The sequence below is a fragment of the Chenopodium album genome, chromosome 8, assembly GCF_948465745.1.
Source record: "Chenopodium album chromosome 8, dcCheAlbu1.1, whole genome shotgun sequence".
NCBI classification, from domain to species: Eukaryota; Viridiplantae; Streptophyta; class Magnoliopsida; order Caryophyllales; family Amaranthaceae; genus Chenopodium; species Chenopodium album.
The window spans coordinates 1,636,990-1,703,747 of record NC_137841.1 but is presented as its reverse complement, the minus strand read 5'-3'; the positions used below and the strand labels follow the sequence as shown (position 1 = coordinate 1,703,747).

The window sequence follows — 66,758 nt, the reverse complement described above, 5'->3', positions numbered from 1 at the left end:
TTTTGAACTCAATATTAATTTCAATTATGAGATAAAAGGGCCTATTTTTGGGGCTTGGATTTGGTTGCCTCGCTCCTGACTAAGGAGTGTCTTAAATAGTGGTTCTTAATCTCCCCCTTATGGCACCCTTTATACTTGTATAACCAAAGAAATGCATTAGCTCTTACAGTCTTACTAAAAGTTACTTTAGCAGGTTTTGTATAGATTTTCAATATTTAAATATATACATCACTTGCAAAATGCAGCAATAGTAATATTAGTTTATGTCGGTTTTTATACAGTCACCATAACCCTTATTTACAAGAGTTGTATCTTATTTCGGAAACACAATTGCAAATTCCAAACTAAAAACTCTCATTTCTTACCTTTTTAAGTTTGCTATCTCTTTAAGAACTACCTAAGAAACCCCCATTATTGATGCTCTAAGGATTCAAGCCATATTAGCCTGAGAAATCCTAAAAAAATTATGAGGAAAGTAGATAATAATGTTAGTATAAAGTGACCTCGGAGTAAAAAGAAGATAGGGTGGAGGCACTGAGGCAGGAGGGAAATAAAGATAAAATTTGGTCAAACATAACATATACTCCCTCTGTCTCTAATTATTTCAGTTTATTAAGTTTTGATTCATTGAAATTGATGAGAGAGAAAAGTAGTGGGACCTAAAACAATTTTGTGCAAATAAAGTAGTGGTCCATATATGCATTAATTGTATGAAGCAATTTTTAAGTAATGACATAAAAAAAAATTAGGACAAACAAAAAGGAACAGAGGGAGTATCATTACCCATAAAATTATTTTCTTTTCATTCTATCTCAAGTATAAAAAATCTACAATCAAAAGACCAACCTAAATGGAAAATGAAAATCTCCTTGCCACAAATTTAAAACAAAACCTTGGCTCAAAAAATAACCCTAGTTTTTCAAAAATGTTATCCCTAAAACAATCTTGCAGTAGAATTTATTAAGAACAACCCCTTATTTATATACCCCAGTACCCCACTGTTGTTGCATCTCAAACACTTCCCCCTCAAAATCTCACACTAATTTCATTTGGGCGGGAGAAGAAAAAAACTCTTTCATCTTCCTCTTCCAAATTCCGCCATCTTTCTCTCTCTTCAACCTTCACTTTCTCTCTCCTACAACAATGGCGGACAACAACAACAACAACAACCATGGAGGTAACCCGGAGTCGGGGGAATCTGAAGAAGATTCTTCATCACCGCTAAGTAAGCTTCGTCGTCGTTGGGAGCTCGCGTCTGTCCTTAATTTTTTCAGCGTAAGATCTCGCTTTCTTTGCGTTTTTAGTTTTGATTGTTTTTTTGTTTTTTGATTTTGATTCTTTTTTGGAATGGAAGGTTTTTGAGCCGTTGATTGGTAAGGAATCGAAAATGTCAGCGGAAGAGATTGAAGATGCTTTGATTAATCCGAATTCTTCACTTACTAAGCTTCATATCGCGCTTCTTAAGGTATAAATTTTGTTTCTGCTTCTTAAATCTCTTACATTTAGCTGAAAATTTAAGCAATTTCTGAAAGTATTTTGTCTGATTTTTTGGGGTTATTTTAGGGTCTACTTGGGTAGTTTATGTTTGCTGCGTGTACGTTTGTGTGTGTGTGAGTGCCGGCGGGCGGGTGTGCCGCGTTGATTTTACTTGGAGTAATTGTTATATGAACGTCTGTTTGTTGAAATTTAATGGTAGATTCTGAATGTCTTGGAAAGAATTTTTAGATAAGAATGATCAGAATGTATGCCAGTGCTTTAATCAATGTCATTCTGTCCTGTTCTTGGTCTGTGAATCTTCGATTTCGCATTTCTTTGTAAAATTGTTATATTTGTTTTGTCTTTGATGGAAGTTAAAATATGAATATAGATGTTTGAAAAATTACATTGTTTTCTTTGTATAACTGTTATATTTGTTTTGTCTTTGATGGAAGTTAAAATATGAATATAGATGTTTGAAAAATTACATTATTACTTGGCAGATGATCAAGTGAAGGGTTTTTTAGTAGTTGTAATTACTTGTATATGCTTATTTAGACATTGATGATGCACCTTTTGCGCAGCTTTGTATGTGACATGTACTATTGTGATAGCAAATACAGTTTAATTATTCTAGATGTCCTTTCTTAGGGCCCTTTATGAATAAGGTTCCCGGTAAGAGAAAGAAAAAGGGAATATGCAGTATATGTTACTCTATGTGAAGTAGAGTTTGTGTAATATTCCAAAGTTAAACAGCAGCTAAAGCTCAGAACTTCCGCGACAGTTATGTGTTTTGTAGAGTTAAATAACATAGCTTATGGTTATTGCATGTGAAAATAAAACTGTTTTTGTCCAAATGGTTTTGAAATGTAATATCTGATCCGAATTTGTAACGCACTTTCAGTTTTATTGAAAGGAATGTGGCTGCTTATCATCCCCCACTCTGTACATTTGGGTTGATCAACTAGAATTATTTTGTAGCTAAAGTTTAATGTTTAATGTAGAATATATTGCTCATTTGTAGCTAAAGTGATTTTGTTAATTTAGTATATATATAAGGTTCAATACTTTGATTAACTATGTAGGATACCAAGCAACTGTATAACTGATCAAGAACTTTGCTTTTTGTAATTTGATAAGACTGGCTGTGATCTTGAAGTGTCATGTACAGTACCATATTAAAAATATTGTTGTGCAACTGATTCTCCAAACAATTGTCATGATTTTTGTTCATAACATTTCTGTAATATTTTACAGGGGATACGACCTGTTAACAAAAAGTTGTCTGAACCTGATTACTGGGTGAAAAGTCTTTGTTTAAAGCTAGCTGAATGGTGGCCCTGGGTAGGTTTTCATAAGCCTGCACAGCTTTACTTTTGTTTTGACGTGGTTGATGAACTTAATTAAATCTTCTTTGTCTTTCTGGTTCCCTTGGGTAGGTTGCTGAAGGCAAAGTTCCTCTGGTTCCAGCAAAAGGGTATCATTGTTTGTTTCTTCACTTTGACTCTTTCATTGATCAATTTGTTTTGAGAAAGTTTGGCTGCTAAGGTGCTAGATTTTATTGCGCAGAGAAGAAGTATCCAGATACAAGGAGCTTGATCCAACTATACGGTTGCTGATGTTAAAGGCATTGTGTGAAATCCGAGCATTGGTAATTGTTTTTACCTTCCGATTTATTTGAAATTTTTATTGTGTGTGATATTCCATGATTAAAACATAGTTGCTCAATTAATTATTGCAGTGCTAGTTGATCTCCATTTTTCTTTCTGTGTTTTTTCGGTATCAATGAGTCTGTCTTTTAACTTAAATTTTGTTCAGAGTAATGAATGAATTTTGTTGCTTGTTGAATATGTCTCAGAGTCTCAGACTAAGACTTTTTTTATGTATTGAAGCCACTAAATTTTGGTGTTTACTTTCCTTATAGCAAGATGATCTGGTTTCTTATATCAATGATGCACTCAAGGAAGGGGCTCAAATATCTCAATTTCGTAAAGATAAGATTGGTCAAGATAGAAATGGGGTTTCTTACTGGTAATTAATTTTCTGTCTGTTAACAGTAAAGCAATTCTAAGCAGTATGTTGGGTTTGATAATTCTATTTTTGTTTTTCTTTGCTCATAGGTATGATGGGGATCCAGTTATTGGTCATAGACTGTACATGGAAATAGACAATGGCATGTTGAAGCAGAAGCATAGGGGCAAAAACTGTCTAGATCTGAAAGAAACCAACTCAGAGTGGGAGATTCTTGCTACCAATCTTGATGAATTTCGTAAAGTCTCTGTGCGTATGATTGGAAGCTAATGATTGTGCTTGTCTTTACAATAAGTCATGCCAGCTGCACTCTGAACGATAATGGACTTTTATCTTCCTAATTTTGCAGGAGAGATTTTCTTCTTGCCAAGTTGGAGTTGAGGCAGCAGTGCATGAGACTATTGAAACAGAAGTTATTCCTGTACTTGAAAAATTGCAGAAGGTAAGGAAGTTGCTTTCGCATTCCATATCTTTTTTATTCAACTAGTGATCAGAACTTTTTCTTAGTTTGCAGATGTTAACATATTTATTGTTTCATTTGTAGAAAAAAGAGAGGGATTTGAAGCGACGTCAGAGAGAGGAAGCTTATATGAGTGGTTGTCACTCCTATGCTGCTGGAGTTACCCGTTCTTGTCGCTCACGCAGACCTGTGAAGTATACATTTGGTATGCTGTGAAAACTCCTCTGCTGGAACTGTCATTAAGATGTGAATGTTATGCTGACAACTGGCATTAAAGTTGGTTACTAACACTGATATAATGTCATGGTTAATGTAATAGATCTTGCCATTCCGTCATCATTATAGGTCTGAGTATGGAAATCAATAAATTTCCTTTCTGTCAATCTCTCTCTTCATATTTGCCCTTTGTTTGGTTAATGGAAGTTGGCAAAGTAGTAAAGTACTATTACAGTCAAGACATTCTCTCATTGCTGTCATTATTCTCATCTCTGCTTCCTATTCATTGTCTTAAAGTGTTAGGTTTCACTGCTTAGAAATTTGGGATGGTGCTTAAGAAGTTATGCTACGTCATTCAATCTTAAGCAAATACATGTATTTTGTAATTGACCAAACAGCTCCTCCACTTCTTTTACTTTCCTTTAATCAAATGTTTAATGTCCATTTCAATATTTTCTCTGATTTACATTAAGGTCAATAATTTATGAAGAGAAAGCTAAAGCTGCATGTCCTGAGAGATTGTAACCTTAAAATAGTGTCCAGTTCATAGCATCATTTTTTCAGGGTATTTTCTAGTGTTGTGATGAGTAGTCTTTTACGTAAATTAGCAAAGTCTAACCTGTAGACTGCTCTCTCTCTCTCCCTTTTTTTTATAAAGATTATATGTAATAGATGTATTAGGTGAATGTAATTTTGTTTGTCTACTTGAAGATTGCCATTTCAAAAGTGCTAGGTTTCTTACTGATTGTCTTTATAATTGTGAGTACTTCCTTTGTTACTGCTGGTGCTCTGTTCCTGCTAGTCTGACTCCATATGTGTGTTTGTTAACTCACCTTTGTCTTGTGGCTGGTTTTTTTTTTTTTTTTTTTTTTTTTTTTTTTTTTTTTTTTTTTTTTTTGTGTGTGTGTGTGTCAAATCAAGATGTATTAATATGTTTCTTGTGTTGATTTGTATGTAGATGATTTCGACCGGACAATTGAAGAGGCTATAAAAGAGACAAGGTAGGCTTTTTTGTTTGTTTGTTTGTTATTTTGATCAACAAAAATTAAAAATATCAGGTGGATGCTTGGTAAGTTATTCTGGTTGTCCTTTGGTATGCTGAGGACTCTCTTGATGTGGGCAATTGAGCATTACGATAATTCCTTTAGCATCAGTATGTAATTCTGATCTCGTCTTAAATAGAGGAAAAGAAAAATTGCATAGACAAAAGGATGTATATGCACCTGAGCTGTGCTACATTCCTTTGCATGCATGTTTGGGTTTGTCTATTTCATTTGCATTTTCAATTAATTTTTGATGCTTTACAATTTGTTTATTGATTAGTGCTACATTTCTTTATATCTTTTGTTTAAATGTTATTTTTTGATAATAATGAATGAGCGAAACACATCTCTTTAAATTGATTCATCTAATAATGAGAAGGGTAGTGGTGGCTACTAGTATATGTACTGGTGCTGCCTCTTTTGGCTATTGCTTTTTCTTTGTAATCATTATCTTTGTGTAAAAACTACTGATTTTCAACTGTATTATTACTAGTATTAATTAATAATTATAATTGACATTTGCATGGCTATGTTTTGAGTATTAATGAACATTATAACATACAAGTGTTAGGCAATCCTGTCACTTATCACCTGGGGTCTTGGGTATTATTTTTGTCCTACTTAATCTTTCCCCATGAAGTTTTTGTATATGAATACATGTTAGTATGTAATGATTTTCCTTTGGTGATTTGGTCTTTTAATTAATGTGATCAGCTGGCTGCACTCTCTGCCTAGTGCTTATTCTCTATATTTTCTGTTTAGGAAAGGGAAAGTTAGAAAGGTGGAAAGGAATGACACCAAGCATCCCAAACATGGGAAAAGTGGTGATGATTCTGGTGGAGATTTGCAGAATAATGCTCATGATGGATCTCCAGCTTCCACTTCCAAGGACAAGCAAATCGACCAACAGGATGATGGGGATTCCAATGGTGAGGAAATTGACCAATTGAGTAAAGGTAGTGACATTGATGAGGAAGATGACCAACAGGGTGAAGGCAGTGAAAATGACGAGGACTATAACGAACAGGGTGAAGGCAGTGAAAATGATGATGAGGATAACCAACAGGGTGAAGGCAGTGAAAATGACGAGGAGGATAACCAACAGGGTGAAGGCAGTGAAAATGACGAGGAGGATGACCTTCAGAGTGAAGGCAGTGACAAGGGCAAGGATATAAATTGTACTGACATTGCTGGCAAAAGTGATAATGAGGTAGTTAATGATAGTGAAAGTGATTCAAGTGATTTTGAGCATGAAAATGTCAAGCAGGATGGAGCAAAGCATGATAAAGTTCTTTCGCAAGGACATAAAGACAATGTTGCTACTGGCTTGAAGATGAAAAAGAATTCAGATCGTACTTCTCGTCAGAATCTTCATGAAGGCAGGAATCCAGAAGCCAAGAATCGATATAGGCAGAGGCCTACACTAAACAGTGCCTTAAATTCTTTTGTTGTCCCTGATTCAGAAGATGAAAGCTCTCCTGAGAATTCGAGTGGAGATGCATCAAGTGAGGAAGATCCATCTGAGGTTGCTGATTCTGAGGATGAAATTAGCAGCTGAAAACTATGCTGATACACAGAAATAGCTCATTTCTCTGGGTTTTGTATTGAAGAGAAATGTAGATTAAATATGCTTGTAGAGTTGGCATAGGTAAGTTTTTGGCCTTTTGTTAATATATCTAATCTCTAGAAACTGTCTGTATCCACCAGTGTGGCCTCTGACTGGCGCGACCATAAGTGGATTCTGGAGCATGTTCGGCTACTCTAAAATGCTACTGGCTTAAGTAACGTGCTAAGTCGATACATGGCTTCATTTTGGTACTCATGGTGGTGTGTATATATCAAGTACATGTATTCATATTGAACTTTTGAGAAGTACACTTTTGATGTAACTGCAGAAAAGCAACTGGTTAGGAATCTTATATAAGAAGTTCATTATCCTTCTGAATTGCAAGTATTTAATCTACTCCAATAATGGAATATGTTTCAATTATCAATAGTCAAGTCATATCACGAAAATATGATCACATTTTCCTTCAATTGGACAGCTTAGACCTTGTTTAGTTCACCTTATTTTTACTTATTTCAGAAAAAATAAGTTCAGCTTTGAAAAAATAAATTAGATCAGATCATCATTTTATGTGTAGTTTTTTTATTGCTTAATATCTTTAATTTCGTAATGAAATTTTTTTTTTGAAAATCACATATTAATAAAATGCATATTATTACGAATCTAACAAGACCTCACTTGATATATTTTTTCGGTATAGATTACTGTATATTTAAGGTCAAAGTTTAGTCAGATTAGACAAGATCAAGTCAGATCAGATACGTTCAGATAAGCAAATATAAGGCGAACTGAACAGGGCCTTATTATAGACTGAATCATTCAAGTTTAGATAGTTATCTTTAAATTGCATCGTAGGGTATGAATTCTTTCTAAGGTGTGTAAAGAGATAAGAGATCGGATTCATGTGTCGAGGAGAGCTATTATGAAAATTATTGGTAAAATAAGGTTATGTTGCAATAATTTTGTTACTTCCTACAAAGGAATGCTTATGCAATTAAAGAACGTAGAAAGAAATAATTTTGTTTAAAATAGAATTGACCACGATAAAATTTATGTAAAAATGAGCTACTTTAATTTACCAAGTCTTATGAACAAAGTCAGGATTTATCTTACCATACTCTGTAATAAATTGATGAATTTATTTTCTTTGTGCATTTGGTGAAATAAAAGATTTTACTTGATCGTAGAGTGGTAAATCCATGGTTCACTAGTGTTCAATAGTTCTTTAGTTTTTGATAGTTGACATTAAGGCAATACTAGATTTATTATGCATGCTTTACTTGAAAGTGTAACATAATTTATTTTAAGCAAAACAGGTGCAAAATAAGTCAATAAGAGCACTAGCATTCAAGCGGATATCTATCCTTTTAGCTCTCCTTTTATGTACTTTTTAGCTTCCTCTTGAATGCTAGATTTGCTAAAATGATCATCTCTTGATTAGGAAACTAACATTTACTTTCTATGGAAAGGAAACAATGCCTCGACCCACGTGCCAAAGCAAACAAAAGAGAAAGAATAAAAAAGGAAAAGTAACCGTTGGGAGCAAAATGCCAAACCAACGTCAAAGAAGAACGGTCATATGCATGTCATATTTGAATTTGATGATTAAATTGTGTTAGGTATTGCGAAAATTGACGTATACAAGTATGAAGATATATAATCTAAAATCATTTACTAGCTTTACCGAATCAAATTTTTGTACTAGCATAAACACAAGAACAAAGATTAGCATGTAAACTATCAACACAATTTAGGCACATAGCAGTTGGATAGGAGACTAAGCTCGAAGGCTCACCTCTATTTCACTTGCTTGAGAACCTCTATATATATATCCAAGCCCTTACACATTACAAAGGCACGCAAATCTTTAGCACAATCCATGCATTTCCGTATTCACTAGAGGTGGTTATTGGGTAGGGTAACCCAATGATAATAGGGCCAGAGCTAAGCTTAAAGGGCTTTTAATGGACAGGACCCTTATTGGACATGGTCAATATAGGGCCAAAATATTTTTCCAATTTAATTGATATAAAAAATAGATAATGTAAAAATAATTACATAGATAAATTTATATTCATATATACTTAATAATGGCTTTGTCCAATATTTTTTTTAATTGATATTTTGTAGGCTCGCCCATTATCGACTCGCTATAAACCCGCAACCCGCATTGGCCCGACCCAATATCGACCCTATAAAATATGACCCTCTTTGACCCGACCCGCCCAATAACCAGGTCTAGTATTCACTAATCTTATCTTATCATAAGTTTATAACCGACTTTATCATTGGAGCGAGTTTACTAGAACCTCCTCGAGGGCAGTTGACATCTTTGATTGTGTATGCTTCATTCTGACACTAGTCGACTGATATTGGCCCTAAACATGTCCTGTAATCCCATACCGAAACATTATTACACTATTTCACTTTGCTAGTCTAAGGGCCTGTTCTGATTAACTAAACTGAATATTTTATGAGAGAAGGAAATTAAGAATTGAACTGAACTTATTGAAGCTGAGCTGAACTGAACTGAAAATAAGCTAAAGAGAACAAGCCCTAAGCCTAATTGAAAGATTTATATTATGATGATAATATGTAGATAAAAACCTTTTCTATTATTATTATTATTATTATTATTATTATTATTATTATTATTATTATTATTATTATTATTATTATTATTATTATTAATTTTAATTTTTATAAAGCTCAATAATTTTCAATACTTCGGGTCTATTCAATTCAGTTCAGCTCCAATCAGTTCAATTCCTAATTTCCTTCTCTCATAAACAGTTTTTTTCAGTTCAACTCCAATCAGTTCAGTTTAGTTCACTTCAATTTCAATTGTTTTCAGTAAATCGGAACAGACCCTTCGTATATCATTTCAAAAGATATTACTCCCCTCTTCTCACATTATAGTTCTAGTTATACTATTTTGGAGACCTAAAATATATTTAATGTTTCTGTAGTTGGATAATTTGTAAGTTGTAAATACCATTATACTTTCAAATTTTTTTAACTTACTGAACTTTCTAAATCACCCTTGAATTTTCCATTTATCTTGTACCCTTTTCCATGGTCTCTTTTTAACTTTTGTTTATTATTGTACTTTTTACTTTTTTTTTTTTAATTTACTTCGTCCATTTTTTTTTTCAATTAATTAAATATCACGAAAAAACACAAATAGAAAATACGGAGTATAAATTAGGACGGTGGAAGTATTTGCTCACCTTTTTGACCCAATTAATCATTCAATAAAGTTTATACTCGTAATACATTAGTACCTTCTTTAAAGTTATGAAGATATAAGTATATCTGGAATATTCTTACAACAAAGTCAGGATGGCCGAGTGGTCTAAGGCGCCAGACTCAAGTTCTGGTCTTCGAAAGAGGGCGTGGGTTCAAATCCCACTTCTGACATTTTGTGTATTTTTCTGTCCTTCCTTCATTTTTTAGGGAATCTAAACAACAGCAAATTATTTATTTTCTTGCTTCATTTTTTTGGGGAGTTAATGTGCTTGTGCACAACAACTTCTATTTATTTACTCCGCATTATGCAATTACAGTATTTTCAAAGCTTACAAATTACACAATTATTCAATTACTATACAAATTAGTTTTCACTTCGTATGATACTTGTATTACAGATTACTTGATATTAGGGGTGTTCGCGGTGCGGTTTGGATCATAAACCGCACCAAACCGCACTTTTAAAAAACCGCACCAAACCGAACTGCAAGATGCAGTTTGGTGCGGTGCGGTTTAACCGAATTTTATTAAAATTTCAATTATTCTTTTTAAAACAAAACTTTTATTTTATATTATAATTATTAGTTGATAATTTAAATATTAAACTCTTTTTATTAACCTTTAATTAACTAATAGTAAAAAAATTAGCTCATATATTTTAGTTCTTTAATATCATTTTAATGAAAATATAGTATAAAAATTGCAAACCGCATTAAAGTGCGGTTTGGTCTCAATTATTTTGGAAACCAAACCAAACCGCAAACCGCGGTTGATCATTTTAAAAAATCGCACCGCAATTTTCAAACCGCAAACCGCAAAATTGCGGTTTGGTGCGGTCTAAACCGCACTCTGTACAACCCTACTTGATATCCTGTAACTGATCAAATCTTTACAATAGAACATACTCCGTAGTAAACAAAAGTGTATAACTTCTTAACCCAATCCAAATAATAGCTTTTAGGTCTATCTCTTGTTTAGTTGTCTCTCAACCATTACTATGAAGGCATAAAGCGCATAAGGGTAAATTAAAAGCGTGACTAATTAATGTTATATAGAGTCTTCAATTTGTGAGTTTTAGAGTGGAAATATTCTCCCACATGGAAAGATTATGATTTGTTGGATGTCTTTATTAACTTGAGTGTGCTATGTATAATTGATTAGGGCCTATTTGTTTGGGCTTTGGTTATGGCTTTATAAGTTGATGATTAGTAGTGTTTTTATCAAAATATTATATTAATCATAGACTAGCACTTAGGCGCCTTCTGAATTAAGCATTGACAATGCTATTATTTTATTATTATTATTTTTTTTAAGATTTCTTTTTACAAAATTTTCGTATTTTTATTAACAATTAGGGCATAATCTTGAGTAGTATCTAACTCAATTCAAATGATAACTATTGGGTCTACCTTTTGGTTATTCGTCTTCCTACCACCACTATATTCATAAAAGCGCATTAGAGAGAAATAAAGTGGGTGTGAGATTGTGAGACAAGCCAAAACTTTGAGTTTTCCTCATCTTCACACCTCAATCTATCTCTAGTCTAGATCGTGTTGTATTATTATAACCTCCAAACAAGTCAAATTATTTCTTCTTCTTTGTTTCATCCAATGCATAGTCCACGTTTTGTTGCAACTATAGGAGGAGTAATCTTCTCAAGAGCCATGCCGTGGTGTCTAAATGGACATTGCATTGAAATAAAAAAAAATTTATATCGGGCCTAATTTTGTATGTACAATCTTGTTTCTAGAAGTGGTACTCACTAGTACATTGTGATGCATTATTTTATTTGATCTTGTTATTTTTTTCTTGTAAAAGTTTTGTGTAGAACGGACTCACGTGAGTCCGGTCATACAAACAAGAAAAAAAAAAATTGAAGAATAAAAATCTTAATGCTCAGAAATTAGATAATAATAGTCAGATAATTAATTATAATGGTCAGAAATTATATTGTAATGGTCATAAATTAGATAATAATGGTTAGATATTAAATATAGGTTGTCAAAAAAAAAAAATAATGAAAATTATAATGGTCAGAAATTAGATAATAATAGTCCGACATTACATTACAATGGTCAGAAATTAGATTATAATGGTCAGAAATTAGATTATAAAAATCAGATTTTAGATAATATTGATAGGTATTAGATAATATTGGTCAAGTATTAAATTATATTGGTCAGGTAAAAAAAAAAAACCAAACACCCATCCTATCAACTCCTCCCATGTAGTACCGTCCACCACTCACTGAAGAAATCAAAGAAGAAGGAACTGGCACTGTTAGATTAGGTACTGAAATTGCTTGGAGTAAGATAAAAGTATTACCAGGAAAAGAAGAGTCTTGGAAAATCTTGAGGAATTATGTGTAGAAGCTAGACTATTGAAGTCGTTAGACCATGAAAACATTACGAAGGCTTCCATTATTGGATTGACGATGACCAGAAAGTCGTCAACATGATTATTGAGTATTGTTCTTCCGTAAATCTGACAGACTACAGCAGAAATAATCTTGTAAGAAATACAACGATCAAAAATTGGTGTAGACAGATTTTAAGCGCGTTACATTATTTTCATAGTCATAAACCAGACTCACGTGAGTCCGTTCTACACAAAACCTTCTATTTTTTCTTCGTTGTATCATCCAACATGTATTCAAAGTCATGTAGCTATTATGGGTGGAGCGATATCCTCATGAGTCATGGCTTAATGACAGCAATAGCATAAAAAGCGGTCTCTTTGATTATTTTTTTTAAAAAAAACTTTTTTTTTTGCTGGTGAGTCACGTGACTCACCATGCACATGAATAGATCCGCCCCTGTGTTTAAGTGGACATTGCCAGATCAATATACGTTAGATATATGAATATATCGAGTCTAAGTGTATGTATAATCATGCTTTATGAAAGTGGTACTCATGAACTCACGAGTCATAAGCTAGTGTTTTATGAACTATTGTTTTCGTAATCGTACCTTGAGATTAAATCCCTACTACACGCTGTGTAAAATGTGAAATACCTTTGCCCGTCCTATTGAATTTACAAGGGGCAAATTAGGAACGAAAAAAAAAAAACAAAAAAGGAAAAAACAAAAGGAAATTCATTTCGCAACTATTTTCGAAGCTACGAAAATCAACTCGAAAGTGAGAAACATTCACCATCATCTTCTTCTTCAAGTGAAATCCCAGAAATCTTCTGCAACAATCAATTTCATCCGCCATTGAAGAGAGAGAAACAAAGCTCTAAGCTAAGAGAGAAAGTGTGATGGCAAGTACTGGAAGAGAAGCAAGACGACGTCGTATTTTACAAGGAGGACAAGATCGTCTAGCTCTTATCACAGGTCGTAAACCTAGTCTTTCATCTGATGCCAACGATTCCGATTCATCCCAACTGTATGTTCCTCAACAACAGTATCATCAAGATCTCAAATCAGTTCTTCCTTCTGATCAACCTTCAGGTAGTTTCGTCTTAATTTACTGAGATTTTTTTATTCGTCTTATATTCGATTATTGTCGGAAATCCAATTGATTATGTTATCCAATTTTGATTTGCTAAGATGATTTAGGGTTTTGAATATTGTATTTATTTGCAATTGAAATGTAGCATTGATGAACTTGTTGGATATTTTACGCGTGAATGAGAAATTGAACTAGACTTGGAATTTTTCTAGTTGTTTTTAGGGTTTCGAAGTTTTAATTTTTAAATTGACGGTCGGATTTGCATGATGGGGAATAAATAGGGAGTTTTTATTGGGATTTTATTAGATTATTAGAATTTTTACAGTTCAAATTTGAGCTAGTAGGGAAATGTTCATAAAGAATTGGTCTAATTATGGATTTTGAAGCAAGGAGAAACAGAAGAAAAAGTCGTAAAAAGTCAATTAAAGATGAGAGTTTTGTGGATTGTGATTTTAAGCTAGTGGGCACTGGGCACCTTTAGAAGAAGAATAGGGATAGTGGTTTGGGAACTGTTGTACGGCTTTGGAGAATAAAAAGATGAAGACATGGATCTTTTATTGGTATTGTCTCTTGAACATCATTGGACGAAGGGTAATCTATTTGGATTGGATGAAAGATGATTTCTTCCATTTCTGTTATTTTGTGGACCAAAAAATATAGAGGGTATTCATAGTATTTTCTAGCAAATGGTAAGGTTTTGGAAAGGGTGATAGATTTACATGAGACTATGAGAGTATGTGTTTCAGGGTTTATGACATTAGTCCAAGGTGGGGACTGGGGACGTAAGGATGAAATCGTTATTTTTTTTAAAGATTGTTACCAGATCATTGAGTGCACATAAGAGGCCAGTGGCTAAAAAATGTAATGTGGTGTTGAAGTGTTGCTAATGTATTGTTTGAGTTCATTTAGGTGGCTCTTTTGTTGTGATTAGTCTTCATAAGAGGCAGGAAAAATAATACTGCATATAGTTTTGTTAGTGGATGAGATTTGTGGATTTGGGGAACTATATGTTTTAATCTCAAATGCTTGAATTTAGATGTAATTTGAATGATTGTATGATTTTGAAATGCAAAAGTTGAGCTCATTTACTAGGAATTCAGATCCTATTTGGCAATTTGTGGGTAGTGGCTAGCTGGTAGTTCATTCCATTAGCTGTTAGTTGATGGATTGAGATGTACTCTGAATGGATGTATGGGTTTGAAATGCAAAAATTGAGCTCAAATTAGTTGGCCCTATTTACTTTGGGAATTTGGATCCTCTTTGGCAATTTGTAGGTAGTGGCTAGCTGATAGTTCATTTCATTAGCTTTCAGTTAATTCCTTTAGCCAATTTGATGAGCTGATTTGTTTGTATAAAGATGTTTGGTGAATGTGAATTGATAGCATATATTATGTAGCTGTTATAGCTGCTTGAGTGTATAATCTGAGATGTAAAAACATTGACATGATTTATTGTTCATTGTTCTTCAGTCAATAAGTTTTGACAAAGTTAGCTGTACTTTTGATTTTAATAATTTACAGCCCCCTTAATATAATCTTCTTGTGTTAAAAAAGAAAAGAAGGATGTCCTGCAATTAGCTAAACTACCAAATGATAGTATTAGTGGACTGACATTTTACCGCAATCCTGAAAACTTTGGCTGACCCGTCTTTATCAAAATAGGGCCTATATATTTCAGATCTTAAGGGTTCTTTTTCTTTGTTGTTTTTGCACATGTAATTGGATTATGCCGACATCTTCATTAGCATGTTGTTGATGCACACAGCTGCATGGATCAGTACCATGATTGCAGAGTTTATTGGCTGTTCTCCCTTTACACATGTGTTATTACTTCACTAGTTCATCACTCAGGCACTCACCGACTTTTCTTGATTAGATTTAGTTCGGGGGTATGTGTGTAGCCTCCTCTTATAAGGCTAAGTTCTTTATGTATCATGTGTGATAACTTCTCACTACTCAGGCACTCACTGACTTTTGCCTGTCTGTATCAACAATGCAAAGAACCATTACTAAGTATGAAGCAGGAGGCATTTTTGATGTGGTAAACCGAGACAGATGAGAAAGCTGTACATAGATGCTTATTGTATTTTCAGGCTTGATGTTTGAACTAACACTAGTAATAGAATCTATTAAGCAAATCTTTTAGTTTTAGCAAAAAATTTGATAATGCATTATATGGCGAGCAATGATTGAAAAAATGAAATTGGTAAGAAATCCGGGTCCGTAGAGTCGAAGGGTTGTATGCTCTTGAGTTTTATGCTTGCATTTGCACCCTACTTGACTCATGGACTGCTAAATGGAGATCGCTTGTGTCAAACCAATAAATCCTAATCAACTCAAATCGGAATATTTTGAAATGTTAAGAAGAAATCTTTTTTGTTTTTTTTTTTTAAAAAAAAAAATGTTTTATCATTCACGAAGATATAAAAAATAAGAATCTCTTTTGTAATTCCTCCATACCCTATTACAATAGGAAACCAACCTAGAGTCAGTTACATGATTGTCACCCAAAAGTTCTTTCAATTATTAATGATTATTATTATTATTAAAAATTTGTGTTACCAAAACATGTTTTGAGTATAGTATTAGTGATGTATTTTAGAAGTGTTAATATCTCAAACTTGTTATATACTTATAAAGAATTAAAGATATACTACCTCCGTTTCTTTTTAGTAGACACATATTCTTTTTTAGGAAGTTTTTTTTAGTTGACAGGTTTCCTTTTGGGGTAAACTTTTACCTTGCATTTACAAGCTATCCCACTTGCTTTTTCATTCTCTCCCTCTCTCTCCTCTCCTTAATATATGTGCCTAAATCAAACGCGTCAACTAAATAGAAACGGAGGAAGTATACAGTAGTTTTTTGATAGTTTGACCTGGAAAGTCAGATTAAAAATCAGATTGGACTGTTATTGTATAATGGATGGACTAATTGGTAAGATTGGTGAGTGGATGACAGGCTTGCAGATGGGTGGGGACAGAACAGGCTAAAAACAACACTCTTTAGGGTTAATCTTAGTCGGTATTTGTTCAGGATAGTGGTTGCAAAGTTGGCTGCCAAGTAACCAGGTCATTTTGATGCTGATATTTGTCAAGAAAACAGCAGCATTTGTGGTTGTTGCTGAATGTTACTAAAGTGGTATGAAATGGTTAGCTACTTGCTGTCACTGTGGTGTGGGCCATTGGGATATGGTAATTCTCTCTCTTTCTGGGTGTGATGGGGTGTGTGGACTTTTATAGTTTCATTTGAAAATGAATCCCTAGCCAATGACAAGCTTATCTTTAATGATCCTTTGGGGTTCAATTTCTTTGGAATGCAGCACACTTTTTTGTTGTCTCTAATTATTGATTTGAGTGGAATGACTATTGAGCTCTGAAAGGAACCTACCTTTAGATTGATGCTTTTCTGGAAAAGGAAAAATACTTCTCCAATAATTTCTCTGACCTCTCTCGAATATGGGATCAAAGGGTGTAAGTGCGTGGTTGAATGTTTGCAAAAAGAAGTGGACCTTATATTTGCAATGATGTCTATGGGAAAGAAGTTAAGATTATTCTCTTGTGGAGGTCGAATTTGAGCTGATCAACCTTCTTGATTTATTTTAAGCCACCATAAAAGGCAATTGTATGTCTATAAGTTTGCAAGATTCAAGGGGTGTAACGCGTAAGCTGATTGTTTCCGTGTCGCTTATCTTGAATCTTTAACAGTGGTCTGTGTGTGTTTATAGTACCATTGTATTTACAATGGGAGAAGCAAGAGTTCTGTCTCAACCCCACAGCTCCTTATGAGTTATGACAACTGTAGATGTTTGCTGTTTTGATTGTTGTTTGGCCTTTTCAATTTTGTTGTGTTGGTGACCTTTATAGTGTATGTTTGACTTGTTGAAGAAGTAGGATCAGAAGAAGGCCAAATCTAATCATGTTACTGTATCCATTTAGAGCAATATGAAGGCTTGTGAAAACATTAGTGCACAGCTGCACATATTATTCATTTAATATTCTGGTTTAGGTTGAATATAGTGTGATACTGTGACATATATTTAAAATGGAACTGAGAAAGCATAATGATGTCTGTGGCGTGTGGTGCCTAGTAACTTTCAAAGTCCTTGTGTTGCCAATATTAGTATCAAGTAGTCCTATGACTAGCATTGCTTGATAAGTAAAAACTAATTGACTTTGTGGTTACTGTTTTTGGTGCTCCTTCTATTCACTGAAGCTTCTATGATGTTGAATGTTCCAAGGTTCTCTTAATGTTAGATAATTTGTCTGCTTTGAGCATTTGGTTATTATGTTGTTCTTTATGGATTAAAGTTCTCATTAACGGGTTGCTCATTGATTGGTTTTGCAGTCTCTCGAACTGAGGAAGACAAACCCTCATGCTTTATGCATGATCAATCTTCAAACATCAATCAGGATGATGCATTAGGTGGTCGAAGCAAAGAAGAACCCTTGTTAAGAAAATCTGAGCCAGTAACTGAACCCCTAAGAGCAACCGCATCAGAAGATAGCAGCAAAAGAGAAGCTTCTTCCGGAGTTCAGAAATTTATTGATGCAGCACTAGGGGTCGCCCAACAGATCCCCATTAGTAATGTAACATCACAGCAAGTAAGTGCGGCTGTAGCAGAGACTGAGCATGATAGATTGTTGTGTTCTCTAACAATAGCAATCTTAGTTGTCCTGTCATCCGCTGGATTTCCAATAGTGGGCAGCAAGGTATTTAGGGGTATCTTGTTATTTCGACCACTCTTTCTCGTTTTGATAACCAATATAACACTTATCGTCCGGAGACTACTACCTGATAATCGGAAGAATGTGTTACGAGGTGATAAAGATAGAACATCACTTTTAGGTGATGGGTATGCTTGGGCTGAAGATGCTGGGAGGGCGTTAGAGCTGGGATTGACGCTAAAGAACCTCTCGGGTTCACTATTCATGGATTGCAGTGTATATGCTACGATTGTTGTATTTGGCCTTTCTCTGTTTGGCTGAAAGCCACATCTCTAGTTTTTCTAGGCTAAAAAATTTCTCCAACTGTAACGTACTCAACTTTAGTCATGTTATGCAATTTTCTACTTTAGTAACTTTCGTTGCAAATTTCATGTATGCGCTATAGTTTCTTGCAGCTTTAGATTAAAGTTTTGCAACTGAGAGTTGTACACAGCATCTCATCGGCTGAAAAACCACATCTTTAGGTTTTGTAGGAATTTTTTTAATTTTTTTTTGTCTATTGTAATAATTATTATATCATAATGTTAAATTGTTCCTCATTATCTCAAGAGCCCGGCTAATTGTCTAACAGACTAACAGTAAATGGTTAGGTAACTAACATGGTTGCAGTGTCAATTGCATGTGCCCTTAATCATAGTCCATGTTCTTGTCTCTTTTAGTCACCTTACTAGCAATGATCTTACACAATCGTTACGAGTAGTACCTTGTTTCGGTGTATTTTAAATTTGACAAGAGCTGTGAATTGAATGTGCCTGTGTATTACCTAAGAATCATCAGTCCTTGTGGTACTATATAGTATTTTGATTCATAGTAACTGCATGAAGATCAATTAAAAGATCCCAAAAATCTGAGTCACATGCCCAAATCACTCAACCCTAGCAAGTGGTTACAAATTCTGTTGAGCAAATATTGTAGTGGGGTTTCCATGAATGAATCAGTCAACCCCTTCAGTTACAGGGTTTTTATCCTCTACACACTAATTACTCAACTTACAAACTTGATCAACCACTCGTAACCACACGATCGAGCTCGCTCTCGATCAAACCTCTACAATGTTGACAGGTAATGGACTCTAAAACAGATATGGTATGGATGCAGCACAGCAGAACAGCACCAACTTACCCCAGAAAGAAAATAAAAAAAAAAAAAAAAAATAACTGAATGAACAATTCTGTGGGGCGGCTTTCAATCAAATAGTTAGTAAAGGTACTTGGGATAGTACCCTTTTGAAGAAGTAATAGTATCCACTCCTATTTTGGTAAATTCTTTCAATCTTCCTCTTGTCCTATAAATATAGGGTACCCTCTCTTTCAAGGGCTACGCAATTCCATCTTTCCATCTCTCTTCTCTCACAATTTCACATTTCTTTTTTGAACTTTTTTTTTTTTTTTTTTTTTTTTTTTGACATCCCCCTCTCTAAGTAATTATATAATAAAATAATCGGTTGATAAATAAAAGCACCTTGTAGTGTACAGTCGTAGTCGTACTCGTAAATTAATGGTAATTAATTAAGCACATATATATGATGGATTGTAGGGTAAGAAGGGGGTAAAAGAGTGGGAGCAAATTAAAAAGTGGTGGGGGAAGTTGTTGACAGAAGATAGAGAGCACAGAGGATGAAGTGCATTGGATATTTGGATTTGGGGTACTACTTAAAGCTTAGCTTGCTATCATTATTATTATTACTGCTATTGCACTTCACTTTCCTTCGTGCTCTCTGTGCTTCTGTCATCATCAGTTCCTGCCTCTCTTCTAGCTTTCTCTCTCTTCCCTCTAAATTGCTCTTTGTTTCCTACTATTACTATTAAATTTTATCATTTTTGTTAATGTGATGATGATATTCTTATAGGCTTGTTCGTTATCAATCCTTTCGAGTTATTGATTAGAAACCAGTTATTAATATAGAAACAAGCTAACGATTTTTTGTTGTCGGTTTTCAAAATAAAATACGATTAGTGTTGCATAACTGTTTTACATATGATATGACTATGTATGAGTTTGAATTTACCTCACTTTTATGACCTTAACTAAACGGCTTAATATGCTCTATGTCGTTGCTTCTTTTAACAAGAGTTGTTCAAAATAAGATTGAGCTTTACTCCGTATTATCTCTGCTTCTTACTGACTTACTTGTACACCATCTTTTTAAAGAAAGCTTTAGATTAGCAGCTATAGCGCGTCTAGTTGGAGGTAAGACGACATTTGAAACCTCTATGAACAAAGGTAAGATTCATAGTTCAATTCAACTGGTTTTGTCGTCCTTGATCATTAAATGTTGCAATGCTGCTGCATAATTACATTTTTGTTGCTCATACTAACATGCATATATGATAGGCCATTCGCCATTGTGCTCTCTTTTGTTCTTGCTTATGATACCAAATTTCTCAATCTAATACATTTTGAAATGTATATAGAGTACTACTGCCTACAGTGCCTAAGGCCAAGGTACGTTATCATTGGTTATTAATACTACCTCCGTTAATTTTTAGTTGCAACTTTGGGGGTATTATTTGTGAGATATAAAATATTCCAAAGTTGTAACTAAAGTTAACGGAGGTAGTATATGAAAATGTCCTAGTTTCTTTATTTTTTTCCTGGTATATATGACCTAAATGTCACTACTTGAGCATTTTACTGAATATTTTTTTTATTTTTTCTGTGAGTAGTTCCTTATCAGAAGCAGAAATCTTGTCCCAGCCAGGAGATCATGCTTGTGCACTTGTTAGGGTAGCTACTAGCGAGCAGATGATAGGCGATGGCGCATGGCGGATTACCAAGGCGACAATAGCTGTTTCATAAAGATTACATTATTTACATTCATGTACGCGTTTTGAGCTGAGATTACATTATACCAGCAAGCAAGCTATAATTTCAATGGTGTTTAAATGTTTCTGGGAGTTAAATAAAGATGCTAATAAGCATTTTATTGGTTAATGAAAATGATAATTACATGAGGAGTGTATGAAAAACAAATAATTAAAAAAATAAGAAAAAGTTGTTTATTTATTTACAAAATTGCAATGTAATAAACAATTTTTGTGTATCTCAGAGATTAACTTGTATTTATCCGATTTAATCAAATTATTGTAATAATGAGAACATGCTCCACAATGTCCTTCTCTAATAGTTGCAAATTAAAGCTATGTGGTAGTTGATATAACGTTTAAGATTGAAAAGGAGGAAGAAAAACCAACTTTTTGAGTATTTGGTAATTGATAACTACTGTGCTGTGTGTGTAATGCTATTTTGACAATAACAAAAATAGTTTGCTTTACACTAGAGGAAGTGGTACAAAGTTGTTCTATTTTTGGGTAAAGTCATACTTCAGATTGGTGTGTTTTTTTAGAGTATGGTATGGACTGCTACTGCTAGTGACAGCTTTGGCGGACTTGATATGCAAAAATGATCCCACGCCCATCTACATAGAATTGTTCATACTAGACAACTGACAATCATCGTTTGCAGATGGGAAGCAAAGCTCTTCCTCATCAAGGGGATGCATCAACAAAATCGTCTACACTTAAAATGCACTTGTAAAAAAATAATGTAATTCAGCTGACATATCTAATCTGTCGGATATATAGAATTATAGATGCATAAAAAATTATACAAGGAGTATATGTTCAGGCATTGGCCTCAAATTATGGAACACAATACGTACTGTGTTAAGGAAACCAAACTACTGATGAATTATGTAATGTAATTGATTAATAATGAAAAATCACAGAACATTATTCCAATTGGTTCACAGATAACTATAATTTATTACTAAAATTAGCAAATGACTATAAATTACAGATTTCTCTAGCTGCATCATCTGCTTTCAGTCTGCAATAGCAGTACAAAGTATTCAGTAACTTTGAATCAGAGAGGCAGAGACCTTAAAAATGATCTACCTTAGCTTGTCCTCACAATCTTGAACTCTCATTTGTTTTCTCTTCTTGGTCCCGGAACATTTATGTATTTCTTGCTTGCAGGCATAGTAGTGACCCAACATGTTGCGACATCTCATGCTTCTTAACAAATCCTATATCAGATAAAAAACTCGTTTATTAGCTTAGGTTTTTCTAACTGCTGCCAAAATAAAGATGCATCAGTGAAAATTTACACAGAGAGGGTTTAGCAGTGAAGGGATTTACACACAAACTGTGATGTAATTTCCCTCTGCATCTGATGTTGAAGTTATTTTTCGTAAGCACGCATAATTCAACAGATTCAAAAGTAATAGCTAACCTTGATATAGCTTAAAAACTGATGATGCTGATTGCCAGGGTCGCCCTGAGACAGAGGGAGGATCAGAAACAAAAGTTTCATAGCCAATTTAATTTTAGAATGATGACTGAAATAAAAAGCAATTTACAAGGGAGATACTTTACCAGTTTAGGCAATTCACCCTAGAATAACATTAGAGATGTGTTGAATAATCTTCACCATCAGGTTGTTGACATCTTTTCTCCAGGTTTATACATTCCTTAATCTGGAGTCGTTTTTTCGACTTGAGTTCAGAAAAATAGCTTGGAACTTGTTTCAACCTCGGACAATATTGGATCTCCACATGCTCTAAAGCAGAGAGGCCAGATAGTGATTCAGGGAGATCCAACAGATTAGGCAAATATCTGATGACAAGATGACGGAGCAAGATGAGATGTCCAATAGACTCTGGTAGAACTCTGACATTATAAAGCCAACTGAGAGAGAGTTCCTCAAGTGTTGTGAGGCAGTCTAAGCCCCTTGGCAAGGGTTCTGATACTGACATGTCTGACAATTTCAAAGAGCAGAGATTCTGAAGTACCGGAACTACTGCTGAAGCTGATGGTGATGATACCGTTGCTGATGCTTGGACACCGAGAAAATGTTGCAGGAGATCCCTGTGGCAGTTACTTGCCTCCAGTGAATGAAGAGCTGGCATATCAGGCATTGATATCAGCTGTGGGCAACCGCTTAGCCTGAGATCATCAAGGCGAGGGAGATTTTTTTGTTCTTGTTCGTAATCAGCATTGTGCTCTTCAACTCTTGACCATCCTTTTAGGCGTGGCAAATTAACCAAACTCAGATGCTCTAAGGATGGGAAGTATGGTGTTTCAGATGAAACCATACTATTATCATCACAATTCTCTATCCACTCCAAGGCAATAAGCCCCCAAAGCTCAAGAGACTTAAGACAGCCAATCTTACTGATGGATGGCAGATATTTGAATCGACTGCAGTCAGCTATATGTATGGAAACAAGGTAACTAAGCATAGAAGAAAATTGATCAATTGACCATTTTGGAAACCTCTCCCCCTTCCAGTTCTGAACTGTTAGGATTTTGAGAGTTGAAGGCAGCTGCAGTAGTTCTGACTCCATATCATCTTCTTTTTTGTATTTCTCTGCTGCTGCTGGTTCAGCGTTTGAAAACAACCATTCTAACGAGAGCTCATAAAGCTTCTTGTCCTTTAAAAATGTTGTGTTCTCTTGTAATACATGCTCCTCTCTACCTTTCTGATAGCGAATCCTTAGCTTCCCGGCAAGATGAGTAAAGCAGGCCAGTGTATCTAACCCATTATTATTTCCTACGATGAAGACATCTAAGGTTTGTAGTCCTGTTAATTCCCCAAAGCTTGGCGGAAGATCTATCAATCTATCACCAATATATAAGTGCTTCAAATGGCTCAACTTATTAAAACCTACTGGTAGCTCTCGAACCCTTGAGTATCGAAGGTCCAAAATTTGCAACAGCTTGAGGTTTGTGATACACACAGGAAGAGATTCAGAAGAGACACCAAGTCTGAGGTATCTCAAGTGTGTTAATCCTGCTATGAAATCCATAAGAGGTCTACAATCTACTATGGCAAAATCCAAAGCTTGCAAGCGTCTGTTCCATTTCAAGATTTGTTCCATCTTTTTATTGAGCGAATGAGGCATAATCTTAAACTTTGTAGAGAGCAATAGGAAAGACTTAAAATTTTTATCAAGGCGAAATATGTCAGACGGAATGCATTCTGAGTCAACAATACAGCTCACATGTTCCGATTCTTTAGGAACCTCTTCTTCATCAGGACTTACTGTCATAAGGCATGTATTTCGCGAGGAACATTTTGCCACCAGACGCACTAAAGCATGGACCTTGTAGGACACTATGACACCACTTTTATCTCTTGTGCAACATGTAAATAAATTTTCGTTGCCAAGGAGCATCTCAAACGTTTCTTTGAAAGACTCTGGTAAGCTTTGTTGAACATCCAAAAACTGGTAGTATTCTACCTTGTTGAATTCATAATCAACAGGAAATAACGAAAAGAAATTCAAATAATGATGGCCTTGTTGTAATAGATCATAAATTTGTATAATATGTTTTGCAGGATTTTTTATGTTGAGCACAAATTCATTGAAGTAGTTCCATTTAGTAGGATATTGAAAAGAAAAAAATGAAGCTACAATTCTTATGGCACGGGGATTATTACACTTGTTTATAGTTTCGTAACCAATGTTGGTCAGAGGGGAATTTAAGCTCAATTTTAGCGACCCTCTGAATGCTATCATGCTCCTAAAGAAAGCTAGATAGTCCTCCTGCTTGAGTGGTCTCAATGGAAAGGGCGCACCTTTAGCTACTGGGAGCTGGAGCAGGACATGAGGTTCTAGAGACGCGGAGCTGGTAGTGAATATTATTTTAGTTCCAGGCTTACACTTAGCAAAAGCAGACAACAAGGGCTCTAACAAACCAAACCATTTCTCACAATTTTCATTTGGAAATTCTTCTAATACAACCAAGTAATTCTTCTCAAAATCAACATGTTTTACGGTTCTAATAATGTTCTCCCAATTGATCCAAACTCTATCGTTGAAACTCTTTCTGACTCTGTGGTGGTGGAAAAGAAGGTACGCCAAAGAGGTTTTGCCAGAGCAAGGAGTCCAACAATAGAAAAAATTGACACAGGGGAATTCGAGTCTTCCAACAACAACCTAGCAATCTCCTCTACCCCCTTTGGTCTCAATATCATCTCTCTATCATATCGGGGGTTAGATTCTAATTTCATCATTGGAAGTAAAATCAAAGGTATGTCTTGGAGAAGATCCATAGCCCAAGTTCTTGAGGGAGTTACAGAAGTACTTCCTATATTACAAGAAATAAAATAAAGCACACATTATACATCAATGTGTATAAACTTATGAAAAGAAAATAGCATGCATGAAAACATAATTAAATTATATGAGTAATAAGCAATTGTAATAGAACTTTTCTTAAAAAAAAAAAAAAAAAAAAAAGTTAACCAAAATCATAATGTGCATCTTACTTTTTTTTTTTTTGAGGAAATGTGCATCTTACTTGGTTGTGTACTCCACCCACACCTAACTAATTGATGACACGGTCAAATTTGACACAAATGCCAATTTATTATTGTGATCTTAGATATACGAGTATATGATTAACTACTACTCCCTCCGTTTTTAAATACTTGTTTCACTTTTTATTTTCGGCCGTTTTTTAAATACTTGCTCCATTTCCTTTTATGAAAAACTTTTACTATATTTGATTCATTTCTTACACCTAGTGGACCCAACATAATACTCTATCTTCTCCAATTCTTTCACTACTTTTGCTTTTTATAATTTTTTATTCTCCAAACTACCCCACTACCTTCATATTTTATAACTTTATTCAATTTCTCCTAAAACTTCGCGTATGGAAAAATGGGGCAAGTATTTAAAAACGGAGGGAGTATTAATAAAAAAATTAAAAAAGTTGGTACTCCATATAATGAAACTTTTTATTAATAGGAAATATCTACATAACAATATATTTCATATAAAATTTATTTTTAATACGTAACTAAAGAACAATAATCAAAATTAGTATATAAATAGCGAAAAAAGAGTTAAATGTGACAATTATTTGAGAACTGATGGAGACATGGAGTATAATTTAACCATTATATTAAGATAAACTAATTCATGGAAAAGAAAATAGAAACAGAGATTTGGGATCAGCGTACCTTTACATGTGATGAAAAGTTCTTCCGCTCGTTCCAATTTAAGTTTCACCTCCGTAGGGATGGGTCGAACATTATTATAAAATGTGTTTTTTTGCGTCCAAGTCTGAATCAGACTCGTTATAGTACGTATAATCTTATCAAACTCGTCAACCTCTATTTCCAAAACTCTACCTAGTTCACCAAATGCAACTTTCACATTGCTAGTAGACATCTTCTATAACAATCTTAATTTTGTAATTGATGCAATTGCGATTAATTAATCATACAGGAAAGAGAGAGGGAGTGTGTGAGAAATGAACAGTCCTAGCAATCTTATAAGCATAATTTTATCAAGCTCATTGGATACCCTCATAGTCCGGATCTACAAATTTAAGTCAACCCCGTACCTTTCACACTCATTGCTGTCTTTTCCTTAATAATATACGAGTATAATATAACCCCTTCATCTTGTCACAAATACAGTACGGAGTATAAAATATACTGCGTATAACACCTTCACAACTAAATCCTTGAGCATCTACTCTAATTTGGTTTAGTTGTAGAGGTCCACAAGAAAAGCCCAATCCTTATAAACACAATATAAAGGAATTCCACTAGACTAAGGGTCTGTTCTCATTAACTGAACTCAGCTGAACTAAACTGAACTGAACTGAATTAAGCTGAGCTGAGCTGAACTGAACTGAATATTTTATAAGAGAAGGAAATTAGGAGCTGAACTGAACTGAACTGAGCTGAGCTGAGTTGAACTGAGCTGAATTTCAACGTAAGAGAACAGGCCTTGAGTGGGATTAGTGACATCAAGTCTTCAGTCTTATTAATCATGTCAAGAACCCGTTGTAGCTCCAAAAAACAGGGAAATAATACGGATTAGAAATTAAGTGGTTCCATTTTCTTTTAGAAAGTTTAAACAAGAAAGTTTAGATTACAATTACAAAATGTTTTGACATCATTGAATTCCAAGCATTATGTGAAATTAATTCAAACAAAGTATTAGTGTCATTTGTGAATACCCAAACCCCAATTTCTTAAAACGTGCAACAAGTTCACTATTATTCACTAACAGAGGATAGATTAAAAAATAGGATGATGGCATAAGTAACCTTTAGGGCTATGTATAAACATTAAATATATTTCCTAAAATGGAATTAAGTTGGAAATTCATGACAAAGTCACGCATAGATCGGTGTAATTAATGTTAATTTATCTTCAATATTTCCTAATTTAGCTTCTTATACATAGTATTTGTGGCTATGTTCATAATTTTCCTAAATGGATACATGAAACAAGTATAACAAAACCTTATAGGATGAATATTTCTTTTTCCTAGATATAAATCACAAAAGGAAGGAAATTTTGTTAATTACTACCTCAAAAACAGAAGCTTTGTAAATTACTACCCCTAAAAGAAAAAGTTGTTAATTACTACCCTAAAACTGATTAATTTAAGTGATTGCTACCTTTTTCCCTAATCAGCCCCTAATTAAGTGATTTAAGCTCTTAATGACATCATTATCTAGCAAAATTGTAATTAGTTGTTTTTAAGCCATGATTAATTAAATACACCCTAACACCACCTCTAAACCACCACTGCACCACCTCCGGCGGCCCCCTTACCCCAACCCATCATCTCCGGCAGCCCCCTTGCCCCCATTATCCCCTTGCCGGCGAGCTGATGAGAAGCCTACCCCCGCCCTGGCATCCACATTGCACCACCTCTAAACCACCAACCACCCCTCCCGCCCTCGAAAAATCCCCCCTCCCACCCGTCGGCGACCCTAATCCCCTCCCCTCGTCGGAGAACCCTATTGGGCCCTCCCTAAGTCTCCTCCACCCCCTTCCCCCCTTAATCACTATCCTAAAGTCCCAAATTTAAACTTTAAAGCCCTAAAATTAAAACCCTAGGGCTTTAAGGTGGTGATTAGGGGAATAGGGGGTGGAGGCAGATTAGGGAAGGTCGAGCCAGGTTTTTCGGCGAGGGGAAAGGGGTTAGGGCCGCCGTGAGTGGGGGGGGGTCGTGAAATTGAAAGAGGGGTGGTTTAAGGGTGTGCGGATGGTGGTTTTAGGGTGGGGACTGAGAAAAGGGTGATATCATGGTGGGGAGTTGGAGGAGCTAGGTTCGTTTGTGGGTGGAGGGTGGTGGTGCAATGGTGGTGTGGAGGTTGTTCTAGGGTTAAATTAGTTACTTAAGGTTTAAAAGTAACTAATTACAAATTAATCGGTTAATGATATCATTAAGAGCTTAAATCGTTTGATTAGGGAAAATGGTAGCAATCACTTGAATTAATCAGTTTTAGAGGTAGTAATTCACAAAGCCTCTGTTTTTTAGGTAGTAATTAACAAAATTTCCCAAAAGGAATTACAAGTAACATAAATAGATAATGTTCAAAGTCAAACATGCCAACTAAAAAGAAACGTGAAGTAAAAGCCAGAGTTTCTGTTCCAACTAAAAAAAATAAACTAAAGTAATAAATAAACAAAACATTCAAGAAATTTGAGGGCAGTAAGAAAAATAATGTACTCATAAGTAGTATTGTACTGCAGATAAATCTTCAGTTGCAAACTTGCAATGACAAATTTAAAAGAAGCAACTTACATTCAGGAAAGAGCTGCTTTACCAAGATCATTATAGAATTTCCTGTCAAAAAAAACAGTCATTATAGAATTAACCCATTTTAACGCGCAGTCCTACATTTAAACTACTAGCAAGTTTAATTAAAAACCAAGCACAATTAAATAGCAGCAATTTTGGAGACATTATTCTCTCATTGTCATGAATTCATTCCAACTACATTTTGTACAGAGACAAGGTTGGCCGGCTGGAAATGCTTGCTCATTTGAGAACCAGGTATGCAGCAGGGATATTGTCGAGGAACAAGGAGGAGCTGAGGGGTTTAATCACAGTTCATTATGATGTAAAAATGCATCATCTTGTACTGATACTGTATGGTTTCATTAATGGCTTTAAATAACCATTGCGGAACAGAGTTCCCGCAGAGTCAGAAACTCAGAAATCAATTTTATGAAATATTATATGCTGACAACTTATTGTCTGTGGAAAACTCTCACCGTCTTGGTCAAATTCAAAGACAAAATGCCATAAACTCGTTCAGTATGTAGTGCCAATGATGAACTATATATATATATGTGTGTGTGTGTGTGTGTGTGTGTGTGTGTGTGTGTGTGTGTTTACTTGGCGACCAAACTAGCCAAGCAGGCGCACCCCTTTTTTAGGTAGTAACAACAGGGAAAAAATAATAGAGCAACATGCAGCGTCTACAAGGAAGCCTCTGAAAATAACAACACAGGAACCAGATAGTCCAGAAAAGTGGGCAAAGATGTTCAAATTAAGTCAATAACCTAGCATTTTGTCCAATTTTTTCAGCTTTTAGTCCAGAAAAATAATGACACTACTATTACTTGAAATACTGCATACTTGATTTCATTAAACCAATGGCTAAATTACATGAGAAATAATTACACAGAAACTGAACAACTATGTGAATTCCCTATGCATCAACAAATATGACACTGAATGCCAAGGGTGTGCTGAGACAGGGTATGTTTTCAGGAACCTAACGAGTAGTCGAGTAATGCTATAAATAACTGAAACAAAAGACAACAGGTAAGAAAATTGTCTTACCAGTTTTAATTCACCCAAGATGAACATTACATGTCTTGAATAAGAGTCCAATCTTCGCCATCTGAATGCTGTCATCTTTTCTCTAAGTTCACACATTCCTTAATCTCAAGTTGTAAAGACCAAAAGACGTGAGGTCAAAATAATACTTTGGAACTTGTTTCAAGTTCGGACAATATCGAATCTCAACAGTCAACATGCTCTAAAGCTGATAGGCCAGCCACTGATTCAGGGAGATCTGCTAAATTTGGCAAATATTGAATGACAAACCGGCGAAGCTGATTGAGGTATCCAATTGAATCTGGTAGAATTCTGAGATTATAAAGCCAACTGAGAGAGAGTTCCTCAAGTGAGGTGAGACACTCAAAGCCTATTGGCAGGGGTTCTGGTATTGACATATCTGACACTTTCAAATAGCAGAGATTCTGGAGTACTGGAACTACTGGTGAAGTTGATGATGACACTGAAGATGCTTGGGCACTGAAAAGATGTAGTAGGATATCCCCATGGCAGTTACTTGCCTCCAGTGACTGAAGGTTTGGCATCTGAGGCATTGATTTCAGCTCTGTACAACCACTAACATTAAGATTATAAAGGCGAGGGAGAATCAAACATGATACATACTGATGATTATCGTGTTTATCTTGTTCACGATTTGCATCATGCTCTTCCACCCTTGTCCATCCTTTTAGCTGTGGCAAATTAACCAAACTTAGATGCTGTAATGACGGGAAGTATGGTGTTTCAGATGAAACTATTCTATTATTATCACCAATTTCTATCCACTCCAAGGCAATAAGCCCCCAAAGCTCAAGAGACTTAAGACAGCAAATTTCACTGAAGGATGGAAGATATTTGCATCGGCTACAGTCAGCTATGTGTATGAAGACAAGATTACTGAGCAGTGAAGAGAATTGATCATCGCCCATTTTGGAAACCTCTCACCCTTCCAGTTCTTAAATGCTAAAAATTTGAGAGTGGAAGGGAGCTGCAACATTTCCATCTTCATGTCATCTTCCTTCTGATATATTTCAGTAGCTGCTTCTACATTTGAAGGTAGCCATTCTAATGAGAGCTCGTGAAGCTTCCTTCCCTTTGAAAATGGTGTGCCTTCTCGTATCACATGTTCCTCATGACCTTTCTGATAACGAATATTTATCGTAGGAACTAACAACGGGTTAAATGCACTAGCCCACTTCACTAATGCTCGTGATATAGGCATGATTTAACAGGCTGAAAAATGATAACTAGTACAGTATGACATATGAGAAGTTGAAAATAGCATAAACTCGGGTTTGCAAGTTTCACCAATGATATCACTTATCACCATTGATATCTTAGTCAGATTCATACAGTGAAGATATTGAGGTTCTGCTCCTTATGTTGCAAAATATGTGGATGAAAGGAAGGGAAACCTTCATTGACACTGATTATATATTTATATGCAAACAGAACAGCATCAGTCTGGGCAGAACAAGGTCGAAAATTGCAAGTAAACTGCAAATAATCTTCCTTGACCAACAGATCAATTACGAATAATCATGTGACTCTAATTTTTGCATATTCAGTTATTTGCTCTTAGCACTCGATATCATCATGAAAGCCATTCAAGCAGGTGTATACAGAACTCATTACCAGTTTACCACAGCATCCACAACTCCACAAGTCTTTCCATTTGGCGGGAATATAATAGAAGTCACAGTCTAAATTACCAATAGTCTCCACAAGAACATACACCATCCTGGAATTTATGGAATCTATTAGCATCCCTAACAATAAACACTTTCTCTAAAACCTTTGATAAACCTTTGATGAACTCATGGCAATCGCCACAAACCCTCAAATTTTTGAAAACCCTTATCACTTTTGTGTTTTCTTCCTTTCCACCACACAATAGTGCCAGTCCAATTGCCAGCTTCTCGCTGTGGACTCTCAGATTCTCCACCTTAGACTCTTCTTCAATGTCATGCAATGCAAATCTTACTTCTTGAGAATAACCCAACTCTTGTTTCAATCTCCTCTCCAATTCTCTCAACAAATCGTGGATTTTATCAGTGAGTGGATGTGTATCATCTCCTCCATAGAAGAAATGGACCTTTTTGTCTATCTCAACCCAGCTCTGGCCTGCCTCTTTCCTTAACCCCTTCTTCCTCACTGTTTCTCTCAGCTTCTGACACTCCTTCCAGTAGCCAGCATTAGCATAAAGGTTTGACATCAAAACATAACTGACTGGATTATCTCCGTCCAACTCCAAGATAATCTTTCCTATTTCTTTTCCGAGTTCCAAGTCCCCATGAACTTTACAAGCACTCAACAATGTCTGCCACACACCTATATTTGGTTTCATTGGCATACTGCTTATGAGATTTCTAGCTTCAGTAAGCCGCCCAGCTCGACCTAGGAGATCGACCATGCAAGAATAGTGCTCCACCTCTGCTTTGATCCAACGGTCATTGCACAGCATAGAAAAGTATTCTTCACAATCTTTCACCAGCCCTGAATGGCTACAAGCTGATAGGATAGCCAAGTAAGTTATCCTATCAGGCCTTACATTTTCTGAAAGCATTTTATTGAAAAGAATAACTGCTTCTTTCCCTAGACCATATTTCCCATAGCCAGTGATCATAACTGTATACGAAACTCTATTTTTCACCGGCATTTCACTGAAAAATCTCTCTGCTTCTTCCATCAAACCGCATTTGTGATACAAGTCGGCAATTGAGTTGCCAACTTCTGGTTCTAAACCAAAAGGAACCTTAATAGTAAAAGCATGAAGCTGCTTTCCTTGCTCCACGAAAGCAAAATCAGCAAAGACCCCAATTAAACCTGACATAGTATATGAATCTATCTGTATGTTGCTCTCTCTAAGTTGTCTAAACACGTCCATAGCCTCCATAAAATAGCCCTCTTGTGCATAACCCAAAACCAGAGAAGCCCAGGATACAACACTTCTATCTTCAATGAGATCAAATAGCTTCCGGGCTTCAACCAAGCATCCACACCTTACATACAAGTCAATAAGTGCACCTACAAGAGCTGTCTGGGCGAAAATAGGAAATCCTCTAGTGATCAAGGCAGCATGGATTTGAGTACCACCGAAAATTACCCCAATAACACTACAAGCTTTGAGGACAGACGTAAAAGTGAACTCGTCAGGAATCATGCCCTCTTTCTGCATCTCCTGAAACAATTTGACAGAACTCTTGCCGTCTCCCTGAGAACTGTACCCTGCTATAATAGTATTCCAGGCAATGAGACTCTTCACATCCATTTCATCAAAAGCCTGAACTGCATCACTAATTCTTCCACACTTTGCATACATATCAACAACAGAATTACCCACAACAGGAAACCATTGATACCCAGCTTTCGCGCAAAACCCATGAACTTGCATCCCTTTCTCAGGGATACCCAAACGACCACATGCCTTAAAACAGGCAGAGAAAGTGTATTCATTTGGTCTAACATCAGAAAAAGTCATCTCATATAAAAGGGACAATGCACCTTCAGCATCATCACCCTGATGTAAACTCCCACATATAAGAGCTGTCCAAGAAACAACATTTCTTTGAAGCATTTTATCAAACACCTTATATGCATTGTTGACACTATGACATTTACAGTACATATCTACAAGATCATTGCTGATTATCATATCAGACCAAAAACCCATTTTCACAACAGCTGTATGTGCCTTCTTCCCTTGTTCTAGGCACAAATTCTTTGAACATTCCCTCAAAAACTTTGAAATTCTCAACTGTTCCCTCATCAGTAAGCTTAGAGATTGGTTCATTGAAGATTATTTTATCATGTGACTAGAAATTTTGATTCAATTTGGTATCAAAATAAATACAATTTTTAGATCAACCGATGAAATTCATCATACCCAGTGAATTAAGAGAGGAAGATACAATTTTTTTTTTTTTTTTTTTTTTGAAATAAAGAGGAAGATACAATTTAATACCAAATGATTTGATTTAGCAGAAATTTGTTAAAGCTTTATCTTTTACAGAACCACTCATGTATTCATGTTACAATTGTGTGTAATGTGTAGCCTGGGCGTTACACTGTATTACTACTTTAATTACTCTCTGAGATTATATGTAATTGATATTTATGATGTCTTTTATATTTTTTTTAATTACCTTGTGTTTCACTATTATACACAATAGTGCTGTCAAATTTTAAACCGAAACTGTTTAACGGTCCGAAACCGACCGACCCAAATGAGAACCGAACCGATTAAAAATCGATTTTGTAAAACCGAAAACCGACCCGAACCGTATTTAAGTAAACCCGAAACCGAACCGATCCGAATAATGTGAAACCGTATAAGAACCGAACCCGTTAACAAACCGAACCAGTTCTAAACCGAATTGTAATCAAACCGAACCGAAAAAGAACCGAACCGTTTCTAACCCGAAACTGTTTCCAACCCGAAACCGTTTGAACCGAACCGTTAACAAATTGCAACCCGTTTGCACCGAACCGTTTATAAACCGAACCACTTACAAACCGAACCGTCTATAAATCAAACTGTAATTTCGACGTCACAATAACTCATCGAATCATGATTATGACACATCAATTAGTTGATTGAATAAGAAGCAGCTAATAATGTGATAGTAAAACAATAATAATTCATTAATACACTAAACTTTTATAATCTACGTTACTTTGTAATAAACTAGTAAGATCAGTATGACTAAACTTGAAAAAACATGATATGTATTTTTGAAATCGATGAGAATTTGTATATAATATAATGCTTAAGAAGTGATGAATTGAATTCTCGGCTTGATATAAAACTTGCTAACCAGCAAAAGGTTAGCAAGTACTATGAAACTTCAAACCAAAATCGTTTAACTGCCCGAATCCAAACGACCCGATTAAAAACCGACTTTTTGAAATAAAAACCGTTCCGAACAATAATTTAGTAAACGTGAAATGGAACTGATCCGAATAACGTTAAATCGTATAAAAGGCAAACCCGTTAACGAACCGAACCAAAATAAAACTGAACCAAAAAAGAACCGAACCGTTTCTAACTCGAAACCATTTTCAACCCGAAACTGTTTGAACCGGTATAAAAACCGTTTACACCGAACTGTTAACAAACTGCAACCCGGCTACACCAAACCGTTTACTTTCCGAACCATTTACAACCCGAACCGAATTAAAACCGCTCAAGAATAAACCGAAACCGAATCGAACCGATAACTATTTAAACCGAACCGAAACCAACCCGCGAGACACTTAAACCAATTTCAAACCAACCCGATTTAATACCGAACCGATTTCAAACCGAACCAAACCTGAACTGTCAAACCGTTTTGACAGTTATTTTCATGTTTATAACATGATTGATAATTGGATTAGATGGTTGCTTCAATAATAATAATTATAATAATAGTAATAATAATAGGGTTAGATGGTAACTTCACTACCAGTCGACAACACCAAAATCAACTTCATATCATTAAAAATAAAAATCAAATTATTCAAGAATTTCTGTTATGGACCATTGGAGCTCACAACATGAACCCTTTTGTAAAATGGAGTGAAAAAATCTACAAAAATTACTTAAAGTAGTCGAAAAAGCTTATATCTTGGAGTCAAATTCTTGCCAATCGTGAATATTATTGTGAAAATAAGTTCTTATACCGATACAAATAGAGAATTTATTTACAATTAAGCAATATTTAGAAATTCCTCTCTTCTCTCTCTAAAACCCTACCCTCCATTGTTGAATTTTAAAGGGGCTTCCATCGATTTTTATCGGTGGAAAGCCCCAATTGTTTGTTTTTGTGTGCTTTTTCTATTGTTTTAGGTTTATAATAATAATTCTTTCTCTTCTAGGAGGAATATTTCTTCCTCGAAAGACAGGGTTTTTCTTCTTCTTTAGGAAGATTTGGCTCCTTCGAAAGACCGGGTTTTTCTTCTCTCTTTTGAGGGAGGATTTGCTTTTTTATTTTATGGATTGCTATAGAGTTGTTTCATGGGTAAAATGTTGTGCGAGATCAAAAAAGAGGTTAATATGTCGATTACAATCTAGCGAATCTGACGGAAATTTTCTGCAGGGCTACAACAGATCGATAGACCCCCTCGCCAATGAAGGCTGTAAATCACAACGATATGAAAGAGGGTATGAAGAATGTACGATTTGCAACAACGATCGTAGCTTTGCTTATGAAATGTTTTTATTTGATTCAATTATTATGTATTTATTAGATCTAAATCTCTTTGTAGATGTCGTATGACTTTATTTATGAATCAATTTAATTTCAAAAAAAAAAAAAAAAGCAATATTTAGAAAAATTACTTGTTAAATAGAGAGAGTACGTACACGTCAGTATATGGTATGAATAGTATCTTTGGGCTTCCCTCCACCAATATAAGTGACTTTGCCAAATTGGTGATTGGTCGGTTTAAAACGCAAACTTTGAACTTTTGCACAATACTAACCTCACCATGTCTCCATATTTCCATAATCAATTGAAATTCCCCTTCCTTTTTAACGCTAACTCCCAATCAAATTGTTGTAAAAAAAAAAAAAAAAAAAAAAAAAAAATCCTCAATCAAATATTCTATTCAGCCCACAGTTTTCCCCCCTAATGCATAAACTCATAAATACCATCATGAATCATGCATAAATGAAGGCATATTCACATTTCATACTTATTTTATAAAAATATTTCAATCCTACGCTATTTATTCAAAAATTAATTCCCAAAATCCCAAATCAGCTTGAATTTTTTTGTAAAATAGCCCAAAAAAAAAAAAAAAAAAAAAAAATGCAGTCACTTCAGCAGAAGGCTTCCGAGTACAGTGGAATTAATACTGATGATGCTTTTGGAATTGATGACACCAATCTTTTTGAAAAATTGGGCCTTCAAACTTTCATTGATCTTTCCACCAATTTCTATACCAGGTTCTAATTCTTATTTTAGTTCATATTTGAGTTAATAATGTGTTCTTGTTGATTAATTTCTCAAAAATTTTGCAACTTTATTGAATTGGGTTTTAAATTAGCTACTTATTTGGGATTTTGAGGGAAATTTGCAATTTTTACATGTGGGGTTTTTGATTGTTTATGTGTTCTTGCTCGAAAATTTGCAACTTATTGAATTGGGAATTTTTGGTTAATGATGATAGGGTTTATGATGATGAAGAAGAATGGTTTAGATCGATATTTGCAAATTCGAAAAAAGACGATGCAATTCAGAACCAATATGAGTTCTTTGTTCAGAGAATGGGTGGCCCACCTATGTTTTCTCAGAGAAGAGGTACTGATTTGCCTTCCTAATTACTTGCTTTGTTTTAATTTAATCTTCAATGTGTTCATTTTAGTCTATTTTGGTGTAAAGTTTTGGTCTTCTTTTAATGATTTTGTATGAATTTCTTGAGTAACATACAAAATGCACAAAAATTAGCCTTGTAAAACTATTATCTTAGCTTTGACTTCATGCTCGGATTGAGATTTCGTATCCAGTGTATTAGTTGTGTGTTGAGCTCGTTCTGCAATTTGTATTGGAGGAAAAGTGTGAAAAAGAAAACTAGAAAAGGTGTTAAGACATTTTGATTGTATCAACAATTTGTCGTTTGGTTTAACATTGGAAGTTACACTTCTTGGAAAGATTCCAAGGAATTTCGTTTCATGTTTAGTTTGATAGAGGAAGTAAGTAATTCACTCCAATTAGCTAGTGGGATTAGGTAAGCCACTTTCTTTGTTGTGTTAGAAGTAGAAATACAGAATTCTTCCTTAGAAGAAGTTGCACTTTCTATGCTTTTGTTTAGTAAACAAATTGTGCTTTTCATATCTATGAAACGATCGTTTTGTGTTGATTTAGTTGTCTGTATGATAGAGATGTTATTCTGTTTTCTTGTGGACAAGGTCAGGAGGCTGAGCGTCTTTATTTTTTTGTTGAGAAAACTATCAAACACTTGTTTTGACTGTTTGAAGGTGAAGCACTTGCTGAGCTTTAGAAATTAAATTATAGCTTCAAAGAGTGATAGGATGTTTCTCAAAAGACACATTGATAGAAATTATAAATAGAAACTACATAATTACTTAAGAGCACTCACATTAGTGAGCAAAAAAAAAAAAAATGATCATTCTCTCTCTAGCCACTTTCTCTCTCTTCCCAACCAAATTTGCTTATGAGCATTTTTGGTGAGGAAATTTTATCCCACTAATCAATCAATCAATCGATCAAAGCCTTAATCCCAAAAGTGGGGTCGGCTAACATGAACCAAATTTGATTATTCCGTGTAGTCATCAACATAAATCTTTTATCCCACTAATGATAAAAAAAAAAAATTGAATTGCTCATGAGCATATTTTCTTTTGCTCATTGATGTAGTAACATTTCTATCATTTTTGCTCATCAATTTTGGATGAATGTTGGGGCCCACGACATTACTATTCATCATGAAATTTGCTCATCCTATGAGCAAATTGTGAAATGCTCATGAGCATTTTTCATTTTCCTCATTGATGTAGTACCATTTCTACCAAATTTGCTAACCACTTTTGCTCATGAGCAAAAAAACGCTCACTGATGTGAGTGCTCTAATTATTATATAATTCCTCTGTCTCTTAATATTCTTGTTTTGACTTTTTTGTGATACAATCATGTCCGAACAAGAAGAGCTTTTTAGAGGAGGGAGTATAAGTCGAAAAAATTATTGGTCAAAGTAACCTCAGAGTGTGAAATTGTGATCCACTCTTCTGCAAGAGTCTACTTTCTTTTAGGTGCATCCTTAATAGAAGCGGTTACATCTGTGATCTTTGTTGTTTTATAATCTTCTTTCCTTGAAAATGTCCAACAATCCATTTCCCTTTCCATTTGAGCCTTGTGATCTTCATCTCCCAATGGGTTGCTACCTTGTCAAAGTGATCATTACCAACATTAGAGCAAATGGTTGATAATTGAAGTAGTTAGCAAAGAGCAAATAACACAATCAAGAAATAAGATAGTAAAAGAGACAGGAATTTGGAAGGTGGGAAAATCCTTTAAGCAAATTACTTCAAGATTGTAAAACCCACCCAAAGCAAGGAGAATTGTTGTATTGATTTCAATTAGTGTCAATAAGAGTAATCTCTCACTAATTTCCACTCTAAAGTACAAGGGTTACAAAACAAAAACCCTAGCTCTCCATGTGTTTCTCTCAATTTGTGGATAAATAACAAAAGAACCCCCAAATGGGTATTTATACCCATGACATATCGAATCAGAGTATCAGATCAGAACTGAGTGTTAGCCTAAATAAAACAGAAGCTATTGATTGTTCTGGACACCAGCAGCACGGACATGCTGCCATTGTTTGGGTCAGTACAGAGAGCTCATAGTAAAATAGCTATAACTTTTCGTTTCTTATCAGAATCAAGCTTATGACCAATCACCGTAAAGCTCTTGAAACAAGCTTTCACCTCCAATTGAACCATCTCAAAGTTCAAAGTAGTTTTAGAGATAGGCCTAGTTGAAGTTGACCCATTCACTTCTTCTTTGCTTATCACAAGTAATTCATCCCTTAGCTTCTATGTCAAACCTCAATTGATTCTCAAGTCATATTCCAAAAACCAGATTATATTATAAATATGAAGGAACGGTGAAATCTTAGCTAGTGGATATTGTATAATTACACATTTGCTGTACTTTGTCTAAAAAGTGTTAGATTGGTTGAAAGTGTTGTGCAGGCATAGATTGTTTGACAGTTGCCACCAGACAGTAGTCGTCAAAGTCCCTTGTGAAGTTCTGGAACGCAATCAAAACATTTAGATTAAAATATTCTTGGTTCCATCAACTTGTACTTCTAATTAGACATTACACCTTTCTACGAGTGGAACTCTATCAGCTTAAAAAAAGTTCGATTACTAATTATTGATGACAGCTCAGATGATGAGTCAGCAGGGTATTAATTTTCTGTTATAACAGAATTAGTTAGCTGAAGTTAGTTTCAACTAACTCTGATATAAAAGGCTTGTATTGATAACAGATTGTATTCATTCATTCAATACAATTTCTTCTCTTCTTCTCTCTCTAAAATTCTCTCTTTATTTTCTTGAGTTTTACTGTAAACGTCAACACTAATGACTGTTTTCGAGTGCAACATAATGCACAACTTTTTATGGACAAATCAGCATACATGCTCAGTTGTTTGTCACTATACAGGGTCACTGTTTTGTTGTTGTTCAATGATGTTTGGGACTCTCCTTGTGTTCTCATATTCTGATTTAGGAACCAAAACGTTCTCATCTTCTGGGATTCTTGTATGGAATCATGTTCTTTTACTTAAAGTTTGTTTGTTGTGTATTGTGGAAGTCTTCCAGTAGCCTGGATTTGCTAAGCTTAAGTCCTTTGGTTTCAGGTCATCCTGCTCTGATTGCACGTCACAGGCCATTTTCAGTGACTCACCAAGCCGCTGAAAGGTGGCTGCATCATATGCAACAAGCCCTGGACACTACTCCGAAAATTGATTCTGATTCAAAAACTAAGATGATGAACTTCTTCAGGTAACATATAATTTCCTGGATGTCAAACATGCAATATTTTTTTATTTTTATTTTTTTTTTCTTATCAATTCTGATGACTTGCGTATTTCCCAGGCACACAGCTTTTTTTCTCGTTGCAGGAGATGAGTTGAAATCTCGAAACCAGCCAGTTGCATGCAAGCATGCAGCTAATAAACCACCTGAAGAATGACATCATGAAGAAATTATTTGCTCGATTAACATTTTAAGTGAACATTCATTACAATAGTTATTTGAGCTGCTTATTGATCAAAAGGGGGCAAAAGCCTTGTAGTAAGGAATTAGTAAAGCATGGAATTTTCAACATTATACTCTGATTTGTCTTAAAACAGATGAAATTCACACAAAATCTAAAGGAGATGTGGTGATTGGTCTTCCTGTGAGAAATTGTAATAAATTTTTACTACGTCTAAATTTATCATATCTAATTCCTAATATCCAGAATTTACTATCCAGAGTGACTACTTTCTATGCATTTCCAGCTGATGATACTATCCCGGACAAGACGAAGAGTATGTTAATGCTGGCAATCTAGCATCACCCAAACATAATCTCTGGCTCATGGAGTGATGGAGTTACTCCTATCGGTAATTGCCTAATAGTATACTACTAGTATACTACTAGGTTAGTGTCCGTGCGATGTTAGTATACATTATCTTTTTACATGGGCTTTGTTTAGCTAATAGTATACTACTAGGTTAGTGTCCGTGCGATGTACGGTAGTAATTATCTTTTTTCTCATAATAAATTTGTTATATAATATAAAAATGAAGCAACTCAGGTAGAATAAACAAATACAATGCATATAAGAAAGATGAAATAATGAGACAAAAATTATTAGCTAGTACTCAAGTTGAGGAAAAAATACACGGAGTATTATTTTTGATTAGTTTTGTTGAAACTTGAAAGTACTCCGTATCTAAAAATAGTATACATCATATTACAGATGCATGTTATTCCCAATAAAAACTATGCAATGTAGATGTCGTATGTATGACTTTTTATTGATGAATTAATTTTGTTTAGAAAGAAAGAAAAAAAAAACTATACAATGTACTTTCAAAAAATAAGCTAAGTAAAATATATATTTTTTTTTTTAAAAAAAAAAAAAAAACTTAAAGGTGACACATTATATATTTGTATTGGCTCGAAATTTTTTAATGATACATGTTCAAAATTATCGATGTAAACATAACCTATTTTAGTAATAGTTAATAGATTTTTTGAAGTAAAAAAAGTTATAAGTTGGTAAAATTATTACAGAAATTTTTAATAGATAATAACTCTATTATTATCATTATTATCATTATTATTATTATTATTATTATTATTATTATTGTTGTTGTTGTTGTTGTTATTATTGTTGTTATTATTGTTGTTGTTATTATTATTATTATTATTATCTCAAAAACAAAAGTCATACAACCTACAATAAATTAGTGGGAAGCCGAGATACAATCTGGACCCCCAGTCCTCTAGATATAGCAAAGCCTACCATAGTGAATATATGAGCTGCAGCACGAGCCTCAATGTCTTGCGTCATTGAGAACCTTTGAATCCGCTTCAGCAACGCAACAACCTCCTTCTCTAAATCCCCAAGCGAAGAAAAGGAGAAGGGAATGAAACCATATCCAATCGCCAGACAACAAGCTTCATACATAACCCGCTTCCGATGAGCCGCATCAGCCACAACCCGTCCCGGCACAAAGTCAGATAGCCCTGTCTGTGTCAAAGTAGAACACCCTGTGAAGTCGACACATACATCACGACCACGGTCCCATGAATAAAGTAACACATCGCCAGGTCTGAGGGCCCCGTTATTCCCTCTAGACAATCCTATGTCAACCTTCTTTGTTGCTGAAATCCTAGATCTGTAGCAAATATCAACAAATGTATCCCGAACAACATTGTGCCGATGTTTAATACCAACAAAGCCAGCACACGACACCGCATGGTCGCCGAATACATCCCCAGTAAAAACCCGAGAGCAAGCAGAGCACGGTGTCGAGACAGAGAACAATGGAACACCCATCCGATAACACAGCACACATCGGTATGTCTTAGCGTTCATCGTCTGACCCAATCTAGAAATAGGGACTGTCCGAGGCCAAGAAGAGGTGTGATCACCCTGCTGCGACTTCCACAATGCCGACTGCCGAGGAGACAAAGAAAAGGTGGATTCTGCAGAAGCGGTAACCTTTGTGAAATATATATCTGCCAATTTCTTCATGAGTTTTGTAATCCCCCGTATTTTTAAATATTTTATAAATGAAAATTTATTTTATTTATAATATTTATTTGTTATTTTTCATAATTTAATTTCAAAAGTTTCAAATTATTAATATGGGTCGAAATTTATTTGAACAAATTATTTTATGCACCTTTATTCTACAATTTATGTCCAATCACACAAGCCTAACCCATTTGTTTACTTAATCGACCCATTATTTTTATGAGGCCCAATCTTCTTATTTACCCAACAATTCTCTTCTATAAATACCCCATGAATCCCCAAAAATTTCTCACATGTACAAAAATGTTAGTCTTATTTTCTTTTTCCTTAGTTTTATTAATTTGTGTAATTATAATTATTGATTTATGGGTTTTGATTTTATTGTTTGAAATTAATTTAATTAGTATCAAATTGTATTTTGATGATTAAACTTTATAATTTCAGATTTTATAAGTGTTATAATTTTCAGATTTTGTAAATTTTATAACCTAGGGTTTTTAATTATTGAAAATCATGATTTTAGGGTTTTTATGAATAATTGATTTAGGGCTTTTATAGTAATGATGGTTTGAAATTTTGGTAATTATAAGTACTAATTAGTTTAACTTAATTCTAGATTGTTTTGAACACTTAAATTCGTGTTTTAATTTTAAGATTTCCGTTCATTAATATTAATCCCGTTTTAATCCGGATCAGATTTTGAACTCATCCGATTTTGATGAAAAATTAGTTTTTTCCATTTGAAAACAACATTTTAAGAAAGACTGTAGTGAGCACCACCCTCTCGTGGCCAAATTCAGCCTCTAAATATGATTTTTGGGCAGTTTTTGATTTTAACGAAGTTTTTTATACTTAAAATATTATCCTTGAGTTTGATTAATAAAATTAATTATGTTTAAATTTTTTTTTGAAGCAAATTATGTTTAAAGTTAATTAAGCATAAATATATGTTTTATTGAAGTGTTAAGGGTGGGAAATAGTTTCTAAGTACTACTTTTGATGTTTTATAAAGAGGGTTTGATCACCCATTAAAAAGGGAGATTATTATATAATTAGGGGTTTTTAAATAATTTTCAGATTTTTATTAGACTTTGAACTTGCTGTAATTTCATGTATAAGAGTGTATTTTAAGGTTTTTATGAAGAAAATTTAAAGAACTATATATATATAAGCCTTTAATTTTAACTAAAGGGAAGGTTTTAAAGTGTTGTTTGATTTGGATTTTGAAGGTTTTAAAGTAAGTTAGTATTGCTGTAAATTTGATTGATTGGGTATTGATTGAGATGTTATTATTTGGTTTAGGAGTGGATTTTATTGAAGGTGATTTCTAGTTAGTAAAGTGGCATACATATTCGTTTGCTCAAGGTACGTACAAGTTACGAAACCTTTCTTTTAGGTGCATGTTTAAGGACGGATCGAGAACTTAGTATCATGTATAGGGATGACTTAGTTAAATTGTTTAATTATACATTGTGAATTTCGTATGACGTGCACTATTTTATATTGCAAGTATTATTTGTACTCTAATTATGCAAGGTGCGCTTAGAGGCAAAGGTATGTGATTGGTGTAAGGATTTATTTATTACTCATTCATGATTATGCAAACAGGATGAGTAAAGGAAGAATTCAAGTCTTATAAGACGAGGTTAAGGTTTTTGGATGCCTTATGCACTCAAGGTGTTTATACACCGAGGTAGTAAAGGAATAAATAATAAATGTTGTTTGTCACTAATAAATCAAGAATTGAAATTGGAAACTTGCCTTGTTTGATTGAATTGTTATTGGAATGTGTTGTATTGTTATGCATTTGAGTCATCACCAAGTCTAAACCTGTAAATCACGTAAAGTGCAAGATGGATGAGCAATAAAACTCTGGATTGGTGCACATCTGGAGTAATGACAATCAGGGGTTGGGGTATATGGGGTATTAGCCGTGTACTTTTATCGAGGCCGTCTGATCTACGAGTCTTCTATTTCAAATATTTTTCAAAACTAGGAGTTAGGTGAGATCTCATACTAACTACGGTCACGGAGTCGCGCCCGTGGTCGTTGGATGTTTATTGATGTTTCCGAAAGGAGGCATGGAGTTTTTCTTTTATTGGTGTTCCAAATGGGACGTGGGTTGGACAACCTTGTCTATTGCTAAATCCAATGAAATAAATAAATAAGTTAGTTAATATTAACTAGTGAAGTCTTAATAAATTTGATGGTTGAGTCATCATGTGCTGAGTCTATAATTTAATGATGCTTATGATTGATTATTAGTAGCTTGTTAGGGATTTCTCATTTTATTTCGCAGCTTGTATGTACTCAGCTTTGCTGATTGCTTTCTTTGTGTGTCTTTCTTTGGTCATGGCCTTCGCCTTTCAATGACCATGTGACGATCCAATTTTTACACTTGTAATATTGGGGAGCAGATTAACCACAGGTTCTTACATACGCAGCATTCGCATCAGGGTTGTGGGATTTTGAGTGGAGAGTTAGTTATTGTTCGTAGTTTGTTTTCTTTTGCAAGTTTGAATTTATTTAAACTCGGTTTTATTTTTATACTATTTCTTCTAGTTTGGATTTTGAATAAGGGCCTTAATGGTTCCAGCTTGTATCATTTAATTTGGTTTTGGTTATTGGTTTTGAAACTTATTTATAACTGAATTCGTTTTTCCGCTGCTATTTTCTAAAAAAGCCTTAACGTTTGAACACGTGGCGGTAGCACGCCAGTAATTCTCTTGGAATTGTTCAGGTTATTCACAGGTTTTTAAGGAGAATTATTGGGGTGTTACAAGTTTAGGGGCAGCGACCTCATAAGGATTACCTAAAATGTCAGACTCAACCGTTCCAGTAAACAAACTCAACGCATCCTCAAAAGCTTGACCAAGACCCACAATACCAGTACGACGCAGAAGTTGCATCTGCAACCCAGCATACTGCAACCGGGAAGCAAGAAAAGCATAGTGACGAACATCACCTGCGGAGTAATTAAGCACCAAGCCCTCCAAACGCAAATGGTAAGGTGGCAAGCCGCCACTACCAATCACCAAACCCGGGCCCCGAAGCAGTAACAATACACTCCAAGGAAGATCGAAGAGCCTCATCGAAAATGCGCTGAGCCGCCTCAAATGCACCTGGAGGACAAGTACACAAGGCAAAATAGAGTTTAGAAACTCCAGTACATGCCCTAAGTAACAACAGTTCACACTGAGGATCATCTAGCATAACAACCTTATCCATAAGCGCAATGGTCTTGGTCACCCTCTGCATCACATCAAGCTCGCTACTAAACCTGGAATCAGAACTAACAGGACCACCAAGCAGCTTAACACTATGCAATGGTCGAGCAATAGAAGGGGGAAAAACACCCACAAGCCTGCTACGAGGGTCTTCTGTAGGCTAGAAAACTTTAGTTTTTTCCACATTGAGATGCAACCCAAAACGAGGTCCTTCCTCCATAATCAACTGTAGAACCTTCCCTACCACCAAAGTGTCTCCAATAATAGTGCCGTCATCCAAATACCACGCCTAAAGACATACCTCAAAAGCATCTTTGATTTTACACACAAGAGGTTGTAAAACCAAAGAAAAAAGGAGAGGACCAAGGGGATCACCCTGCTGCACCCCCGAGACGACCATAAGGTGTGGTCCCCATAATACAATCTGGCTGGATTAGAGTAGTAGAAATCAACCCACCGCGATATACCCAGACAACGACGACGGACTTCACGTAACATGACCGCAGGATCAACTAAATTGAAGGCATTTTAAAAATCCACCAACAACATAGAAAAACCAACGTCAGAACCACGATCCTCAATCAACCGATTCACAGCATGAAGAATAGCCTCACAGCATTATTATTATTATTATTATTATTATTATTATTATTATTATTATTATTATTATTATTATTATTATTATTATTATTATTATTATTATTATTATTATTATTATTATTATTATTATTTCATGAGATTTCATCAATCATTACCATTGAACCCCATTATTGTACATACAACTATATAATGGTAATTTAAATGTTAATATTAATATTGTATTTTTGGCTATGTTATTTTATACACTCCACCATATATTAACCTTCTAAATTATTCTGTCAAAAAAAAAAAAAAAAAAATCCTTCTAAATTATTTACTCGTTAGTAATTTCTTTCTTCCTCCATTATATTACCAACTTCCCTCAAATCCTAATCCTTTCTCTGTAATACTCTGAAATAATAAATGGAAAGATGATCATATAATCATATATCACTAAGATTTTTCCGGTTAATATATAATTTTTTTGAACTTAATTTCTACATAACTTCTTTATAACTGAGGAAAATCTACATTTAATTTTTTTTTTCCCTATAAGGAGTAGAATTGAAATATTGCCGTATAACTTCCAAGGGGTGTCAATGCATGGTTGAAAATTTGAAACCAATAAAGGTAATATTTATAAGAATGTATACAAAATATATGATATAGATTTCATAAGAAATATATGGCAAATAAAATGCATGAATCAAAATCATAATTTTTCGTATATACTGATTGTACGTACATGCTTCGTATTAATGGAAACCTACCATTATGCATGCAAATAAAATCATTATAAGTTCTAATTCAAACTTTTAAATTTAATGTATGAAATTAACATTAAACATCAAACAATATGGATAGTGAAAGGCTAAAAGAATGGAAAATAGGGGGAGTTATAATGGTGGTTCTTGCTTTAGTTTTCGCGTATTCTTGTTGGAAAGGTTATCGTATTAGGAAGAAAGAGGAAGAGAAAAAAGATTTGGAGCAGCCGCAATCACCTCTACCACCATCTACAACCATCACGTCTAGCAGTACTGAACCATCAACAAGTACAACACCGATCGATTCACCACCTATGCAACTAACAGCTACTTGCTATTATAAGTCGCCAGTACCACCGGAAATTGAGAACGGATCAATGAATTTTGGCTACCCAATCTTCCGTTGGCCTAATTCGCCTAATCCTTGATCATTATTTAACCAACAATTTAGGCTAGAGTTTATGTATTGTTAAATTAATGGTTAGGTTTGATAATATTATTATTATTATTATTATTTTTTTATATAAGAGTCTAAACTCTAAAGTAAAAATAATGTCAAGTTCGTTTCACATATAAATGTTTTTTTTTTTTTTTTTTTTTTTGAAAGCAAAACATGGTTTCTTTTGTTTAGGCCCCGTTCTCTTCACCTAAAAAAAATAATATTAAGTAAAAATAATTTCAGTTTAGTAAAAATAATTTCAGTTCAATAAAAATAATTTCAGTTCAGCAAAATTCAGTTTTATTAAAGAAGAATTATACGGAGTAATAGAAAATCAGCAAAAATAATTTCAGTTCAGCAAAAATAATTTAAGTTCAGTAAAAATAATTTAAGTTCAGCAAAAATAATTTCAGTTCAGTAAAAATAATTTTAGTTCAGCAAAATTAAGGTAAAGAGAACGGGACCTTGGTACGTAATACTTTCTATAAAATAGAATTAGCCCTATATTGATGCACGCAATGTGTCGAGGAGGTGTTTTTTTTGCAAATTGTGCATGCTTCCGCTTATATGTTTTTCCACATATTGCATTTTTCTTTTTGGACGAATGCATGCATACCTCTCAAGTCTCAACTGTTGGTTGCATAGAGATTAATATTCCTTTCAATGCATAAGCAATATTCGAAGTAATTGGTTTGATTATATTTTTCTGTTTTGTTTTTTTTTTTTGTATTTTGTTTTTTTTTTTTTTTAATGTCTATGTGTTCCCCTTTAAGACATTGTTTTATTTTTGGAGGATTCTAAATTGCGTTAAATTTAGGAAACAAACATCATTCCCTTCTTTGTCAAAAAAAAAAAAAAAAAAAAAAATTCCCTTTAATTTTTTTTTTTTTTTTTTTGATTTTTTGATTTTTTTTTTCCCTTTAAGCCTTTAGGGGCAATTTGGGTAAAAAAAAGGTAACATAATAATAATTTTATGTTTAATCGCCTTTAATTGATCTAATAAGAAGTCTTTAATCGATTTCAAAATGTGATCTTCAATGAATTGAGCTCATAAAATAATGCCATGATCTACTCCATTACCTTTTATATAAATAAAGTAAAATAAAATTATTTCATAAATTCCCCAATTAGTAGTGATTTCATCAAATTAATCAATCCTCCAATGATCAATTAATTCACAAGATAGAAGAACCTTTTTTGCCATCTTTTTTATATAAGGACCTTTTTCACAAAATCGACCACTGAAAAGGTTTTTTGTGATAAATTTCCATTTTAAATATATTGGTACCTAACTACCTGTATGTTTTAGTCTATATACTATATATACAATCTCAATGAAAAAGTAAATAAGTTTATTTATTTTCTTTTATATCTACTTAAAAGGTGCAATAGTTTAAAATTAAACTTTTGAGTAAGCTTGTAGGTAGGAATTGATTAAGTTCAAGTACGAATTGTTAATTCACATATACTATATAAAATTTTAAGAAAATTGGGTATGCAAAATGAAAATACATATTTTATTATGATTAATAATTTTTAAAAACATCAAATTTCATAAAACATTAAAATTACATCCCCGTAAAAATAGTTACACCAACCGAACCATTCAAACCAAGTATCCAACCAATCAATTAGATTTTTTTTCCCCAAATTTTGTAATATTTGAATGAAAGTAGTTATACAGTTTAAGAAAAATATAATTTAATACAAATAAGAGAACTTGATAAATAAAGTCATGTATGCACCATTCAAAAAAAAAAAAAAGCAGGGTATGCAAAGAGAATTATATATAATTAGATAAATTCCCGTTGAAAAATTGAAGAGTAAAAAGACCGTTTATTTTAGTTTTCATCTTCAATTGAATCGAGAAAGAGAAGGAATTTAACTAACTGAAAATTGTAATGAGATAATTTTGAAAAATAAAATTACAAATCCACTTAGAAAAGTGAATAATTTGGGTGTCATTTGATATTTTGGAATTCTACAACACTATTGTACAGTACACACTTCTTATTTTCTTTATTTCTTTTTTCTTAAAAATATATATACATAGTATTATTTAGTACGAAATATATTTTTCTAGGGATTTGTATTGTATTGAAGCTGGACTTTTTAACAAGGGGCCCAGGGCAGCCGCCCCAGCTGCCCTCCCCTTGCTACGGCCCTGAGCGTGGGTTCATGATCATAGAGAAATTATGGCCATAGAATTAATTAATCAACCACTTTTAATTAACCAACAACTTGTGCTCTTTAACAAAAGATGAGAATGAGCGTGGTCTATGATTGTGCATTTGTGCACCTATCTCTAGCTTAATTAGCATAAAAACTGAAATTAGTATATTGGTTAAATTAGCTAGAAACTTAACTTCTTAAATCACAAGTACAATCATCTGTGCTGCTTTGTTAGTCATTACTCCATCTCCAATATCTTGTTAATCATTACAAATTATATTAGTTCCGCGCTGACTGGCCGATGAAAATACTCGTAAAAGTCTTAAAAGCCCAAATTCCGATAAACCTTAAAAAGCGACGCAACCTTAGACACGTATCATGTCCGTAGAGGACAACCAATTAAACACACATGCACTTTTTAAGTCATATAAGAAAGATCTTTATGGAACGGAGACAGTATTATCTGATCTTATAGGATTATAAATTTATAATAGTAAGTAAAAGCTAAAAAATAATAATAATGAAAATAAATTAATTAATTAGGATCACTCACAGGACCGCAGCGGCTATGGCATGTGAAGACCTCTAATATCCTCAAAAAGCATCTTTGTACTTTATTAAATTTGAAATAAAGAAACCATCATACTTTAAAGGGTAAACAATAATAATGTAATTAAGTTAATCTTATACTTATGTTTTTGTCTTACGTATAAATTTGTACCTTGCTTTCATAGAACACAAAGGATCATGCGAAGCACTTAAATCACAAGCTCAAACTTTATGCACAGCAAAAGGAATTTGTCACATCAATAAATTTAGAAATTTTGTACTACAAATTAAATAATGATATTACTGTATAATATTTCATGATCTAGATCCTAGTGATATTAAAATTATATCTTTATTGTACATTTGTATTGTTGTTCGTTCAATATTAATAAATAAACTTGCATAGAATTGGCAAACCTCGTATCACTGGTAATTAAGTTATTCACCAAATGTACTTGATCATTATTGATACTTACCTAAGAATAAGGGTGCTAACTATATTGATGATGCAAGTTTAATTAGAACTTAAGCAATACTTCGTATGATAATTGTCTAAAATGCTAATATCATTATACTCTATTCGTGATCTAATTTCAAATGTTCTGGAATTACAAGATTATACCTTCAAAAAGAGTACAAATTATGCTACATAGCTAATTTAACAACAAATTAGGATGGAACGGGTCTATTACATTAAGTATAATTTGAGTAGAACTCTTGTTGAAATTTACTAATTTGGTAATCAGTTCATTCACGATGTACATTGTAGATTGTCTTTGTGTTACATACAACTCCTTTATAATGTTGAATGAGCTAATTTGTTACTTTCAATTTCAAGATTTTCATAATACTTATTCAAAAGTATTACACCCTATTTGTATTCCTCAAATATATTGGCCAGGAAAAATTTAAGGAAGCATAATTTTATATCAAGATCAAAACTTTTACACAATGTATCTTGATACACAACATCAAGCTATGCTAATTACTTTTATTGCCCTTTACTTAACACTAATCACCCACTAATCAAGCTTAAAACAAAGTTGAGAAAGTAAAAAAGAAGAGGAATACATAAAGCTAGAACCTATGTTTATGAACAATCTTTGATGGATCAGCAAATCGGGCCGAAAACGAGCGGGTCAAGTACTCGGGCTCCTTACATTCTAACCCTTCATCAAAGTTCCTTGAGTATGCTTCAGGGTCATAAGCTGCAATTGCTGAACCATGATTATGATGATGATTAAAGCTGTAATTAGCGCGTAAAATCCTCTGTTTTTCTCTCTTAATCTTGTTCCATAACACCTTCCATTTGGACCGTTGATCATGATCATTATTATCATCATATTGATCACATTTTTGGCCTAATTTGATACATTGTTGTTGTTGTTGGTTTATTTTTTCTCTTCTAATAAATGAAATGCTTCTTCCAAATGTGAAGCTTTGGCTCTTCTTGGAGTTCCATTCTTTGATGCCCATTTTTTTTGGAAGTTTTGGTGTGTTTTGTTTGGTTGAGTGGTGTGAGGTAAAGGAAGTGAGTGTAGTTTATTTATAGAGAATTTTATAGGGATTTGAAAAAGGCTGTTTTGTTTTATAAATATTCTCTTAGCTTTTCTTTTTATCTTGTTTAATTTTATTTTCTTTTGCTAATCACTGGTTCTAATTTTGAGAGCATCTGGCTCAAGGCTTTTGTATATTGCAAGTTGGCTTTGCTTTTGGGGTCAAGTTAGTGCCTTTTGTAGAAATCTCATTCATATGGCAAAAGCTTGCATACTTCCTCTATATCTACAATTGCAAATTTGCAACGTTGTGTTTATTAGTTGATTTGTGAATTTATAGTAGAAAAAAAAAAAAAAAAGTCACGTGACTGATGTGAAATCTTAAAGTACTATCTCCGTTAACAATTATCTACAATTTTTACTAAAAATGGACGCAAAAAATTATGTGCAACATTTCCAAACCTTTCCACATTTAGTAAAAAAAAATTAACAAAATTACAAAAATACCCTTACTTAAAACTTTATAAGATCTTAAAAACATAATTAATCAATTACTAATCTAACCTAATTAATCTAACTACTCCTATCAAATTTAATTCATCTCCCCCAATAACTCATTAAAATCAACCAAACTAGTTCAAAATCATCCAATTTCTCCACATTCATACCCTAATTTTTCACCCAATTCATCTTTCCCATTACCTTTCTCCCTCCTCCTTCAAACTCAATCAGATCTGGTATCACCAAGAAGAAGGTGACGAAGAAGAAGACGACGAAGAAGATCTGGTATTCGGTGGGTGTGGCGGTTTCTTTGGTGGTTTTGGGTTCGAATTGGGGTGGGTCGTAATTCTGGGTTCGAGTTGTGGGTTTCGTTTCTGGTGGGTTGGTCGTTTTTGGTGGGTGGTTTTCGTAGGTGGGTGGTTTTCGCAGGTGGTTTTCGTAGGTGGGTTTTCGTAGGTGGGTTTTCGCAGGTCGTTCTCGGTGGGTGGTTTTCGTGGGTGGGTTTTCGTAGGTGGGTTTTGGTGGTTCCGTCAGTGGGTTTGGAGGGTGGTCGTCCATCTGGGAAAAGGTGTGTGTTCGTGGAGGTGGTGGTTCTGTCGGTGGGTTTCGGTGGCTGGGGTGCTAGATTGTTCTTTCAATTTTTTTATTTTTTTATTTTGATTAACTATTAATGACATACCCTTACTTTGTGTTAAACACCATTAAGAAGTTTTGCATTGGAGTCCGTTCCTCACCCCAAAGTTGCAGATAATGGTTAAAGGAGGAAGTAGATAACTCCATTGATATTTTCAAGATGAAAACTTTATACAGAGTAATTTTTATTTATTAATAATTAAAGATATTAATAAATAAAATTATTTGTTAGCAATAAATAGAAAAATCAAAATATTAAAATTTAAAAGAAACAAATGAAGTACCATCATGGGTAAACCATAAATTTAGTCTCAAAACACTGAACATTTGTGAAGTAGAGTTATTTGTGAATTGGAATTTGGGAGTACTAATCATTTTATTGGAATGTAATACATCTGTTGTATATATTTTAGGTAATTCTAAATTATGGTTGGATGTAAAGGCATTTCAAGAACAACTAGAAGATCTAAATAAAAAGTAGAAGGATATGCTAATAAACCAACACAAGGGTGACTAAGCGCTTCAAGTAGTGGTCATTGATTGCAACTACGAACCAATAAAGATATGTGGGGTGCTACAGCAAGCTCGTGAAGTATTAATGGAGTGTGACTAAGTAGAAGTGCAAAATTTATACTATACACTAGGAGACACCGAGAATGATGCTCCAAAGCTTGCAGGGTGCGCTCTAATGTACAAATGTGAAGGAGTGGACCGATCCAGTGCACACTCCCTATCAATCTATCATGCACGGATCCGACATATGTGTAATACACATGCTAATCAAAAGCAAGTACTAAATGTCCACATGTGATGCTTGATGTATGTAATAAGTTGCCAATAACTACTTTGGACTCAAGACATTGATTAGATTTAATAAGGGAGGAGCTAATAAATCTAGGCTTGCAAAAGAGGGATGTTACAGTGGATAGTCACACAATAAATATATCTTGTATTATACATCCTCTTTTTTTTTTTTTTTTTTTTTTTTTTTTTTTTTTTTTTTTTTTTTTTTTTTTTTTTTAAGTTGCAACACTTCACTTTTCACGCTTGTCGATGTATACTTGCAATCGTTAATATCTTTAATTACCAATATGTAAAAATTATAAACTTTAGATATTAAAATTGTATAGATCGAGACGAATATAACAAGATCCCACATGACTATATATTTACCTATGTATAAATCGTCAAATCTAGTCAAAGTGAAATACATAAATAGTGTAAAAGTCAAACTTTTACAACTATAAAAAAACGGAGGAAATATTAAAGATTGCAAATTTTCAATATACAAAAGCTACTGTTAAAAAATTCGAAAAAAAATGAGAAAATTTGCCTTATGAAGTCCCTAAGAAGTCTGTAAGAACTAAGAAGATATGGGATCCTTTAGCTAGTAATTTAATATAATTAGCATGCAGGGTGATGTAGTCCTTGCATCAAGACATCAAGCATACAGCTTAGTAATTACATAGACTTGACACTTGACAGCAATCAGAATTCGTGTAAACAATTAATGAATCAAAGGGTCTCATCTTCTTATCTGAAATAGATAGTGTGATATTGCAGCAAATCAGCAGCAGAATTTGCTGGGATTCAATTATAATTTAGATTGTTAATGCGGTAACTGTACTTGGGGGCAGGAGTCACATTAAGATGATATCAATACTGCGAGTTCTGTGATATCAATTCCATGAGTTCTGTAATCTGTAATGCACTGAAAGGAAGTTCATGGAATTTACTAACAATTCCCAAAAGCAGAATGAAATCACTGCACTATCGTACTGACAAAGTCATGCATCAACGGAGGTAGGTAACTGTACATGAATCCAAAATTAGAACTGAGGTACCTCTTACAAAGATTTAGAATTTAGCAAATATGGGATATGTGGTAATCAGTTGACAAAGCTTTCCTCTACAAATTTATTGTACATGAAGTTTTTTATTTACCGTATCCAAGTTTTGAGTGTATTAGACATATTGAAAAACATACAAGTTCCTGATATGAGTATCACAGCAGGCAACAGCCATGACAGGCCTTGATTTAATTGCAGATATTGAGTCCATCAACTAATTAAAAGTACATGACTTGGGAACAAGCTCAAATTACCTTTAGTGTGATGGACTTGATTATCTTGCAATGCTCATAGCACTAGTTCTCCCCTGGCACAAAATAAGACTTATAGGTTATACTTTGCTACATTTCTTCTCTAACAGTCTCAAGAATCAGAGCGCTCCTAGCTACAAAAAAAAAAAAATAAGAGCATAAAATGATCTAAAATTAGCAATAACAAACAATACTCTTACCTTTTCTTCCTGAACTATATAAAGGGAAAGGGGTGGAGGGAGCAAAATGAACTCACAGAAAAAAGCATTCACCTGGTGAATGAGTTACTCCAGAGAGTCTGATTCAGCATGTAGAGTGTTTGACTATGATATATAGTCCCTTCTTGAATTCTTCAATAATGGCTTAAGGAATGCATTGAATAAGAGGCCAATCTTCACCATAGGGTTCCTGGCACCTTCTTGACTGTGATTTGCCAACCTAGTAGTCAAGTTCAATATGGGGGATATGTTGAATAAGGGGCCAATATTCACCATCAGGCTGTTTGCATCTTCTTGTCAGCTCGGGATCACAATCCCTGACCTCAAGACGCAGTAAATTGGTGAAGTTGCGAAGTGATTCAGGAAGTGTCACCAATTTAAGGCAATCCTGAATGTCAAGTCTACGGAGTTGGGTGAGGTGCCCTATCCACTCTGGTAGAACAATCAGATTACTGAAATGATATATCTCCAGTTCCTGAAGTGCTCTTAAGCAGCCAAGGCTCTGTGGGGGTGAATCCAAATTGCAGATGCTCTTCAATGTTAATAAACGGAGGCTTTTAAGGCCTTGCCAATCAGCTGACTTAACAACATCACTACTAGTAATACTACTGACATCCCTCCCCTCATCGACAAAACTAACATTATCTTTACCCATTATAGGCTCCCAGACTAACTGGTCACAGTCAGAGATTTTCAATTCCTCAAGGACAGTGAGATGCTGCAGTGCACTGGATATGTCTTTAAGTCTAACACAATTATGAATTTCAAGATTTCGGAGGCAAGTTGTAGCTTTCACAGTCAATCTGATTAACTGGAGGCAAAAGTAGATTGATAAGGATTCTAATGTTATTAGATTGATTGAGAGAGTGTCTAGTTCATGTATTGATCGGATATGCAAGTCTTTTAACATGGAAGGAATGAGTGATGAAGGCACTGATATTTGTGTTGCATCTCCATATAGAAGATACTTCAGCAGATTATTATGGATGCTGTTGGCACCCAGCGATTCAAGCCTTGGCGCCTTAGGCATTGACATCAGCTTCGGGCAATACCCTATGAAGAGTTTAGAAAGACAAGGGAAAGATGATGGCTGCAACAAGTCCTGAGGTCTTTCAGGTTCTTGTTGATTGATATTATTTTGTTCCGACCATCCCTTGAATACAGGCAACTGAAAGAGAACAAGACGTTCCAAGGATGGGAAGAATGCTGTTGATGAAGAAGAAGTCACACTACTGACACCACCAATTCTTATGCACTCTAAAGCTTCTAGGTACCAGAGTTCAAGAGACCTGAGAAGAGGTAACAGATTAAATGGTGGGAGAATTTGACATTTCTCACAACGTGCAATCTCTATAGAAACAAGGTTAGGGAGCGGGCTAGGAAATACATCCATTCCCCACCTCGGAAATCTTGCCCCCCTCCACCCCTCAACCTGTAAGCTTTTGAGAGATGGTGGGGGTTGTAAGCAGTTTAGAGCCAACTCATCTTCTACTTTGTCAGAATGGCAAGCTGGTTCTCCATTCTGCAATGCCCACCATGTTAATTCCAGACTAGTTAGATTTGTGGCCTCCAAAATTGCTCCTGTGTCTACTGATACAGCTTTTCCACGACGTTCAGAAAAACAGATTTTCAATTTTCCAGCAAGATCATTGAAACTAGTCAGTGCATCTAACCCTGTACATTCACCCACGACAAACAAGTTCAATGTTTGAAGAGAAGTTAATCGCTCAAATCCAGGCGGCATATCAGTCAATGCAATAGAACTTCTACAAAGCAAGTGCCTAAGACTAGTCAATTTATGCAATTCCCTTGGAAGTTCTCTAAGCCACCAACATTCTCGGAGATCCAAAGTCTGTAATTTCTGCAGTCCTGTGATGCATTCAGGGAGAGAATAAGATGAGACACTAATTTTTAGGTATCTCAAGTGCTTCAGCTGTTTTATAGAATCTGGAAGGCTATCATTATCCATCCGAGGTAAATCCAATGCTCGTAAGCACCTTAAACTTGAAATGGTTTTACTGATATCTGGTACAGCAAATGAAAGGCTATTGGTAGTCAGAAGAAGAGAGCGAATTTGCTTTGCTGCAATCAACCATGGTGGAGCATTCCAAGTTGAGTTAGCAGTAAGACATTTTTATCATTGATCTGCATTGTAGGCTTATCTACAAGAAGACAACAATATCCTGCCACATTTTTCGCCAAGTCATTCATTAAATCGTGCATTTTGCAGCTTATTATCTCACCATACTCATTTCTTCTAACATCTTGAAAAAAAGATCTCCTCAGTAGCTCCATGAAATATCCATGACCAACATCCTCTGGACTTACATGATCCCTCGTTGTCTTGAGGAACCCTTGCGCCATCCACAGATAAATCAAATCCATCTTATCAAACTTGTAGTCCTTGGTAAACAGAGAGCAATAGGCAAAGCACTGCTTTAAGTGTGGTGCTAAGTGATCATAGCTCAGCTTCAACGATGACATAATGCTTGTTTCACATTGTTCAATCATCCCGAGCTCACTATCCTTGAAATACTCCCATTCTTGCTCCGTATCTTTAGTATAAAGAAGACTGGCAATTGTCCTTATAGCAAGTGGAACATGGCCACACTTTCCAACAATCTCTTTGCCAATTCTGGTCAGATGCTCATTATTGTGCTCTTGTCCCTCCTTGAATGCTAAACCTTTAAACAAAGCCCAGGACATGTCTTCTTGCAAGACCCCCAAAGCATAAGCTTCAACTGTACCCATATTATCAGCCACCACTCTCGACCTAGAGGTTACTATAATTTTGCTTCCTCTTTTACAGCCACATAGCAAACGTCTCAAACACAACCATCTCTCTCGATCCTCATCCCATACATCATCTAACACAAGCAGGAATTTCTTATCATTGACAGCTTCTCGAAGGCAGGACTGAAGTTGTTCCATATTCAGCTGATGGCAATCACTTTTATCAATAGACTTCAGAATTTTTCTTAATAATTCTTCCAAATTGGAGACTTCAGAAATGCAAGCCCAACCTTTAAGCTCAAAATTTATGAACATCATCATCATTAAAAACAAGTTGAGCGAGAGTTGTTTTTCCTAACCCACCAATCCCAACAATTGGGATTATTACTAAGACACTTTCTCCAACTATATCATCACAATGTAAAACCATTTCTAAAATTGCCTTTTTATCTGCATCTCTGCCAAATACATCTTTCTCCAACACAAACGAATGTGTTTCCCTCCAACTCACTCGACTAACAGAAGACTGTACTTCAATGGAATGCACTCTCAGGTTTAGGCAGTGCATTTCAGATGTAATGGATTTCAACTCCTCCATAATAGCCTTGCTCTCTAAAGCTAACTTTTTATTTACTTTAAAGGGACTTAAGCATGAATAACAAACACCTAGTGGTTTGGTAAGCTTACCTCTAGGAAGTTCATCTTGATCAATCATAACGACTTCTTCGAACAAGTCTTCCAGTCGGTAAAGTACATGCTTGAGCCTTTTCAGCCAAAGGTTGATCAAAGCCCCATTGTCACCTTCCCTTATCCTCTCTGCATCAAGAAGTCGAGCTTGTATCATCCCCATCAATTGCTCTAGCTCTTTCAGTTTCTTTCTCCCATTGAAGTAAGGAGCCATTTCCTCAACTACTGATTGTCCCAGAGATTCAAGAAGCTTCGCGACTACATCAGATACAATGGCTTCTGCCGTATCTTTCTCCCCTGCTTGCCTCTTTCAGTGTTTAAACTTATAATCTGTATGAATTGGATTGAGAAAATATCAGGATTTTTTTTATTTTTTTTTCTTTTTCTTTTTCCGGGAAGACTCTCAATTTATCTAATCAGTAATTTTGTAAGCACTTCAACGTATTGGTGATGATTAAACTAAACTAACGAGGCAATAAACTACAATTTCATACATTCAACTGGGTGGAGGAGTTTAGTTTACTAATAACACCTTTTTAATATGTCATAACTTGAAAATCAACCTACAAAAAACTGTCAATCCTATCAAAGTTCACCTAGACTATCATGGGAAACTCAATCAGTAAATATTGCGGAGTACATACAATATACTACCTCCGTTAACTATTATTTGCAACAAAGGGGTATTATTTGTGAGATATAAAATATTCCTTTGTTGCAAATAATAGTTAACGGAGGTAGTACTAACGCTAAAGATGAAGCTTTCTAGGCAAAAATGGCAGTATAAAATATTCAGTTTAATTAATGCTAATTTGCTAATTTGTCCCCACTATATGATGAGTACAGGTGTCGCAGAGTATCCGGTAAAAATCTCAGGACCCAAAATCGGAACCACAACAAGTTCCTAAAAATAGGAACCGGAATATATTCAACAGATTCCTAAAAACTGGGAACCGGCAGGTTCCGGTTCCGAAACGAGGTACCTGTCTTTCAAAGTAAGCTTAATAGTTAGTACTTACTTGATTGTGTAGAATATTTAATACAAAATTACAAATATTTATATTAATACTGTATCAGTAATTAAACCTTTAAGAGTAAGTATTTTTGTACAAATACTTGAACAAAAATGAATAAGTAGGTGATGGCTTTTAAACAATTTTGATTGGGGGCTTTTATACTTGGGCTTAAATGATAGATTCTGATTTCTTGTACCCTATACGGAACCTATACTATCAGGGTATTCTACATGTTCCAGGTCCAAAATTTTATTATCTAGAACCGGAATCGGAACCTATTGCAACACGTTTCCAATTCCTAATCTGGAACCTTTAATTCTGAGCATGTTCCGTAAGTCAGGGTATTAAGAATTTTTGCTCACCCCAATGATGAGTTTAGTACAATACAAAAGACAAGGTTTGAATTGAATAGCTCTAGAAGCCCCTCCGGTTTGACTATCTCTAATTGCCTCATGTCGACAATATCAAAATTCAACAATACTTCGTATCATTTACTCCAAGCATTAATTAGCTTCTTACATTAACTTAGGGTTTTGCCGCTGCATCATTGTTTTCAAAATCATATGATATCATAAGAAAATAATAATAATCTATTTTATTAAAATCATAATAATCCCTACCTTATAAAAAGTACAAAAGAACTCTTATGAATAGTGTGATGACTTTTTTACCCCTAAAAATGTTTATTTACCCATACACCCTTTTATGTCATATTAACTCTTATGCTTCCGTATTTATTTTTCTAGTCTTCCTTTCCTTCCAACTTCCAACCTTTTCCTCTTTTTTAAACCCCCCTTTCTCTCTCCTTCCTCCTTTACTTCCCTACTCTCTTTCTCTCCTCCATTAAAGCGAAGGAGCCCTCCATTAAAGCACCTACCGAGCTAAGCCACATGAAGAAGAAGAAGAGGAAAAGGAGAAGGAGGAGGAGAAAACTGTTGAATTTAATGGCAAAACTATTTAACATGAAAATAATCCTCTTTAAAGGGCGGGGTAATAGTTTGGATATAACCCACTTTGTTACTATTTTCTTTAAAACAAACAAACAAACACACACACACACACACACAAACCCACTGAATTTAATTACCTAATCATTTAATTAGAATTTTTTTTAAAGTTTTTCCGTTAAATTTCTAGTTGTAACATTTTAACTTTCACGCTTGTCAATACATAATTTCAATCTCTTGTATCTCTAATTATAGACATATAAATAATCTAAAGATTAAGTATTTAAAACATATATATAAATCGAAATGAATCTAATAAGATCCCACATGACTATTTTGCCAACAAAAAAAGTCAATAAAATAAAGATCAATTATTAAAATAAATGAAAAATGTATATATTTTCAAGTGTTGCAACTAAAAGTGACGGATGATATATAATTGTATTTTATAACTCACAACAAAAGCCATATTACACCATAAGAAACTTACAACTAAAAATTAAATAGTGTTTATATATTTTCAAGTGTTACATTTTTGTACCTATGCAAGGGTATGATTATCAACAATTTATTTATTAGTATATGCGTTCAAAAGTCTACCCAATAAGTTTTGGGTGTCATGACAAGCTATTACAACTCGACCATAAACATTGATTATGTCGCGTGCAACGCGCGCGTAGACTCCCCTAGTATAAGAAGCTTAGCAACATACTAAGACAGATTACTGACAAAAACAGCGAAAGCAAGGATAAAATTGATCATAGATGTTGTTCCTAGTACATATATCTTCCTATGTGTTGCCCAGTGAAAGCAGCAATTACAGGAATATATACTAAGCAATCGATAGCTTAGCCTACTAGTATTAAAAAACTGACAACGTGAAAGTAGAAACACTTTTTTCTTATTTTCTATTTTTATAAAACTAATAATATAAAACATGGCAAACAAGCCTTTAAATACTTGTTATATTCCTTCCGTTTTTAAATACTTGTTCTAATAGGGAGGTAGTGGGGTAAGTGGAAGAATAAAAAATGGTACTCCCTCTGTCTTCAATTGTTTGCCCCAAACTATAAATCTACTTTATTAAGGTTTTGGGCAAAATTTGGTGCACATGGATTGACACAAATATCAACGAGGAGAGAGTGCAAGTGGAAAAACATGCCAAAAGTAATACGAGGCAATCTTTTGGGGACAACTTAAAAAGGAAAGTGGAGCAAACAATTAGGAACAGAGAGAGTAAAAAACAAAAATAGTGGAGATAATTAGAGGAGAGAGAGCATGAAATTAATAAAATATGATTAATGGTGGGTTCATAAGGTGAAAGAAAGTAATAAAATATTGTAAAAGTTTTTCAAATAAAGAAATGAAACAAGTATTTAAAAACGAAATATAAATAAGCCACTATTGAACTCAAGCTATTGCATATGGAATATAATTAAACATTTTGAGTGTTCTTACTTATTGGGTTGAGCATTATCTCCCTTATCCATTGATGATGACCTTCCACCGTCATCTGCCCCATCCTTCTGCCGCCGACCAACAAAATTACACCACCGTTAACTTGACAGTTGACACCATCCCACTTTACTGTAAATCTGTCATTCTAAAATAGTAATAAATAAATAAATCAATAACTTAGCCGTGAGCTCCACCAAATATAACAAGGTAGCCTTAAATCTTACATCTTCCATGAAGTACTCCAATTTTACTCTGTTTTTCTATTACACCCTGTTTTCTAGCTACAACTCTTATTTTCTCTCTCATACCTTGTTTCTCACACCCCTCCTTGAGTTTCTTTATTCAAGTTTTGCAATTGACTACCGAGTAATTTAGTATTATTGGGCTCTTAATATTACTTTATAATTTATTTATTTATTTTAAAAAAAGGAAAGGAAAGATGAATGACGTGTGTGACTATGGCTCACTCAAGAATTTTCCACTTATTTTGTGATTATATTTTAATTAAAACTTTAAAAGTCTACTGGTAGATACGGAGTATTTTTTTTTTGGTATAAAGACTAGAATAGATCCGGTCTACAATAATTTATTGTAGCCCAACCTTCTTGTATACCATACGAATGTAATTATATCATACGAGATGTGATTATATTACTACAAAAGTGATTATATCATTTTGAAACTGTTATGTAAATGTATAACTCAAAAAGTGAATTTATCATTATAAAAAGTATTAAATAGTAAATTACATTATTCAAAACATGATTTTTAAATTTTATCATCCTAAAGATAATTAGGACATGGTTTAATATGAGATTATATAATTCAAAATATGACTCACAAAAAATAATTATATCATCTAAAAAAGTGATTATATCATCCAGAATATGATTATATTAATTAAAAGTATCAAAATTTGGGTCTACAATAATTTATTGTAGACTGGGTCCATACAAGACCAATTGTTTTTTGGGAGAGTCCGCTATGGAACTTATGGAAGTATTAATCATTTTAATGAAAATCATGAGAGAGAAGTGTTAAAAAAAAATGAAATAGAAAAATCTAACCTTTTAGCGGTCTTTTTATAAAAATTCAACCTTTCATTAATCTCATAAAAATTCAACCTTTATACCCCACTTTCTCCAACAAATCCATTATCTGTTGATGACTGATTTTTGAAAGTTATGTGCCACGTGTTAGTCATTAATTGGTCAATTATTTTTTTAATCATTTAAAAACAAAAAAAATTTAAACAAAAAAAAAAAAAAAAAAACCAGAAAAGCCAACCCCACCTCCTTCCCTGACCACCCCATCCCTACCGCCCACCGCCCAACGTAACCCAGAGACACCAGCAACCACCAACTCCAAACCGCCCAGCCATAATCACGGCCAACCAATAGTAGCAGCTCGAAATCCCAAACCAACCACCAATTATACTGCCGCCGACAATTGCTAGTCCCTGCTCCATCTCCACCCAAATTAGTCGTCGTTGCAGCCACCTCCTCACTCAACCCGTACCAAACAACTCCACCGTCGCAACTCCTCTCTTGCACACTCCATCACAATCGTGTCCAGTCACCAGCAACAACCTGCAAATATTAAGCCACCACAGCAGCCCCAATTGACTGCAAGCATCCGTCAACATTCAAGCCACCCAATTCGGCGGTGCTGCTCCACTGTCGCACCACCAATTCGAACAGAGAAATCTCAATTGCATATTTTCGGCCCCAATATCAAAACCCTTTAGATGTGGTTGTCGGGGTTGGGTGAGGGAGATGCTGGGGTGGTGGTTATGGTGGGTATAGAAGAGGGATTGGGAGGTAAGAGGAGGCTGCGTGGGCTACCCCAAATTTCATAGTAATTGACAGGTTTTAGGTTTGGGTAGGGTGGGGTAAGTGGTGGCAGTGTGGCAGAGATGGTGGTGGTGTAGAGAGGAGAGAGAAAGAAGAGGAGTGAGAAGGAAAGTGAGAATTTTAAAAAAAAAATAACAAAACAAAAAAATTTAACCTGTTTAACAGCTTAAAGGTCAAATGGACTTGTCAAAGAAGGTGGGGTATAAATGTTGAATTTTTATGAAAAGACCGCTCAAAGGTTGGATTTTTCTTTGTCATTTTTCAAAAAAAAAAAAAAAATTAAATTGGATAAAATTTTAAGTAAAAAAGAGAAATAATCATATATAATCGCTCTGTTTTACATAAGTTACAAGTTTGACTCATAGTTTAAGAAAATTATAGACTAAAGCAATAATACGGAGTATATAGTATTGTAATTAAAAAAGAGAAATAATAATAATAAAAAAAAATAGTGTGGGTGGGGTTGGTAGGAAAGAGAAATAATAAAATATTGGAAAAATTGATTTTAATAATCCCACCTTTGGCCGGTTTACTGTTAATAATCCCACCTTTATATTATTATTTAATAATCACTCTTTTATATGGGTTTTTTTTATTGGTCCCTTATGACCGGTAACCTATACATTTTTTTTTTAATTTGAGTGACACATGTCACTAAATAATTGGTAAAAAAAAATCTGGTCAAAAAGTTTTTTTTAAAAAAGATTTTTTTTGTAAAAACACCAAGCCCCCAACAACCACCCTCCCCAACCTCCAATAACCCTTCCCCCATCCCCATCGCCGGAACCCCAAATTCCACCGCAGGAACCCCTATTTCCACCCTCACGTGGCAAAAACTAGCCCTTGATTTCAATGAATTAGAAAAAAAAAAGTAAAAAGAGAAAAATCTTCAAGAGCAAAAGAGATGGCTTGATATTGAATTGGGTAGGATTTACGAGGCTTTTCAGCAATTAGAAGAACTTTTCGGCGGTTTTCAGCGGTGATATGGGTTTTTTTTTGCGGTTTTCGGGGTTTTCAAGGTGGTCGTATGGTGGTTTCGAGGTTGGGATATATGGGTCAGGGGGTGATTTAGGGGATGGCTTTTGGTCGGCGAGGTGCTTTTTTGTTACGGGGGGTTTCAGCCGGCTGTTTTAGGGAGATTAGGGTGGCGACCGACCAGTTATTGGTGGGGCTAGGTTGAGGCTAAGGGTTTCATGATGGGTGAGGGTGGTGGGGGGGGGGTTTAAAGTTTTAATTTTTTTTTTCAACCAATTATAAAATTACATGTGGCATCTTAACTTATCAAAACCGGTTACCAACAGGTTAGGGATCAATAGAAGAAGATCCACTATAAAGGTTGGATTATTAAATAATAATCCAAAAATGGGATTATTAATAGCGAACTGATCAAATTAAAGGTGAAATTATTAAAATCAATTTTTTCTAAAATATTTGTGAAAGTGGGGTTAGTGAAAGAGAAAAATTATAAAATAATGGTGAGTCTTTTCCAAATATAGTAGTTTTACAACCAATATGAAACGACTAAAAATGAAAAATATTGTAACTAATACGATAGTGTTATAAACTATAACGGGTTGTTTGTGTAATACCCCGTATTTTAATTAAAGTATGTATTTTATAAAGTATTTAAATAGTAGTAATTATTTTAATTAAAGTATTTTAATTAATATTATTATAAAAGGAAAGTTTATTTAATCATTTTATTTAAAAGTTGGGGTTTTATTTTTGGAAGTTTAAATTTTTAACAAGTGTTATTAGGGAAGGAATTAGGAAAAAACCTAGAAGAGGGTTAGTAGAGAAGGGGTATAAATATCCCACTTATGAGGCAAATCAAACTTTGTCCAGAGTGGAGAAAACCCAAGGTAAACTTCTCTCTCTCTCTTCCTTATTTTTTTCCTTTTTCTTTTTCCCCCTTCCCCTTAACCTTGCGGCTGCCCTCCCTCACCACCGCTGCCAACCACCGGCAGGCTGGTGGCCGCCGCTGCCAGCAGGCGCAAGCCGCCGGCAGCAGGCAGCCGTCGCCGCCAGCAGCCGGCAGCCGGTGGTGGCTGCCGCCCTTCTTCCCCTTTTCTTTTTTTTCGAACCATATATATATATAAAAATAAAACTGAAGCTTTCTTGTTTTAATTCAATCTATGCTTAGATCTAATTATAAATTATGAATTTTGGGATTAAATTTTGATGTTTGAATGTTGTAATCATGTTAATTAATTTTCAGCTTTGGTTTTAAATTAAAAGCCCCAATTTTTGAAACCCTAGGTTCTTGATTTATGAAATTATGAAAGTATATGATGTATGAATGTTTAGATCTTCAACTTAAGTGCTTTGAAACCAAATTACATCAAGTTTTAATTAGAAATAAAGTGCTGGAATTTTATGTAGAACCCTAGATATTATGTTTTTTAAGGAAATTTAAATTACCCATCAAGTGGGACTTAATTAGAGTGTTTTAAACATAATTTCAGCTTATTCTAATTATTCTAAGAGGGATTTTAGGATAGTATATATTGCTGGAAATTTGTTTAGAGTGGGTTTTAATACTCTATTATAATTTTAATGTGTAGGAGACTTCGAAGTGAGCAATTTTTACTAGTTGTGACGAGTTTAAGATCGTATTTAAGGTACGTTCGCGTACTTAGTATATTTTGATGATGTAGAATCATGCTAGGTTTGATTTCAATCAATTGCAAGTAGTATCATGCTAAGGTTTATGTATTAAATTGTGAATTATTGGTGTTGGTGATTGAATTGTGAAGCATGAATTATTTGTGATGGTTTATGGATTGGAA

The 66,758-nt window shown here is 34.5% G+C and overlaps 3 protein-coding genes, 1 non-coding gene and 3 pseudogenes across 5 annotated transcripts; 4 read left to right on the top strand and 3 right to left on the bottom strand.

The window, feature by feature from the left end:
* The first annotated feature begins 1,033 nt into the window (after positions 1 to 1,033).
* LOC145555606 (DDT domain-containing protein DDR4-like) lies at positions 1,034 to 7,130 on the top strand. The gene is made up of 11 exons (XM_081617345.1): positions 1,034 to 1,275; positions 1,355 to 1,465; positions 2,734 to 2,820; positions 2,916 to 2,953; positions 3,046 to 3,127; positions 3,401 to 3,507; positions 3,597 to 3,756; positions 3,857 to 3,949; positions 4,052 to 4,172; positions 5,142 to 5,184; positions 5,989 to 7,130. Exons 1-11 carry the CDS (start codon positions 1,144 to 1,146, stop codon positions 6,782 to 6,784), a joined length of 1,770 nt encoding a protein of 589 aa, XP_081473471.1. The 5' UTR covers positions 1,034 to 1,143; the 3' UTR covers positions 6,785 to 7,130.
* Positions 7,131 to 10,129: 2,999 nt separating this feature from the next.
* Positions 10,130 to 10,213, top strand: TRNAL-CAA (transfer RNA leucine (anticodon CAA)). Its single transcript has one exon. It is a non-coding gene; the product is annotated as a tRNA-Leu (tRNA).
* Positions 10,214 to 12,941: 2,728 nt separating this feature from the next.
* LOC145555605 (uncharacterized) lies at positions 12,942 to 18,584 on the top strand. The gene is made up of 2 exons (XM_081617344.1): positions 12,942 to 13,494; positions 17,839 to 18,584. Exons 1-2 carry the CDS (start codon positions 13,302 to 13,304, stop codon positions 18,477 to 18,479), a joined length of 834 nt encoding a protein of 277 aa, XP_081473470.1. The 5' UTR covers positions 12,942 to 13,301; the 3' UTR covers positions 18,480 to 18,584.
* Positions 18,585 to 22,607: 4,023 nt separating this feature from the next.
* LOC145642566 (putative disease resistance RPP13-like protein 1) lies at positions 22,608 to 26,403 on the bottom strand (annotated as a pseudogene).
* A 5,101-nt stretch (positions 26,404 to 31,504) lies between these two features.
* Positions 31,505 to 33,758, bottom strand: LOC145555604 (putative pentatricopeptide repeat-containing protein At3g15130 pseudogene; annotated as a pseudogene).
* A 2,660-nt stretch (positions 33,759 to 36,418) lies between these two features.
* On the top strand, positions 36,419 to 40,816 carry LOC145555603 (group 2 truncated hemoglobin 3-2-like). Its single transcript, XM_081617343.1, has 4 exons — positions 36,419 to 36,760; positions 36,985 to 37,115; positions 40,201 to 40,345; positions 40,439 to 40,816. The coding sequence occupies exons 1-4, from the start codon at positions 36,624 to 36,626 to the stop codon at positions 40,533 to 40,535; spliced, it is 510 nt and encodes a 169-aa protein (XP_081473469.1). The 5' UTR covers positions 36,419 to 36,623; the 3' UTR covers positions 40,536 to 40,816.
* A 13,101-nt stretch (positions 40,817 to 53,917) lies between these two features.
* On the bottom strand, positions 53,918 to 61,127 carry LOC145642565 (putative disease resistance protein RGA4; annotated as a pseudogene). The gene is made up of 5 exons (XR_014115697.1): positions 61,116 to 61,127; positions 59,540 to 59,599; positions 55,330 to 59,002; positions 55,061 to 55,113; positions 53,918 to 54,657 (listed from the first exon to the last, which is right to left on the bottom strand). The product of XR_014115697.1 is annotated as a putative disease resistance protein RGA4 (transcript).
* Positions 61,128 to 66,758: the final 5,631 nt, after the last annotated feature.

Coding starts and splice junctions, on each gene's coding strand:
- LOC145555603 (XM_081617343.1), top strand. CDS start 36,624: ATGCAGTCACTTCAGCAGAAGGCTTCCGAGTACAGTGGAATTAATACT. Junction 36,761..36,984: donor TCCACCAATTTCTATACCAG/GTTCTAATTCTT, acceptor TAATGATGATAG/GGTTTATGATGATGAAGAAG. Junction 37,116..40,200: donor TATGTTTTCTCAGAGAAGAG/GTACTGATTTGC, acceptor CTTTGGTTTCAG/GTCATCCTGCTCTGATTGCA.
- LOC145555605 (XM_081617344.1), top strand. CDS start 13,302: ATGGCAAGTACTGGAAGAGAAGCAAGACGACGTCGTATTTTACAAGGA. Junction 13,495..17,838: donor TCCTTCTGATCAACCTTCAG/GTAGTTTCGTCT, acceptor TTGGTTTTGCAG/TCTCTCGAACTGAGGAAGAC.
- LOC145555606 (XM_081617345.1), top strand. CDS start 1,144: ATGGCGGACAACAACAACAACAACAACCATGGAGGTAACCCGGAGTCG. Junction 2,821..2,915: donor TAGCTGAATGGTGGCCCTGG/GTAGGTTTTCAT, acceptor TCCCTTGGGTAG/GTTGCTGAAGGCAAAGTTCC. Junction 3,128..3,400: donor TGTGTGAAATCCGAGCATTG/GTAATTGTTTTT, acceptor CTTTCCTTATAG/CAAGATGATCTGGTTTCTTA.